This window comes from Colias philodice, chromosome 27 (genome assembly GCF_061535455.1).
Source record: "Colias philodice isolate Cphi_HAF_F1 chromosome 27, ilColPhil1 Martin Lab GWU primary, whole genome shotgun sequence".
NCBI lineage: Eukaryota > Metazoa > Arthropoda > Insecta > Lepidoptera > Pieridae > Colias > Colias philodice.
The window spans coordinates 1924767-1983870 of record NC_143112.1 but is presented as its reverse complement, the minus strand read 5'-3'; the positions used below and the strand labels follow the sequence as shown (position 1 = coordinate 1983870).

General features: G+C 34.8%; 3 protein-coding genes and 1 long non-coding RNA gene across 5 annotated transcripts; 1 reads left to right on the top strand and 3 right to left on the bottom strand.

The window, feature by feature from the left end:
- Positions 1-3225: 3225 nt before the first annotated feature.
- On the bottom strand, positions 3226-4355 carry LOC149476513 (uncharacterized). The gene is made up of 2 exons (XR_016317816.1): positions 3887-4355; positions 3226-3397 (listed from the first exon to the last, which is right to left on the bottom strand). It is a non-coding gene; the product is annotated as an uncharacterized LOC149476513 (long non-coding RNA).
- Positions 4356-6066: 1711 nt separating this feature from the next.
- Positions 6067-11422, bottom strand: NC2alpha (negative cofactor 2 alpha). Its single transcript, XM_089711798.1, has 5 exons — positions 11249-11422; positions 11071-11143; positions 9745-9887; positions 7124-7200; positions 6067-6912 (listed from the first exon to the last, which is right to left on the bottom strand). The coding sequence occupies exons 1-5, from the start codon at positions 11288-11290 to the stop codon at positions 6270-6272; spliced, it is 978 nt and encodes a 325-aa protein (XP_089567924.1). The 5' UTR covers positions 11291-11422; the 3' UTR covers positions 6067-6269.
- A 594-nt stretch (positions 11423-12016) lies between these two features.
- Bx42 (Puff-specific protein Bx42) lies at positions 12017-23970 on the top strand. 2 transcript variants are annotated; one of them, XM_089711775.1, is made up of 14 exons: positions 12017-12053; positions 12382-12533; positions 12734-12891; positions 13195-13377; positions 14005-14084; positions 14684-14865; positions 16023-16134; positions 17840-17961; positions 18490-18631; positions 19311-19444; positions 20115-20256; positions 21941-22031; positions 22574-22714; positions 23710-23970. In XM_089711775.1, the coding sequence occupies exons 1-13, from the start codon at positions 12037-12039 to the stop codon at positions 22706-22708; spliced, it is 1650 nt and encodes a 549-aa protein (XP_089567901.1). In that variant the 5' UTR covers positions 12017-12036; the 3' UTR covers positions 22709-22714; positions 23710-23970. The 2 variants fall into 2 exon arrangements, with proteins under 2 accessions (XP_089567901.1, XP_089567902.1); XM_089711776.1 differs by having other exon boundaries at positions 22574-22718.
- A 2049-nt stretch (positions 23971-26019) lies between these two features.
- On the bottom strand, positions 26020-46539 carry LOC149476510 (thioredoxin-related transmembrane protein 1-like). The gene is made up of 7 exons (XM_089711720.1): positions 46357-46539; positions 33064-33231; positions 31979-32153; positions 31321-31422; positions 30043-30153; positions 27723-27800; positions 26020-27064 (listed from the first exon to the last, which is right to left on the bottom strand). The coding sequence occupies exons 1-7, from the start codon at positions 46533-46535 to the stop codon at positions 26966-26968; spliced, it is 912 nt and encodes a 303-aa protein (XP_089567846.1). The 5' UTR covers positions 46536-46539; the 3' UTR covers positions 26020-26965.
- Between the last annotated feature and the right edge of the window lie 12565 nt (positions 46540-59104).

Here is a 59104-nt window from a genome sequence, read left to right as displayed (position 1 = left end):
AAAAAAAAATACCCACTATTTGATTTTATTTCTTTACCATGTAATTATTACCAACGAAAAGTGCCTTATTAATAAAACAAAGGTGCTCAATAATAACTAGCATTTCCCACACAAAAGTAATGCTTCCTTTAAGTAGCCTAGTTTTAATTTATTTTAAATGTGTATATTGTTTAGTTGTAATGCATATAAATGCGGGTTTTTTTATCTAAATTATATTCTAATGCCACTTTGTAAATATGCCATCAATTACCATAAGTAAATGTAATCAGTATTAAAACAATTTTAACTTATGAACATACCTTTGTATTAATAATAATGGAATGCCACAAGGGATTTTATTGCAAATATTTTTGTTATGTTTATAAATTAATTATGAAGATAAAATTTCCGCAAAAGAAAATGTCTCTTTGTGGGATGATAGATTTCTTTTAAACAAATAAGGAATTATTTTAGAATTTTTATAAAGAAACTAGCGGTCCGCCCCGGCTTCGCCCGTGGTACATATGAAAAATAGATTTTGGCCGATTCTCAGACTTACCCGATATGCACAGAAAATTTCATGAGAATCGGTCCACCCGTTTCGGAGGAGTATGCAGACTAACATTGTGACACGAGAATTTTATATAAAGAAATAGAAAATAATTTGTATTTTTTAGTTTTGACAAAAATATCATTTATTATCTATGGAAGATTCTAATTGCATGCGTTATTCAGTGCATTGATTAAAAGTTTTTATGTCATGAAATATAAAAACTTACTATTTTGTTAATAAACATACCTACAGCTTAAAAATTGTTATTTTTAAGTGAAATATATCAAGAACATTTGCATTATCTTCCTTTGTGGTATGAATGAACTCATAAAATGTTTATGAAAAAAATCTTGTATAATTATGTACCACACAATAAAAGTAACACAGACCCATTGAGATAATATTACTACGTATGGAGGAGACACTACGAACAAAATCTGTGCGCCCTTTTTTTGCTCTAACTAAGTTTTAAAAATTATTATCTAGTTAGGTACTTAACGATGAAAGTTATTCCTTTGCACTTTTCCGTATTATTTGTATTATTTGTGCAATATCGTATAACACGAAGGCATGTTTGATGCGTTTCACTTTAAAACCATTAAAAAATACCGCTCAACATACGTCACATGACGTATGTTGAGTGGAACATAAGTGATGTAGGCGGTGTCGTCTCCATATATTAATATTATCTCAATGCACAGACCGAGCATTTCTTGAGTTCTCTGTATCATAATATATTTTTGTTAATTTAAATTTAAGTCTTTAGGTAACCTCAATATTAGCGAACTATTTATGTTTAAAATAAAAATAATGACGTGAAAACAATGCAATCCGTAAAGGTAAACAATTTATTTGAATCTCAGCCATTTATTGTTTTTAATTGTACTTGTAATCAAGCAAAATATTTTCTGAATTGTTGAAATTAGAAATGAAAATATCTCTCATATGTGATTGTTGCAGAAAAAAAATCTTTTATATCAGACCAAATATTAATAGTGGCCTTATAATCATTTACTTAATTGAAAAATAATAATCATCCACCAACATGGAATCATTTATAATTACATAATTCTTTAAATTATTTTTATTTATGATACTTTATTGTACCTACATCAGGAATTGGAAATTCTTCAACAATTCAGATACTAATTATTAAAAATATTAAACCATGTGTAATTATTATTTGTTTATTATCTAAAATCTTACAAAATGTACTGGCTTTGTAATTCCAGCTTCAATTTAAAATTGTATTTGAAAATTCGGATCATTTAAAATTATATTTCAAAGGCACATATTTGTTTTTGTAAGCCTAAACATTTATGTATTTAGGATAATTCTAAGTATATACTTGTTATTCGTAGATAATAATTTAACAGCAATAAATGAAATATTTTTGTACATGATTAAATTTCTTTGTTTTATTCTCTACAAATACATTTCTTTTTAATTTCAGCTCACGGGCGCAACCATGACTAAAAAATTATTTTGAAAAGTAAATTAATGAAAATCACTAAAATACTGTAGGTACTTTTTACATATAGGTGATAACCATAGAAATCTAAATAACAAGACACATAGAAGTGCTAAAATGTCATAATTCGTATGAAAACCGCTGTCGCCAAAATCAACACATTCAAACCGAAAGCTAAACAGTACACACAAGTAAACTATGCCTTTTATTGGACAGCTTGATTTTAGTGAAAACTACTCCAGAGCAACTGAACAGTGACGAATGCACTGGTGTTGTGCAAATCACCTGAGTGGCGACAAGGTCACGCACGCTTACGACTTCTAGTGTCTTGTTATTTAGATTTCTATGGTGATAACCCTTAATCCTACCCACATCTAATAATAGTTTAAAACCACTTTAATATGAATTCAGTAGATTTATTATATTATTTTAACTTTAGGCGAAAGGAAACGCATTATTTTTATGTAGGATCGACAGAAATAAGATAAATGTAGTGACTATGTCGATGATGTACGAAATTATTCGTAGTTCATGTCCCTACTTTAGCGGACAGCATTGCCACTAGCTGCCTACCGCTGCAGTTTGAATGCGCTCGCACCCGCGATCTAATTAATTATTATCGACATCCTCCTTACTGGAGATAAGGGATGTTTATAAATATCCTCGAACAGAGCCTCGAACGGTTAGAGCGGGGGCACACGATGCGTTGCGGCGGCGGTGCGGCGCCGGAGCGGTGTCGCTGCGTCGTCTTACATAGAAATATCTGTGGCATGTCACACGATGCGTTCCGGCGCCGCACCGGACTTGTAACCACCAAGACGAGGCGGGGAGGGGTGAATGCGGTGCGACGTCGGAGCGGCACCGCTCAGTTGTTTTGCGTCATAAGGAAGTACACGCTGTGCAACGCTGCTACGACGCCGCTGCGACAGAACAACGTTACGGCGCCGCACCACTCGTGTGCCCACTGACACGGTGAAATCTTTGCGGTGCGGCGCCGCAACGCATCGTGTGCCCGCGCCCTTATTCGTTGTAGGACAAAGTGGCGCCATCTTATCTCACACACAAACATGGTACGCTTTCTCCTACATGAGCTTATGATTGTGTGCGTAGTAGGTTATTAGAACGCGTTTGATTCAAATTTCATGTACATCTTGCCGCAATCGATAGAGGTGTGCCGTGTGACATAAGTATTTCGATAAGGGGGTATTAAATAAAATAAAAACATTGTTAAATATTTTATTTTTCTAGTCAGACTTCTCAAAACTTTCCCATGTAATATCCAATCATGCCATCCATTTGTACATTTACAAGTTACTATACATAATTCTGTACATACACGAAAATAACAGCAGAGAATCACAAAACAATAATGTTAAAATTACAAAGTTTGGTACCTACATAATACCGGAAGGAAGTTAGCGCGGAAAGTTTATTTTTTTTAATTATTAATATCTCAAAAAATTGCTAAACATAAGCAGGTCTTAATAGATATCGCTGCAGTGCTGATACATGTAAATATGGCCCTTATGCGTCGCAACAGCAATAATTGATGACGTTTCAGCGCAGTAGTTTACTATGTAAACATAGTTTTTCAGTTAATTATTGTAAAAATTATCAAAATTAAATATTTTTTTTGTAATTGATAGAGCAAATCGGGAGCAATTTTTTTGCAAAAAAATTTTTTATGAAAAGTGAATATTTTTCATTCTATAGGGAAATCAAGTTTTCAGTATTTGGATTTTTTTAAAAATTAATTATAAATAAACTAATAATTGTAGAAGTGGAGCAATTACAGATTCTGATGGAGCATTTAAGGAGCAATTTTTTGAGATATTAATAATTAAAAAAAATAAACTTTCCGCGCTAACTTCCTTCCGGTCTACATAATTAGTAATTTTCCAAAACTGCTACATAGTTCAACTATAAATTTATTATTATTTTTAATCAATGACTGAGTAGTAGTGCTCTGAATAACCCATCGAAAACACAAACAATTTTGATAACAATCCGTGTTAATATAAAACAAATGGGTTATTAAGCCAGTGGCTTTTACGAAAGAAAACCTCTTAAACATACAATAAGTATTTATATTATACGATACTTTGGATAACTATCGCGTATAACTGTGGTGTATAACAACGTTTTGATTATGATTTTTGCGGGGTGAGGTATGAACCGCGGGGGACATTTATCCGCGGGAACCAATCACAAAGTTCCAAATAATGTCAAGCATTACAAAATAATCAAAGTCCGTTAACCAGTTCCACAACTTCTGAATATCTTCTATTTTAATTATTTGTCCGTTAAAATAACAATATTTTAAAATGTACATCAAAGTGAAAAATAGGTTATCAGCCATAAAAATCTAAATAACAAGACATATAGAAGTGCTATAATGTCATAATTCGTATGAAAACCGCTGTCGCCAAAATCAACACATTCAAACCGAAAGCTAAACAGTACACACAAGTAAACTATGCCTTTTATTGGACAGCTTGATTTTAGTGAAAACTAACTTATCTATTAAATTAAGCTTTTGAATATGTATCCTAACGCACGAATTTACGGTTTATTTTAGAATAACATCTCTAAGTATATGAGACTTTTTGCTCCAATACGAACAAACGTGATAATAAGAATGGTCGACTGTGTCATTCATTGTTATTTCGATTACTATGGTGACGCTCGTAATACTTGTAAATATTCTATAATTTTAAGGAAAAACGGCATTATTTCTAAAAAAAAATATTTTCCGATGAAATATTATTCCTTTATAAGTATAATTACAACTTGTGGAAGAATTTCCGCAATGGGAATTGCTGAAACACACCATGTATACACTCATACGTCTCCAGAGCAACTGAACAGTGACGAATGCACTGGTGATGTGCAAATCACCTGAGTGGCGACAAGGTCACGCACGCTTACGACTTCTAGTGTCTTGTTATTTAGATTTCTATGTTATCAGCTCTTTTATCAACAAGTGGTGAAACTGTCCCATCCTTTAAAACTGACAGCTGACTTTTAATCTTCTATTCATGGACGTATAAAAAAAGACGGACGGAGTATCGCCTAAACATTGAGTGAAGCCTAGTAATGGCGGCGACACATCCATGTGTGTGTGCCATGTTGCCATGGCAACAGCTGTCCTGATGACAATGGCGGCTGTATTTTTTTTCTATAAATTTTGCCGTAATAATTTTGTCATTAAAACATAAAAGAAATAACTTGCTTCCCTGTGGAATGTAATCCCACTATTTGTTGTGTTATTTAAAATTACACACTAAATGTTTTGTTATTTAAAATTGTACTTTTGCGACACCATTTAACCACGCAAGACGGCATTTTAAATATTTTTTGTGAAACAGTGACGCAGTTAATCAGTCGGTAGTTCACGACGTAATGGCGGCCGACTAGCTTAGTATGGTGAGAGTGTGTGCGTGTTCATTGTCTTTACACGATCGCTAGCTTACTACGGTGGCTTCACGTTGTTTGTTCGTAATACGGCGTCCGTCTTTTTTTATACGTCCATGCTTCTATTATCTTAAAAATACAGCCGCCATTCCCTCTTTGTTTTGAATATACATAAGACGCCCGTGTTTATCTTTTAAATTAATTCTTTCGTATGTATGTCATTTAAATAATAACAAATAATGTTTATACAGTACTCCGCAATTTATTTTAGTCTCATGACATGACTCTACATTTCAAACACACAAATCAGAATATTTTAAATCTCACACAAGTCCATACATGCACATTTATATCTATACTTTATTATACAATGTCTGACAACTTAACATAATATACCTATATGGTAAACAATTTATACTCACGATATATGTTATTTAAACCTTTATTAATTATATTTCACAGATAATAAAACAAAAATATGTGTAATAAGTAAGACTGACTGAAAAAATAAAACTTATGTATTTCTCCGCCATTTATCTTATTACTGATTTCATGTATCATGCATGGCTTGTAAGTAAGAAGTTTTAACCTATGCCTTGAAGACAAAGGAAATGTTTCTTCTGTCATTTGTTATCATCTTTTTTAATATATAAGTTAAATTAAGTAAGTATGTAAAAATACATCGAATTACAATATGCGCTCAATGCAAAGTTAGGAAGTTTTGGAAAATTCTTAGAGTTCTATCCACGGCACAGAAAACTCGCTATGGAAAGGAACACCCTTATTTTCTGTTTGAATAACATATACCGGGAGCACATCACAAAACATAGCACAAAAAACAACAAAAACACATCAGGTATCGTAATCCTCGTCAATCTGTAAATCAGAGTTAATGTTGTCCAAACTGACGGGTTTTGGTATTGGTATTTCCACTTTTTTCACTTTCGGTTTGGAATTTTGCCGTTGCACTTTCTTCACTGATTTCGCACTAATCACATTAGCAATTGCCGTATCTAACACTTTGATTTCTGGCTTCGTTACGTTCTTGGAGAAATCTATATTTAGCAGCGGAGTGACAGGTGTCACCGGTGTTTTGGGGGGAGTAGGTTGCCTTATATCTACAAAGAACGTTGGATCTTGCTTTGGCACAGAAGCTTCTAGTGGTTTATCCACAGGAGTCAGAGTCGCGTAGCTAGACGTCGACGGCTGAGGGCTTGCATACGTCGGGTTGACTTTTATCACACTCCTATGTTGTACTTCCTCAGTGACTAGCGTTTCTTGGTAAAAGTTTGCCGTCACTATTGGTTTCACGTCGTTCTTCTTTGTTAAATCTATGGCCTCTGTCGGTTGGTCTACGGTTTTGTCGAGTTGCACTGCTATAGCTAGCGGGGCGGTGTCTATGGGCGGTATGATTTGCTGCACTTTTATGTCCGAACTACTCGAACTGTTCGAGTCTTCTCTGACTACCCTCCTTGGCATTGATGCGTCAGAATATCTGAAATGGTCAAATAAAATTTTCATCATAATCAGTATAAGCAAGAATGAATTCTTGTTTTGTTAATAGTCATCTATGTAATTAATGTGATAATGTTCCTAAAAATAAAAATGCAATTGCAATTGACGTCAAAGCTCCTGTTTTCTACCTTTTTTTTCTTTAAATACCTAGTTTAAATGTATGACAAATAAACAAGCAGTGGCAATATTACCTTGAGGAATTTGGTGAGCTCTCCCCACTCTGTAACTCCTTCTCTTCTGCTGCAGTAACATCTGGTACATTTTTTACCTGAAATTTATTAATAAAAGTATTAAAACATTATTACAAACACTATTTAAAGTAATTACCTATCCTATTTAAATTATTTATTGCCAAAACATATAAAAATTAAGACAAATAGAATTTTCTACATGAAAGAACGAAAATTTTGCGCCTGCGCATGAAAAGAGCGCGGGAGATTAATTGTTACTAGCATTGCTATGGTAATTGGTATCGCTGCACTCTGCGTCAAACATCTTCCAAAAAAGGCTTTTCAGCTATGATATATAAAAAAGCTAGATACGTTACTCGCTCTCTATTTTGGCAAGAAAAAACTCAGCTAAGTGCCCGAGTTTCACTTAGTCACGCACCATTCAGCGTCGTGGCTGGACGTTCTTTTGGCAGTTATTATTACGAAGTACATGCAAAGAGTACTATAATAATACGGCAAGTACATGAGTGAGACATGTATTATGTCTCGTGCGTGAGAGTGAAAGAGAGAACAACTGTATTGGTGTCTGGTGATAATGCGTTAGTAAGTAGGTATGTATTAATTACGCTGTTTTTTAGTGCAATGATGTTGGCGTATGCCGCGTCTACTAGTATAATAGAGTCATTGCTTTTCAGTAGAAAAACATAAAAGAATTAGGTATGTCAATTTCTGAATATTTTTCTGGAAAGTTATATTTTTAATAAATATTTTTTTAATCCTTTCACCAATAGAAAGTAACATTATGCATGATATATTTTTTTTCACGCACAACGCGTTGTTTGTTTATTTCCTACTTCCTTTAATGATATATTTGCATATCAATATGAATAAAATTTTGAGGTCGCGTGATATTGGTCGATTTTAATTTATGCGCCTATATTAGATAAAATTTATATATTTTATTATTAAAATTATGCTTTGTTTTAATGATAATAATGTAAGGTTCGGGGCATTTCTGAATTATTCATTGTACAAAATTGTGAAAAAGATTTGAAATGAGTTTAAAGATAAATTAATAGTTACATAATATATTATTTTTTATCTTAATCTAATATTATATATTATAAAGGCGAAAGTTTGTATGGATGTATGGATGTTTGTTACTCTTTCACGTAAAAACTACTGAACCGATTACAATGAAATTTAGCACACATATAGAGGGTAACTTGGATTAACACATAGGATAGTTTTTATCCCGGAAATCCCACGGGAACGGGAACTATGCGGGTTTTCCTTTGCAAACGCGGGCGAAGCCGCGGGCGGAAATCTAGTACTATTATAAAGGCGAAAGTTTGTAAGGATGTATGGATGTTTGTTACTCTTTCACGTAAAAACTACTGAACCGATTACAATGAAACTTAGCACACATATAGAGGGTAACTTGGATTAACACATAGGATAGGTTTTATCCCGGAAATCCCACGGGAACGGGAACTATGCGGGTTTTCCTTTGAAAACGCGGGCGAAGCCGCGGGCGGAAATCTAGTTTTTTATAAAGACCAGTACAATATTAATTAACAGTTATTATATGTGGATGAACCAGTTTCGTGTCCAAATTTAAAAAAAAACCTATGTTTTAATAATAATTAGTAAAGCATTTTATTATTAGTTAGGTAGAAGTTTAGTCAAGTAGTCTTGTTTTAGAATTTCAGAAAAGGTCCATGTCCGTTTTGTCACATTATCTACTGTATGATAAGCGAATTTGCAAACACGCAGCATCTTATCAGCTTACTCAGCCTGCTTTTACTTACTATGTAGCTGGTAATAGTCAAATACAAATATGGGATAGGTCAGCTTTCCAGAAATTTTTAGTCAAGAGACTGGGCTACCTTTATTTAAATATGTTCTTTCATAAAAAAAATATAGAATAACTATTTGAATTACAAGAAATAAAATTATGCTACCTTTCCGTAAGAAAAAAAAAGAAGTACTTAATAGTTGAAATTCACTAAAAGTTGAAATTCACTCCGTATAGGTATTATTTATAACATTAATTTGTTATAAATAATACCTATACGGAGATTTATTTATTTATGGTTTATTCATTTATTGCTCTAAAAACAAAACAATTAAACATAACCAATTTGATTTTTTTTAAGTTGGTATACGGTAGTTTATGACTATAATCTATAGGCCTTAATTCCAGCTATTTTTATTTTTTCCTAACCGCAAAGAAAAAAGCAGGGGAATGATAACGTTATATGGAATAGGTACATGTTAAATTCGGGTTTACAAGGCCTGGTTGTTAACCCCTGTCGCCGAAGATGAACGTTGGGCTTAGTGGGTATGGCTTCCTGCGAACGCCCCCTCGTGCAGTAAAACTGTAGAGGGGGATGCGTAAAGGCATTTCCCAAAGTTAAAAAAAGGTACATCACTACATAGTATAAAACAAAGTCGCTTTCTCTGTCCCTATGTCCCTTTGTACGCTTAAATCTTTAAAACTACGCAACGGATTTTGATGCGGTTTTTTTTAATAGATAGAGTGATTCAAGAGGAAGGTTTTAGTATACAATTTATTAGGTTTTAGACAAAGCGGGCGAAGCCGCGGGCGATGAGCTAGTCTTAAATACATGAAAACTCACCAGATCCCTCAAAAAGTCGAACCTCGACTCGGCCAGTATACACTGCTTCACGTGCGACGGGCTGAGCGTCTTCGCGTTCCTTTGCATCGTCACCTGCATGGCCTTGCTGAGGAGCGACTCGACGAACAGCTCTAATGTACGAGGTGTTGGTTTGAATTACTGAGTTAAGGATTTAGTGCAGATTTAAAGCTGTAAATCAATGCTAATACTGGTGTAAACCAACACAATATTTGTACATGGTTAAAAACTACATAAGACGTTTGAAAATGCTTTTACAATGTTATTTCTGAATGATTAAGGGCCTTTAACATGTTACGTTTTATTTTTTTTGTTTCTTACTTGCACTTTGCTGTTGTATACACTGCAATTAAAGTACTTCAAAATAATAAATTAACATCACATGTGAACGGCTGAACCGATTTCGATAATTTTTTTATTATTATATTCCTTGAAGTACGAGGATGGTTCTTATGTAGAGAAAACGTAAATTCTTCATTCATTCATTCTAAAACTTTTTCTTTACATATTTATTCTTGTTTAAATCCAAAAGTTATGTTTCAGCGAGCATTCTACTACAATTATGTTGTTATCTTCTGACTCATGGCAAAACGTTGATGCTTTGTACTTACATTTTGTATATGAAAAAAATTGATCTACATTTTTTACATTTTATTTTACTTCAATGATCCCAATGTTCATAAAAATTTAAGAGAAACCACGTAAATGTAAAATTGACTGGATAAGCATTTCTAATAAGAAATGAAATGTTCTTAGCTATCTTCTAAGTTAAATTTCAGCAAATATATTTTAGTTTAAAAATTCATTTGACATAGCAATGCAAGCTTTTTTTATTATATTGTAAAAGCCTTGATTTTGAAGTTACACAGGTATTACGAATATTATTTAAATTTTAAATATACACAATATAGATTTAATGAAAATAACAAAATACAGTGTTCTCAATTTCAGGTTTGATTAAATATTAAATAATGGTAGCTAAAGAGTTATTAATAAATGTGATAAGCACTATGCTTAATATCAGTTAATTAAACCAATATAAATTGGGTCAGTATACACTTATTGGTATCTCAGTATGTTATTACATAAAACACAGATCAGAATTATTGTGTATTTTTAAATCTTTGATTGTGTTTAAGATAAAAATGACATCACAATTACAATGTAAATATAGCATAGAATATAGGAATAGCACAAACGTTTTCAAAATTGATCATGTTATAAAAATAACATCAACTGTCTATTGCAAAACCAAAATATGTTGTTATTGTAAATTATAAAAATATGTGTTTTAGGTAAAAAGGATATAGATTATGATAGGCACAGCCTGGGCAACCTTCCCCACTTCTTCATCAGTCTGCATAATCTTCTTTATTCGCCCCTACAAGCAAACAATGTCATGATATCACCAATCTCACGAAAATATCGACAAAAACAATCGACTATTTTGACCATTTAGGGCGGTTTTAGACGTTTTTCGACTTACTGCTGGGAACCTGGCATTGTATTTTCTCTTCTTTGAAGGCATGGTGGTAATCCGTTCACTTTTGCACTATTTAAACTTAAATTAAAGCTCTCTTCGCCATTCCACTGTGATACATCTCGCGCATTTTTAAGGTTATAAAAGAGAGACGTTCGCAGCCTACTTCATTTATATACCAATCTGACAGATTTTCCACCTCTATCATGGACAACAGCGCAAATTTCAATACACGCATAATTTCTTATGTAATCAACTTAAGAATTTAATAAAAATGTGTGCACATAATCACTTTAATACAACATATTCTTAAAAATTATAGCTATAAATTTATAAAAATAAGAAAGTCAAATTTATGATAGATGGCCGAAAAAGTTCACTGATATTAAAAATTTGGACACAACGTGTTGTATTCATAGTAAAAGGAGCACAACGTGAAATTTTTGTTGTGGGTTTGATGAAGACGCTCCTAATGCGTTGTGGCAATGAAGAACTGGTCAAACTGTGGGTCAAACTATGTTGGCCACATCATGAAATGCAACCATTTCATGAAATAATTGATGTTGCTGTGATTCGTTTTGCTAATAATATGTTTATTTGTATAAATTTGTAATTGTTTGTTCAAGCAGAACATTCTTACAGTTAATAGTTCATAGGCAGCTTTAGATTTTATGTTGGTATTTGAAGCTGTGGTTCTAATATACTGCTATTTTTAGTCTGTATTTAATATTTATGACATATATCCGTTGTCGTTCTGTGATACTGATCTGTCAATCAATTTCTCAAACATTAAAATGGCGTCGCTGTCGAGGTGTGTGTCGTTTTTATTTTATCGCAGAAGTTTTAGTATTAAATTTACAAAAGTTATAGAATATAGACAGTATTGTAACACATTTAATTCTTTGCTTACTACAGTTGAATATACAAAAAATTAAAGTGTTCTATTTTGTAAAGTTTATAACCTTCCTCAATACTTGTCATTATTCATACAACAGTAAATAAATAATCTTTATTCGTATTTTCATAATCAATGCTTCCTCGTGACCCGTCAATATTGAATATTAATTAAATGCGCTAGAATTAGCATTTTTAATATATATATAATATAATATATTATTATTGTTTCTGTAAATTTTCAGCTTATTACCTGCTCCCGTACAGCAGGTATGGGACAGGGATGACGAACAAAAAGCGAAGCGAGTAGGAAGTGCCTTAGTAGTTTCTCAAACCAGTGTACCACCGTATGGTCAAAGGAAAGGATGGATTCCACGAGCAGAAGAAGATTTTGGAGGTATGGAATTTTACTACACCACTCTTTATACTTTAAATATACGATATTGGCAGATAAATCAAGCAAAACACTGTTTTTCAATGTTTAAATAGTAAATATATTCAAAACGACACTATCTTTCCTAGTTTCCTACCAATGACATTACCCATTAATTGTAATTTGTAAATATTTATTTTTATGTGATTTAACCTACTTTTTAGATGGTGGAGCATTCCCGGAGATCCATGTAGCTCAATATCCCTTGGGTATGGGGGCTCGCGGCAAGGAAAGCACCTCAAATGCATTAGCTGTACAATTGGATGAGTCTGGTCGGGTTAAATACTCGGCTATAGCTAGACAAGGCCATGGTGCTGATAAGGTACTTTCAATATGTTTTAAATATTATTAGTGTAGTGTACTTAGTAATTTTTGTTATAAAATTTTTGTTAATTTTTATAAATTATTTTTTGGATAATATTAAGTTAATTTATCAACCTATTATTTTAACTTATGTAAGTTATATTTTAGCACACAATTTTACTTTAATGTTTTATCATTATTTTTAGATATCAGTATTAATAATGAAATCTATAAAAACATTTTAAGTACATGTGATTTCTATATTTTCAAACAGTTATCAATACAATATAAGCCCTAAATAGTACTACTACATTCTTTTCAGATTATATACTCAAAATTGACAGACCTCCTACCAGCAGAAGTGTTAGCGGAAGACGATCCAACTTTACAAAAACCAACAGAAGATGATATTCAAGATATTACGGAAAAAACTAAATTGGCTCTGGAAAAATTGACAAACGCTAAAATATCAGCGGCTATGCCTGTTAAAGCTGCACCCAAAGCCGTAAGTCGACTTATTAAGCTTTATAATATGTCAATATTTATTCTGCAATATTGACATACTTTTTCATTTGAAGTTTTAATACAATTATTTATTTATATATAATATATGTACTTTATTGTACAAACTCAATAGAAAATATAAAAAGTGACTATTAGGATCAAAATTTCACATTAAGTTTCAGAAGTAATGTTCCCTTTTTGTAATGTAACTAATTACAATGTGCTACTATTATATTTGTGTTTAATTTTAATTAAAAACAATGTTATGGTACCAACTTGGAATGTAATTTTTATTAGATTATTATTATTTTATAGCACTTATTTATCCTGTTTTATAGTTCACTAGCTGTGCCGCGCGGTTTCACCCACGTGGCTCCGCGTCTGTTAGTCTTAGCGTGATAATATATAGCCTATATGACTCGTGGATAATGTAGCTTTCGAATGGTGAAAGAATTTTTAAAATCGGTCCAGTAGTTAATGAGCCTATTCATTACAATCAAACAAAGTTTTCCTCTTTATAATATTAGTGTAGAAGTGTAGATAAGTAAGTATTTTATCAACATTATCTTCTGTGCATACAGAAGAGAACTCAAATCTATAAAGGTGTGATAGTGTGGTACATTTTCAGGCACCGGCACAATACATAAGGTATACTCCGGCGCAACAAGGTGGAGCATTCAATTCTGGCGCTAAACAGAGGGTTATTAGGTAAATTGGATTATTTATTTTACAAGATTAGTCAATTCATTTGGTATATGATATCTTATATTAGCTGTGCTTCGCTGTTTCACCCGCATTGCTCGTAGCGTGATGATATATATATAGCTTTCCTCGATGAATGGGCTAAATCGGACCAGTAGCTCCTGAGATTAGCACGTTCAAACTAACAAACTCTTCAGATTTATAATATTAGTATAGATTTATAATATTAGCAAGACTAAGATTATAATTCTAGCTTACTGCTGGAATGATGTTAAAAGCAGATCTTGGTAATTAATTTGTGTGTTGACTTTTCTTAATAAGCTATTTGTAAAAAAATAAATGCAAACAGACCCTTTATTTTCAAAGTATTGATTTCAAAGTTTTCATAATGAAAGAAACAACACTATATCTGCATAATAATCGTTTTAAACATAATATTGATAATCGTTTATTTTTATCAAGATAGCATAGATGCTAACTATATCTTCACAGTTATTTATCGCTTCCAGGATTGTAGGGATGCCATTTGATCTCTCTACCTTCAAAATATCGATAATAACCAACTATATTTATTAAAAAAATTAATAATAACTCATCGCTTCCAGGATGGTAGAAGCGCAATCGGACCCGATGGAGCCCCCCCGCTTCCAGATCAACCGCAAGATCCCCCGCGCGGCGCCCTCGCCCCCCGCGCCCGTGCTGCACTCGCCCCCGCGCCGCGTGTCCGTGCGTCAGCAGCGCGACTGGAAGGTGCCGCCCTGCGTCAGCCACTGGAAGAACGCTAAGGGTGCGGGACACTGATTTGTGCTGCTTTGTGTATTTGTGCATCCAGCGATTAAGAAGATAGAATATGACCATATTATATAGATTAGGGAAATGTGAAAATCGATTCAGTGACCGCACGTGTAGTAAACCTATTCCGCGATATGTTATTAGGGATACGTAATATGGGATTAGGAAGGAGGAATATGTGATCAGGGAGACAAAATATGTATATGAAAGAGAGCCAGAATAAAAAATGGAATGTGTACTCCTTTCACTAACACGTATGAGCAATGAAGAAGTACTCAAAAATGCCATAGTGAAGCTGTGTGTCAGTGCGTCAGTGTGGGATTGTGATTTGTGCTGTTTATTTGTTCGTTAATCAATTAAAAATATGACCATGAAAGATAAGTGAACAAAACGTTTTATAAGGAATATGAGATTAAGAAAATGGAATACTTAATTTACTAACGCGTACGTACAGTAAGTATTGATCAGCACGTACGATCGGCACGACACTATGATTTATGATTCGAAGGACCTGCCATGTGTCAACCAATCGCGCTTGATAATAGAATGAATGCGCATTGCACTTGATAATAGTTTGTGGGTAATATCTATGAAGGAAAATAAAATACGGGAACAATATAATTTTAAAGTTATCATGTGATAAATAATTTATAGACAGAGTTTGAAGAAAATAATAAGATTATTGAAACAAAAAGAGTTCTACGCGTAACTTTTAAACACTAGAATAAAATCAAAAGAATACATAGTATTTTTTCTATAGAAAAAATTGTCATTGTTTTACGCAAGAGATTTCGAGATACATTATGTAGGCGAAATCCCTCTCAAATTAAGCTGATGATAGTGCACATTTAATAAAGATGTGCGACGTGCGTCGTGAATGTGTAAAAAAATACTTAATATGAAATTTTCTTTAAAATTGGATGTTTAATTTGAAATTATAAATTTTCTTGAACTTATAACACGAGTATTACTGAACGGTTTTTAATGATTTATGGCTTGTTTGAATGCAATTGGATAATGATAACAACTGTACAAAATTAGAAAAATCATCAAAATCTTCCACCCGTTCATAGTTGGAATCAGCTAGTAATAAAAAATTACGATTTTTATTACAGATATAAAGTAATAACTAATTTAAACATTTCTATTCAGGTTACACAATACCTCTGGATAAGCGATTAGCGGCGGACGGTCGGGGGCTACAACAAGTGCACATTAATGAGAATTTCTCCAAACTAGCCGAAGCTTTGTATATAGCCGATAGGTGAGTGTTAAAATTTGTAAATACATATATCAGAAAACTTTGGCAAAAAGATAACATAAGATGTCAATGAATATGCCTTATCAGTATTAATATACCTTTTTTTTTTTTTTTTTTTTTTTTTTTTTTTTTTTTTTTTTTTTTTTTTTTTTTTTAAGTGGGGAAATCTTACCTAAGATACCCACGGCTCCCGGGGAAGGAGCCGTGGGTTATGTCGGATTCCTACCGACTAAAACCCCACTGTGTACCAACGCGCTGCTTTAGACGGGATGCGGGGACACTATCGCAATCTTCCGCATGTCCCGCCCAGCAGTTGCCCGTTTCCAGGCCCTCCGCGAATTGCCTGTTTCCAGGCCCTCCACCAAATTACCCACCACGAGGCGGCGCAAGCTGGAACACGAGCTCACGCCACCCACTCGCCGACGATGGATTGTTCCCCGTTCCATCATCGGCGTTCCCCAAACCCCCGACCCCAGCACCGACCGGCCGGAGGGCGCGCGCCGAAAGGCCCTACGAAACGTGTTTCACGCGTCGAAGGACCCTCCGGCGCACTTTTATAGAGGTTTCCCTCGCAGCCCCCACCTCACACCAGAGGTGGCGGCCCTCGGTCCGGCCCCACGGACCGGATTACGAGTTGGCAGACGGCTGTCGCAGGACAGCCGCCGCCCCACACCCACCTACAGGAGTCACCGCATGTCACCAAAGTGACGTGTCGGGATCCCGCCCCCTGCTTTGTTGGTAGTCAGACTACCAACAAACACAACACGCGCGGCCTCTGGCCGCCATCCGCCGCCGCAAAAGCGCGGCCCCCTGCCAGTCAGTCGGAACGAGTCCCAAACGAGCCCCGATCGACCTTCCAACCTCATTTTTTCCCAGCCAAATCGCCAGGCCGCGACCGCTGGCCGCCATCCATCGCCGCACCGCAACGGCACCTGAGCCAAACCTGGCCCCCCGGAGGACCCTAGCTAGCTAGCCGGCCATCCAGCCAGCCAGCCAGCCAGCCGGACAACCAGCCGGTGACAACAAGCCAGCCAGCCGCCGCCCAAGGCAGCCGGCCAGCCAACCGGTGGAGCAGCCGGTTTCAGCCAGCCTGCGAGGCAGCCGGTGTGACCAGCCGGTTCCAGCCAGCTCGGCCAGCCGGCCTTCAAGCCAGCCAGCCAGCTATATGGATCCCTGGCCGTCGAGCCAATCGAGTCGTCAGACGACAGACCGGCCGTTCAGCCCCTCCGCGTCCAATTAGCTTCACCCAGAGTACACAGTGCACTCCGAGCTACTGAGCCCCCCCGGCCACGACAAGGCTTGGAACTGATGGGGGGGAGTATTAATATACCTACTGTAACTACTAAACTTACATTTGCCTATTAAAAGATCGTCAAAAATGGCCTAGTGTTTGTATAAACTATAAACCATTGATTGTAATTTATACTTCACTTCCAGGCAGCAAAGTATACTGTATCGCTCGAATTAGAAAACTGTGCCTTATACACAGGTCGGCAGAGTTTTAATTCAGATAATGTTGATCGCGATTATGAGTCTCAATGTTTATTTTCGTCCATCTTAATAATTTTCCTTTGATTTAGCATCCTTATATAGTTGAATTTTTCCACAATTTACATTATCTATGACAATTTCACTTATTCTTGCATCATTAATATTTGATAAGTAATTTTCCTATATTTCCTCACAATTTTCTTATTGATTTTCACAGGAAAGCTAGAGAAGCCGTAGAAGCGCGTGCGCAGCTTGAAAGAAGATTAGCGCAAAGGGAGAAAGAGAAGAAAGAAGAACACTTGAGAATGTTAGCGCAGAGGGCCAGGGACCATAGGGCTGGTTAGTTGATTAAATATTATATTGTTGAAGATATTTAATTGGATACTGTGAGGTTTTTTTGTGAAATATTTTTTACCTTAGATCTCGTCACCACTTTCCATCAGGTGGGATTGGGGTCAAACTTCCACCTATTTATGTATATAAAAAATATATATATATATCTGGTTTTAATGAGATATTTCGTTAGTGGGAATGTCTGTTAAAAACAATGGTTTGTTGCTAAAATTTAACAAGAAACATTTTTTTTTATTGTATGATAGGGAACATGTTGTAAATATATAAAACACCCACACGCTTCGCGTTGTGTGGCGTGCAATATAAATATTTTTTTTTGTTGTCGTTGTTAACCTTGCCTTCTACCAGTATCTTTATTTGAGAGAAAGAAAAGACATTTATTTCTACACACGAACAAAAAAAAACGGTTAAACCTTATTATTTCATGATACTATTGCCACAGAAAACATAGTGTTGCCTACGTACAATTACCTAATTATCCTATATTTTATTAATTAACCTTAAAATTAACAGGTATAAGAGCACCGGAAGAGGAAACGGAAGCGCCAGCGGCGGAAGTCGAAGGAGAATCGGCGGAAAGAGACAAGTTACGCGCGGAGAGACATAAGGAGAGACAGAGAGATCGGAATCTTGCTCGTGCGGCGCCTGATAAGCGGTAATTTGGTCTAAATATTAATATATTGTAACCCCAAGTATACAAGTCGAAGGAGAATCGGCGGAGAGAGACAAGTTACGTGCGGAGAGACATAAAGAGAGACAGAGAGATCGGAATCTTGCTCGTGCAACGCCTGATAAGCGGTAATTTAACATAAATATTAATATATAAGACAAAGAGATCGGAACTAGACTCGAGCGGCGCTTGATAAGCGGTAAAATTTATTTTATACATTGATATAACAAGTAAGACATAAAAAGTTAGATCAATCATCTTGAAAAATTGTCCTAAACAAAACTCTGCCCACGCATATTCTATAAGGCAGAGTTTTGTAAAAAACTGAAGTGTGTTGTTTCGCGGGTATCCGTTTTAAAATATTTATTTACTAGCGGTCCGCCCCTGCTTCGCCCATGGTACATATTTCGGAATAAAAGGTAGCCTATGTTCTTTCTCAGGGTCTAAAGATTGTCTGTGCCAAATTTCATCAAAATCGCTCCAGTAGTTTTTGCGTGAAAACCATACATACATAATTACATAATTACAAACCTTTCCTCTTTATAATATTAGTATAGATTTATTTGAAGAAAGTAGATGACATAGATCCATTTATGTTAAAGTACATACTACACATTATATGAAAATGTCGCTATTATTTTTTATGAATTATTTTTTCTTTTAGTGGGAAATTGGTCAAGGAGCGAGAGAGAGATATATCAGAGCAGATAGCTCTCGGTCTACCAGCGAAGACCAACCAGGGTGGGGAAGCCATGTTTGATCAGCGGTTGTTCAACAATTCCAAAGGAATGGATAGCGGTGAGTTATTGAAACTTCTTTACTCCTAAATTTTGACCCATGAGGGTTTTTTTAAGAAGAGAGAGCGATTAAATTAGAGTGAGAAAGAACGAACGTAGCCTGGCATAGAAGTTTCACTTCTGACATGTGTACTTTGTTCGCACGCACTTTTTATTGAAATTAAGGAGCCATCGACTCGCTACCGTCTTTTTGTGGATGTTTGGAAAAAGTCATTCCTCAGTATATTGTGTAGTATTTTATTTGAATTTGAATATACATGCGCGCGAGCAAAACTAGTTTTATTATAAAATCACTACATTCTATAAAACAAAGTCGCTTTCCCTGTCCCTATGTCCCTTTGTATGCTTAAATCTTTAAAACTACGCAATGGGTTTTGATGCGGTTTTTTTTAATAGAGTGATTCTGCAGAAATGTTTTAGTGTATAATTTATTCGGTTTTAGACAAAGCGGGCGAAGCCGCGGGCGGAAAGCTAATAATGTATATTATGTCTAATGTATATTATTCTCACATTTCCTTTCCTACCAGGTTGCCTGGCAGAGATTGCTGTGTAGCAATAAGGCCGCCTATTGTGCAAAATTTTTGTATCTCATTAATTTGTACCACATTTCCTACATTGTTTTGTACAATGAAGTGTTATAAATAAATAAAAATAAATAAATATGTTTGCAGGCTACGGCGACGACGAGGCGTACAACGTGTACGACAAGGCGTGGCGCTCGGATGCGGTCGCGTCGCACATCTACCGACCCACTCGGAATGCAGATACTGAGAACTATGGCGGCGATTTAGATGCGCTCGCTAATACCAGACGGTGGGTTTGAATTATAGTAGAGCCGTTTTAATAGGCAATATTTGACAGTTCAACAAAATTTAACAACGTAACCTAGTAACGACGACATAGAATAACATGATATTTCGTTTTGTTAGAACTGCACATTTGCTTAACTTTTTTCAATTACGATTACATATTTATAGTAATAATGACCGATACAAGTAATTTTATGATTTCATTTTACTGATAAACCATTCTAAACATAATAAACAATTTCTGATTTAAAGAAGTGACGTCGCTACAATTTTGTGTCAATAAACTTTTTTACTTTTTAAATACCAGAGACGTTACTATAACGACTAAAAAGCGAAATATGACATCTAGAATCGAATGCATTGATTACTTGTGAATAAAAATCACCATAAATTAATAAATGTGTTTCAAGTCCGTATCGACACACTTAAATCACTTAAATCGATGTTTTTAAGCAGGTTACCTCTCTTCGAAGATTAAATTGATAGTTGCCTATTAAATTGGCTCGACTATAATATTTAGAATTTGCTGGGAACGTCTTTTTCTTTTTTGGATAGAAGGTGCTAGTGTGTTTTTTTTATTTGACAGGTGTCAGTATGGCGGTGATTTTTTTTTATTTTATATAGTAGGTGTCGGTTATCTTGATAAATGGTAACTGTCTGCGCAAGTGATTGTGCTACGTGCTCATTTAATTGAAACATAAATACTTTTGTTTCAACTCCACCACCTCCGACCAAAAGGAGTCGGTTAATAAGATCATTTTGGTGTAATGACCAATATGTTTTATTGCACGCCTCATAAGCGAAGCGTTGAGGTGGGTACTACTGTCACTTCGCGCAAAACATCTGATTTTTCAAACTTAAAATGTCTTGTAACTTGTACTTGTAATATGTGTGTGTAACATACACACACATATTAAGAAAAACACTATTTTTAACGTTCATGATATTTTTGATGTCATTTTTGTTATTTAAACTAGTTAAAAAACAGTTTAAAAAAGTTCTGTCTTGGACGTCCGTGTGTCTGTATGTGCGGATCCTTTTTCTTGTTAACACGATAGCGACCGAAATACTTTACAAATCGAGTCTTTTTTTTTCTCTTACGCTTGAGTATGCTCAGGAATAGAACCCTTTCATTTTTCAGGGTCTGATTCGATGTGGTTTAATTGTTATTAAATAAACAAAAATAATAATTAATAAATATTTATTAAAAAAAAATTATGAGGCGTGCACTTTTGGATTTTCCAAATTATTTTATACTCTTGCTACACAGAATTGCGTATGAAATGAGGCTAATAAATAAATTTTATATTAAACTAGCAAACCGGGCGAACTCCGTTTCGCCACCAGAGACACCTTTTCTTTGCTATAAACCTCACGGAGCCCGAGACCTCTCCAACGAATGCAAAACCGTGGAAATCGATTCGTGCGTTCTGGAGTTATAGCGTCAGGAAAGAAACCCCGACTTATTGAAGTGAAACTTCTTTATCGGGGTTGGACAAAAATTTAGTGTAACATTTTTGCGTTACGCCGTACGCGTGACATTTTTGCGTTACGCCGTACGCGTGACATTTTTGCGTTACGCCATACTCGTGACATTTTTAAGGTCATAAAGAAGTTTCACTTCTTACGTGTGTACTCTAGTACACGCATACATTTTTTTATATAGTAGATTTATATTTCTATTCTAGTTTCGTGGCTGACAAAGAGTTTGCGGGCACAAGCAGTACGAACACGCGTTCTGGACCAGTTCAATTCGAGAAGAATCCACGCGCTGAGCCTGTGAGTATATTAATATGTGTTATCATTATGTATATTGGTAAAAAATACGTTTTTAATAGACATTTTCTAACTTTCTAAATGTCACGTTTATGGTACTTTAAATTCGAGGCTGAAACACAAATTTACGAGAAGTCTTAGGTGCACTTAATTCTAAGTAGAAATCTTTTAACTAAAAATTAACTTCCTACGAAATGTCACTATTTTGTACATGTTATTTTTTTTTTGTTTTCATTTGAATTTAGTTGCTTTGATTTATTTTTAATATGTATTGTATTTATCATTTTAAAACAAAATTGTATCATGTCAATTTAAAGTAAATTATCAACTATTATAAATGCAAGCAGTACCTATTTATGATGAATAAAATAATTACCAACTAAATAAAATATGTATCATTCACAAACTATTTATTATGCCAATAATTGGTGTACCTTTTAATTGGCGTATCTTAGTATTTATTCATTTCAAAAATTGTATCACTAGCTGTAAGGTACCTTATTATTAATAAATAAAGTGTTATTTATTTTATTTCCCCCACCCAGACTCAAACCCGCAACCCCCGGCAACCAGAAGCAGATTTCGACCCGTTCGGTTTGGATCGGTTCTTGAGCGAAGCGAAGCGAGCGGACAAGAGCGCGCGCAAACACGAACCGCAGGCGAAGCGAAGGCGGGAATGACCACTAGTATGTAGATTTTATTATAAGTATTTTTTTTGTGTTCGAACAACGAGTTTAAACGGTATAATTATAGGTATTTTTGTTAAATTATTATGTTTACAACGAAATACGTGTTTTACAGTAACATATTCATATACAGTGAAACTTGGTTAAGTGGGACCTGGATAAGTGAGAAACCTCCATAACTGGAACTCATGCTGAGGTCCCAACACTTTGGCACTGAAATACCTCTGTTAGTGGGACGAGGTAAACCTCTATATCTGGGATTTGTTCTTTCGATTTATCATCATAGTTACCTCTGTAACTGAGACAGCAAGTAAATTTTATATGCATAAACCTCTGTAACTGAGATAACATTGTTTATTTACTTATTCTTATTCTACTCACAAATTCCACAAGTAATTCCAAGTACGTAAGTACTAATTTTGAGCTTCAAGTACCTTCAGTTTTAGTTTCGCTTTACTATCATACAGATGTTTATTTGAAAAATGTCAAATTATTATTGGAACCCTCTGTAAATGAGACAGATATTTATTTATACCTGTATATCTGAGACACTGGGTAAGTGGAATACCTCTATAAGTGAAATGACATTGCCGGACCCTTGAGGTCTCACTAAACCAGGTTTCACTGTATTATGTTTATGTCATCGTAAAATTGTTAAAACAGTTAAATAAAAAGTGCCGAAAATTTTGTTCATTTGCTCTCAATTTAGCGCATTATTTAGCACTAGCTGTGTGCCACGGTTTCACCCGCAGTTCTCCGCTCCTGTTTGTCTTAGCGTGATAATATGTAGCCTATATTATCTAAAATAAATCTAAAATATAAACATACATTTTATAAACATATATTCCAATTGCCCGTATTTGACAGTTTACGTGACATTTTAATATTATTATCGTGTTATACTTTATTGGACGGATAAGTTTTATCCGAGCATTGAAAAATCGGCCCTTAATAAAGTATAATAAATATTAACTAACTGTTTTCTCTTGTTTCAGATTGCTGTATTCCACTGTTGTCTATATTTTATAGATATTATTGTTTCGAGGCCGGTCAATATATTCAATCGAACTTTTTCGCTTACAGTTTCTTAGCAAATGTTTATTTGCCGAAAAAAAAATACTTCCAATTTTCGACAAATAAACTTGCTGTTTAACTACACGAGAAAATTTAGATCGATTTGTTATAGAAACCGGGGTTTAGTTGTAAAAATAATAGATTTAAGTTAATTTTTTATGAAATAAACATTTTGACACCAATATCTTGTTTTTATTTTACAAACCTGTATCTAACGTGATCCTTACATTACAAAAATAAATAAATAATACATGCTGATGTTACTACAACGTTACATAGTAAAGAATCTCACATAAGTTAATATTCGTTCATATTACATAATATGTGTATCGAAAAAAATTTAAACTATTACTAGTTGTTTTCTGGGTTTCATGCAAAAGCTACTAGACGGATTTTGATGACACTTTTTGTTATATTATAGTTAATATTCAAAAGCGAATACGTAAATCGAAAGCACGAAAACGAAATTATACACATAAGCCTGTATTTTGTTGGTAGCGCACTGCGCAATGATAAAAAAATCGTTAGAGTCGCGGAGGCGTGTAACAAACTTTATAATATTGTATATTAAAAAAATATATTATAGTCGAGCCAATTTAATAGGCAACATTTGCATCTGCATTAAAAATCGTGTTCGTCATTTGCTTTGCTATTTACACGAATGTGTAAAAGCTCACACCTAGCTAAGACCAAAAAGTAGAATAAATATCTACCAATACTACAGATATGTGACGCTCGACGGCTATTATTACGGCTACATGTTCGTGTGCGAATGACAAAATTATGAATATGTGAACAGTATATCGTGACGCACCCGTATACAAATATTCCTTGAGTCGTCAGGCGAAAAGTCGTTTGGTCATTGCCTATTGGTTATGTGAAACAGATTTCTTTGGGTAATAGGAATTAGGGACCCGGTGGAAACGCGGCTCGGTAAAGAAATGCAACCGAGCGCGAGCTGTTGCTTTACATTGAAACTGCATCAAAGCGCGAACTATTTTTTTTTAATTTCAAGCACTATAGCAATCAAGATAAAGTAGAATATATAGGTAAATTAATTAGGGAATAAGTAGGTAACTTTTCGATCATAAAAACGACCACACAAGTAGGGAGCCAGCTACATATGGTTAGGGAGCCAGGTGCATATTTGGTTAACTATTTCCTCTCAAGAGATAATTCGTCAGACGCATGAGAGTATAGTATTATAAAGCCTCGTGAACGTCAGCTGGCGCTCTGTTGGGGGGGTGAGCGGTTGTAGCCTCCCACGCACATAGGAAAAAAAATACATTCATTCATTCATTTCCTCTCAGCTAAAAATTTGTCAAATTGTAGCTAACCCAATATCTCAACGAAAAAAAATAGTCAGCTGGTTACAACATGGTGTATTATACGTCAGCTGGTGTCTCGAACATGAAAGTAAAATTTAAAGAAAATTTATTTTCCGTGATTTCCTCTCAAACAAAAATTTACCTGATGATAGCTTATATGTAACTGTGGATAAATATATATGTCAGCTGGCTGTATCTTGGTGGAAAAACCGTCAGCTGATACGGGAGGCTACAACCGCTCTTCCCCCCAACCGAGCTCCAGCTGACGTTCACGAGGCTTCATAATACTATACTTTGATGCATTTTACTAATTACCGCTTGAGAGGAACTTGGTCATAAAATCTGCTGCTGGCTCCCGGACCAATAGGTGTCTTGTTTTTTTTCTATCTGTACACTTTTTTGTGATAAGTGAACACCTGAGCTACGCAACTTTTTCTGATCTCAGAGGGAATATTGTTCGTAATTGTGCAGACTTTACATACCTTTCTCGATGGTAAATGGTCTCACCAACGCAAAATATTTCAATATCAACATATTATTGTTATGCCTACCGAATAAGCTGTTACATTTTATAATTTGGAGTATATTAGCCCTTTGCGTCAATTTCTTCATTATTAGAGACGGAGACTGCATTTAAACGCTGATGCTATCAGAATCGGTTCAGCTGTATTCTTTATAACGTATGCCTATGAATGATATAATTTGTTAATATTATTGACGATAGTGTTGTGTGATTATGTGTTGTTCTACGCTTTCGGGTTTTGCGTATTCCTGCGAATAAAAGGACCGGGATAAGATTTGCTAGTCAAGTTATAGATTTTGCAACTTAAGTGAATTTTCTTTTCTTAAATACTTATTATATGTATAGGTACAGGAGAGGAGTGCAGGGAAAATAAAACGCCATTTATTTATAAATACAATTTATTAGCAAGTCACTAGGTTATTAGATGCAACTCTTTATACAATCGTAAGTCTTTGTACAAGGCAATTTAATTTTAATGCGAGACGCAAAAATAATAAAATAAGACAAGAAAAACTATAAAATGGTAAATTAATTTTAAAATTTTTGCTTCCCGCCAAAATTATAGTAAAAAAAAAAATGTTGTATCAACAAAATTAGTATTACATACGTATATCATAAAAGCGGAGTAACTTTGATCTTAAAAACAATAAGTACAATTTACGTGTTTTCAAATCGATTACTTTGGGAATGTTTATAATATCGACGTTAATTTCTACATTGTGAGTATTCTACACCATATTATTAGTAATTTTGTTTGATTTCGTACTTCTCAAAAATTTTACACAAAAAAAAATTGTTCATAATTCAATCGAAATTTTTAACAATACCAACCGAAAAAAAAACAGTATATGTTCTCATAATTTTAACGTGTATAAAAATTAAAAAAATCAGTACTTTAAATAATACTAAAGTGCAACTTACACTAACACTTGGTGCAGTGTAAAACAATCAAATGCACACAACACTCAAAGTTTCAATACTTTTAAATTTAATGAAAACTTAATATTTCTGATTACATTTACATGGATATTTTATAAAAACGTTTATAAATGCGGTATTGAGCTCATATTATCATAGTTTAAAGAACTCAAAAGATAAATAATGGTACAAATCTAACTTAACACGAAAAAACACCATTCAAAGAATCAACTTTATTTAAAACAGATGTTATATTTGAAAGATGCAAACCATTTAAAGTAATATAAAAAGCCATTTCTATTTCGATTTAGTATTTATTATAACGATAAAATTTTACGTTCGTGCTCAGTTTGGGACCTATAATTTACAGAATTAGGTCATACGTATATATTATTATTTATTAATTATTTAGTCAGCTTTCCTAGGCCTCCGCTTGCGTGTCTCCGGTTTGTCGGCCTTCGCCCCCTCGCCTTCGCCCTTGTCTTTAGCTTTGTCGTCATCGGATGTCTAGAATAAGTAAATGTAGAATTTTAAAACTTTTCTGCGGTTTTTACGATTTTTAAATAAATCCATACTAATATTATAAATGCGAAAGTAACTCTGTCTGTCTGTCTGTTACTCAATCACGCCTAAACTACTGAACCAATTTGCATGAAATTTGGTATGAAAATATTTTGATACCCGAGAAAGGACATAGGCTACTTTTTATTGCGAAATATGTACCACGGGCAAAGCCGCGGCGGACCGCTAGTATGCTACAATAAATTGTACATGAAAAAATCCTCAGTGTTTTCATTGCCTTTAAAATATTTGATTAAAAATGGAAAAATAAGTATATAACGATCCGAACAAAAAATTAAAAACGATAATTAGTAGCTTATTTTTAAGTACATACAAGAATAACATTTACATTATCAACAAAAAGTCAACTCAATTGGTAAAATTTATTATAGTTATAACACCGGAAGGTCCATCAGCAAAATAATAATTAGCATTCCATTAAATTCTACATTGTTTAAAATTGAAAACAAATATATTTCTCAAATATATCATCACGTTAAGACCAACAGGAGCGGAGCAACGCGGGTGAAACCGTGGGGCGAAGCTAGTTAATTATAAAAATTAAGAAAGTCTTTCTTATCATATAAAAGAAATGTATACTCACATCACTGGGTGAGTTCTTCTCAGCGTCGCTGTCATTTGCGTTATCAGCGTCATCCACAATGTCGTCGTTTATCAGCTCCTATAAAATTATAAATAATTGAATTAGTAGTAGCAATTCTATGATATAAGTGCCTTGACAAATCAAAAATAGTAATTTAAAATCAATGGATCTGGACATAAATTAATATATTTGTTTTTCTACTGTATTGGGATCTCTATAAGTGTTGTGGGATATAATATTGTATTTAATGTAGTTTATAAGATGTATATTTGCACGCTCAACTACGAGCAGAATGTTTAAGGATCTATATTATCTGTATCTACAAACATCTTTGTAGTTAATTCTACATTCTGCAAATAAAGCAATTTGAATTTGAATTTAGTTCTCTCTTTTTATAGCACTCATATTTCAAAAAAACAAAGGACATCGGCCACTGCCCATACATACCAAGACCTGACTATGAAATGTCGCGACCATGATTAATATAGGGGTTAAATGGTTCGCCTAACCACCCTTAGCAATCCCACATTGCAAATATATTATTTGAAAGTGGTGGAGCTTAGAATTTTTACATAATTTGCCATTTTTGAGGTTATGGCTACGTATATAATTAATATGGTTTAGAGTTATACCTGCAGCCATAACTAAATTCTAAGGGTGGACGACGTAGCCTATGTTATTTATTTGATTGTTATATAAGCCAATACAACACTGTAGTGACAAATAATAAACAGAATCATGTTTTTCAGCTACGCGTCAGTCATGTCATGTGTCATCTAGTATGTCATGTGTATCAAATAGTAGCTTTTTTTTTCTCTCTGTTAGAATTTTTTTTTTCTTGGTTTATGTTTGTTCCTGGCTTTAGCTTGGTATAGATATGGATTAGGAACAAAAACATGGTCATAATGTAAACGGTTTTTGTTTTTTGGTTCAAAGCTGTGTATGGTATTAATTGGGTTGTAGAATTTATATGTATTATTAGATAAGAGCTAGATATAAGGAATTGTTCTGCAATCTGTTACTGTAACAAAATAAAATAAAATAAAAATAAATCTAACCTTTGTGTCTATTATGCCGGTAAAAAATACGTTCCGTTTTACATATTTTAGGTATATTATTAAATGTATTTATGGCAAAAAATATTTTTTAAATCTATAAATTATATCTTTCTTACTGTTTTTGCTATTAAATATGATAGGTTAAATAAAACAAAGAAATATATATTATTATTCTAGTATTTTTTTAAACGTAATCGCTAATTAACTCCCGCTGCGCTGTGAAAATGAAACGCATAACACAGGTAAAAATGAAAGACGTTTGGATGCGTTCAAACAATGTTATGAATTTGAGTTTATTTATTAATAATACATAACATTTTCCCGGCCCGAAAAAAATAAGTTAGACCCCGTTAGTAAAAGCACGCATAAATTACTATTTTTTGATACACCGATGATTAATGTTCGCATTCAGGTCATATGTGGCCATCCTCCTTTCACAATTAAACAAAATCAACTCAAAAACAACTACAACTATCTCACTCCATTCCACACTGTCCCACTTCTTATAAAAACCAACTCACTGCTTATAACAACCCAATCACTTCATATTACAACAAACTCAATACTTATAATAACAAACTCATATCTCATAATCAACTCACACACACAGTAAGTCTATGTGCTACTACTGAACACAACCAACTCACTACTGATAACAACCAACTCACTATTGAACACAACCAACTCACTACTGAACACAATCAACTCACTATTGAGCCCAACCAACTTACTGCTGAAAAGAACCCACTTTTATTGAAGTAGGAAAAGGCAACCAATCTACTAAAATTGTGAGGAGATTCTAAAGACTGTAACACTGAACTAACACAGGCTTCAGTTACCCCAAATATATAAATTATAAACTGTATTATTTTAAAATTTTTTCAATTTATTTTTTTCATTTTCAACTCACATCGTCCGTCTTGTTATCGTTTCGCAATCTCGGCCTCAGCGCGGGACCCCACCTTGACTAAGCGACACGGACAAGTACAGCAGGTCTATGTGCAACTACTGAACACAACCAACTCACTACTGATAACAACCAACTCACTGAGCACAACCAACTCACTCCTGAGCACAACCAACTCACTGCTGAGCACAACCAACTCACTACCGAGCACAACCAAGTCACTGCTGAGCACAAGTCACAACCAACTCACTACTGAGCACAACCAACTTACTACTGAGCACAACCAACTCACTGCTGAGCACAACCAACTCACTGCTGAGCACAACCAACTCACTGCTGAGCACACCCAACTCACATCGTCCGACTTGTTATCGTTCCGCTTGCGTTTCTCGGCCTCAGCGCGGGACACGTGCACCTTGTCGGAGCGACGAGGCGGGTATAATAGGTCTATTATGCACACGAGCATCTGAAAATAATATATTTAAGTGTTAATTATTAATTACATATTACGGTGTATAAAGGTCGAGGGATATGCTTGTAAAGAACCAATCATATCGCTATATATATTTAGCGTTTGAAATGATAGTATTGGTTTTTTACAAACACATCTCTCGCTACGCATCTTCTTACATCTCTGGTGAAAAAACGCCCTTTACTAATTTATTGAACCACACATAAAAAAATTTGATTACAATGCTGACAAGAGGGATTAATATCATTTATATGTGTACATGTGCTGCGCAATACATAATATTATTGTAGCTTAGAAAAGATCGCTACCTAAGCACCTAGTGATAATTGCTGTTTTGTACATGTTTTGCTCTTATTTTATGTTCTTTCTCTTATTTGTGTTTCGTCTGTGTGTGCATTAAAGTAATAAATAAATAATAATGTGCACAGTCTTGACATAAAAACAAATTATTAATGTATAACTTAATTATATAACGCAACAGTGATGTATAAAATATAAATCAAAAAATATTATTTGATTATAAAATGTCTAACATCACTACTTTTATTTCATTTTGAATACACAATTTTATATAATTCTCGACCGGTTTTAATACATAAATGAGTTAAATTTTATCATCGAATAATATATTCTAAAATGCAGTTCCATTAACATGTAACATTAGTATAATTTAATACAGTTTTTTATCATCTCAAAGTAAAAATAGTTCTAAAGAACTGATCCCATGTTTTTTATAATGAAATTATTGTATTGTCACCGATCCTTGTTAAGTGTACAAAGTTTGTATTAAATCTGACCGTTTAAAATGAGTCAATATTGAGTTGAAAGGACTCCGTTATAAACAAACATACAGGTGAAGATAATATAAGCGTGTAAATAAAAATTTATATTATTTACAATACATATGGATTATGGATACTTTTTACGTACATATTTGTATTACATTTTAATTGTTCCAGCTGTTAATCTTTAGGTTAAGTCAATAAAATTAACTTTCTACTTAGTAGTAGAAAGTTAATTAGTAGATAGTTAGTACTAGAAAAAAAAAACAAAAGACTATTAAAAGATTCTACAAAAGAATATTCAATTTTAGACCCTTAATTTTCCTTTTTACCCAATAAAATCCATACAAAAACCCAAAATAAATTAAAAAATACTTACCAAACCCAACAGGGCTCCAATAAATATAGTTGCAATGGCGAAGATCAAATACGATCCCCACGTTGGCAGACCGTATGTCTCCATCAGCATGTTGTGCACACTCTGTAATGTTTAACCGTTTATTACGTACGGGGGTACATACATACACGTAAATTTGAGTATTTGAACGTGTAGCGTTTGTCGTTACGTGATGGCATGGAATACCTTATTCGAAAGTTAGAAGATTTTATTGTTTATTCAAATGGGATAATAATATTGTACATCTGTTACTATGAGAGAACAAAAAATATGAATTTATATTTATGAGCCAGCAAGCTACCTGGCTGAGTCATTATATTCATATTTCATTTAGGCTATTCATCTAAAAAATAAAAAAAAAACAATATCGCTTGAAAACATCGCCCTTCGAGCAAGAACGTTTCAACATAATATGATCAATTTTACGCAACAGGCCGTGCCCTGTAGGTGTCCCGGCCGGGGCGCGATCAAACATCATTGTATACTTTTTGTATGAAGTTATTCATGCTTAACCCTGACTCGGCCGGGCACGGCGTTGAAATTGCACTCATCCACAGCGCCTGACAGAGTGAGTTGGACCAACCCACTCACTCAGTTGTCCACACCACCCCACTCACTGAGTTACCCACAGCCCACTCACCCTCAACGCCTGGCTGAGCTTAAAGAAGTGCGCAACGACGCCCATCTGCAATGAATGCGGCGCCTTCCACGCGGGCAGCGCGTCGGCCTTGCGCCAGCGAGCCTCCTGCACGTACTCGAGCATAGAGTCCGCGTCGCGCGGCCCCTTGTACTGCCGGAACTCGCCGTCTTTTACACTGCAGGGGGTAAAATTCATAATAATCATATAAGTATTCATAGAAAAAACAAAATTGAATGCATAATACCATTAATAAAAAATAAAAAAGCCTTTTATTTCCACACACCTTTGGATAGTTTTACAATATTTGTGTTAGTTACAATTTGCAAAAAATTTAAAAAAAAAAATTGAATTTTTTTTTTTTTTTGCACTCTGAAATTTGACAGTTATACAAATACAATTTGTGTTAGTAATGTGTTATTAATTGTTGTGTTGGATCCCACATATTACGACCCCTTAAAATACCATTACCATCATATAATTGAAGTAGTATTATGTTATTGTATAGGACAAGATAGTACATTACAGAAGAGTACAGTGAGAGGCAAACTGAATGATAGTGCAGTGCTGTACTAGAATACTTCGTCATTGTATGCGCGGCCTTTTGCACTGACGGAACTAACCACCTTGAACGCTAGCCGCTGTAGAGTGATTAGGAGTAAAGTATAATGTAGTACTGTATCGTGGAGTTAAATAGAGTACAAGAGAGTAAGGTAGAATACAAAGTGAAAAGTAAATATAGAATAGTTGAGTGAAGTGTGGTGTACTACAATACTTCATCATTGTGTGCGCATTGCACGGCATTGTTCTGGAGAATTTCGGCGTTTAGTAGAATATAGCGAGGTTATAAAATAAATACTTGAAGAGTAGTGTAGTATAATATTATTAGCGAGTAGAACACAGTACAGGCGGAGTAAAGTGTAGTAAACTGCAATACAATACACTGTTACTTTCACCATATAATGGATGATCTTAAAAAAATCTCTTTGATTTATCCACTACTTACTAAATTTAATTCCCATAGTTTCAATTTACCATCTATCTACGTACGAAAATTTACAAAAAATAAACTTTTAAAAGAAACTCACTGGAAGATAGTGGGCAGCGCTGTGACCACGAATCTACCGCTCAAGCCGGGCGATTTGGTCACGTCCACGGCCGCGGCCCGCATGTCCAGCTTCTTGGTCTTCGCGCGATTCGCTAGGTCCTTCCACGCGGGTGATAACGCGTTGCACGCTGGGCACCATGGCGCATAGCTAGTGATTTCATTATTATTTATCAATTTATATTGTTGAAGTGTACAAATTTTTCTTTTATTTGTGTAAATTTTATACCAAGGAACGTCTTATAGTAAAGTCCATTTCAAGAAAGAAGTCCCGCAGACGCAGCGCTGTATACGCGCGTAATAATGTTGGCAGGGTTAAATGTGGGGAAATCTGTGAGGGAAATTATGTATCGTTCATTTAATTTCACTTTATAAACTACTGTGACTCGAATATTTAGATAAAAAAATTGATATATTATGTAATGTATTGGCCGATCTCCCCATCTGTTAAATTAGTTCCGTAATTGACCGCGGGACTTCTTTCTTGAAATGGACTTTACAGATAAAGGAAGCTAAAAGCGTAAACTGAAAGTTAAAACATATGAAAAAGATAGCCCATTTATCAAGGGAGGATATAGGCTATATCATCACGCTAAGGCCAACAGGGGCGGAGGCACGCGGGTGAAACCGTGGAGCGCAGCTAGTATAAGATAAACGCTGTTTAGTACTGCCGATTTAAATAATTAAAAGGAGTCTGGACTAGAACCTGGAAAACATTCTATGGTAGGACAGGTATCATCCAAAACACAATATTTTGGTTTGTTTTTCTAAAAAAAATACCGTATAAAATTTATATGACCTGATGATTAGTTTATTTGAATCAACAAATTCGTATTCACACTTCCTCATGGAATGTGTTCGGAATGATGTTAAAAGAAAAGACATGTTGACAAATATTAAAATAAATTTTATGAATGCATATCATAGCATTCTAGCTGCACTACACTCTGAATTCTGATGCAGCTGAATGCTATTCAACTTTAAATTAAAATTATAGTTAATATAGTTTGTTAAGTGTTAAATATTTGTACAAGATACGATGGGATTGTCATCGTCCTTTAGGACAAAAATCCTGTAATAAAAAAGATTAAAAAAAAAATCGTATTCCCACAAAATAAACACCTTTCTACTGTAGTGTGTAAGTTCACAATTAGAATAGTTATCAAAAAATAAAAAAAAGACGTGTGGCACTCGGGGACTGCCGTGGTAAAGCTATTGCATAGCATGCCTTCAAGCCACACCTCCGAGCCCGTCGGGGTGGGGAGCGTGAGGTTTTTTCGTTACGGAATTTCTCGATTCGGTTCCCGCGCTCAAGGCCCGCGATAGAAGCTATGCAATAGCTTAATAAATCATGTTTTATCAATTATCTTATTCATTACAAACAAGCTTTGTATCAAATAATCCAATACAATATTAACTAGACTAGTAGTACAACATTTATATTTCATTCTGCAATATAGGTCATATCACTTTCATGCAATCAATACTCAGCATGCAATCACTGATGGATGTTAATTTGATCTGAATCATAATGTATGTGTCACGGCTAAAGGTAGGTGAGAACATAAACTTAAGATTAGCCGGCTAAACTTAGGTTTATTTTCGACGAGGTGTTAATGTTAGTTTGTTCTATCTTTAGCCGGCTAAACTTAAGTGTAACCGCAGGCCCGTGGCTAAAAATGTCGGGGTGGGTAGATTTGGTTAGCGCCGGGCCGGTGGAGGGCTTGAGGGGCCCGCACAGTGCCAGAAAACACTCGCCCTGTTCCTTACATGTATTATAGTAACCAAATCTACCCACCCCGACTCAGGGCAGAAAGCTGGTGGCTAGGTTAGGTTAGGTTAGAACTCTTAAGACCCGCACGAGCCGAGCGAGCGCAGCGAGCGTGCTGCGGCAGCAGCCGGCGAAGTGCCAGAAAACACTCGCCCTGTTCCTTACATGTATTATAGTAACCAAATCTACCCACCCCGACATTTTTAGCCACGGGCCTGCGGTTACACTTAAGTTTAGCCGGCTAAAGATAGAACAAACTAACATTAACACCTCGTCGAAAATAAACCTAAGTTTAGCCGGCTAATCTTAAGTTTATGTTCTCACCTACCTTTAGCCGTAACATATGCATATGAATATTACATCATTGCTATAGTCTGTTATAGAGATAGAAATATCTACTTATTGGTTTTTACACGCTTTATATTAGCTTCACCTGTATGTTTGTAACCGACTTCTTTGGGCGCGATTTTGACCCACTTTAAACGGCCAGATTTCGTTCAAACTTTGTAGATTTATTGAGGACCGATGACAATACACTAATTTGATAAAATAAATAATAGTTACTTAAAAAAAAAATTAAAAACACGCTTTTTATAAACAACCGACCTAAGAGCGTGTTTTTTAGTTTTTTTAAACTATTATTATTTTTTATCTAAGGTTTATATGAATGAGTAATAGTTGATTAGTTGTATTATGTTTAAAATTCTTTGAGATTTTTTTAGAGTATTTCGCTCTTTTGAATTATTTTTTAGTGGAATATCTATAGGTTTGTTAACACTAGACGGAAGCAGTCATTTGACTGGAATTTGAATTTAAAAGTTAAAAAAAATGGACTTGAAAAGAAATTATTTGTTCTCTTACGGCTTACTACACATATTTTGCTGTTAGATAAATCAGTAAATTCTTTGCATTAAAGAATGAATGAAATCCATATATGAATTTCATTCTTTCTACTAAAAAACTTAGAAATACTGAAATATTCTAATATGTACATCTAAACATACACACTATTATTTAAAATGAACTAAAATAGCTCCCATCATTAGATTGAATTTTTTCTGCAAAGTTGTATAAGCAATGTTTTAGTCTTGCAAAAATACCATTAAATCATAAGCAAAGGTATTCGTCCAATTAATCGCCCATGTTTACAGGATATTTGTAAACAAAGAATTATTTACATGTTTATTTTTAAACATTGATTAACCAGTATCAACTTAATATAGGTATGAGACAGTTAAATCATTGTTTATGCTTGATAAGGAATATGCTGGCTAATTGCTGAGGAATGTTAAACTTTGTTGAACTGTTGATATTAACCTCTTGCAGTATTAAAAGAGGTCATTAGAAAAAAAAGTGATGTCCCATGTCCCCTAGCGGGGTAAGGGGCAGATGCATTATGCATACATCTGTTTCACTGATCGATTTTCTTTAGGGACAAGTAGGTGATCAGCCTTCTGTGTCGTGCCAGACCGAGAAATATTTTTTTTTCGTCTCCAACAGGAATCGAACCTCGAACAGAAATTCGTGCCCTCCGTGGTACGCTCACGCGTCAACCACTGTACCAAGGAGGCGGGCCGCTTGTAGTATTTGACACTATGCAAAGATTTTAAATGCATACAAACTAGTAAATATTCAAGGAATGGTTATGGTCAATTGACCATTTTATTGTGTTAAAGGTCCAGTGTTCCATGCTCCTATTTTACTTTTATCATCATAGGTCTATTAGAGCTTTTCCTTTCAGCTTTAGAAATTTAGAGAATTTTTTTTTCATTAATCCTCTTAATATTATAAATGTGAAAGTTTTTGTGTTTGTTTCTTACTCAAAAACTGGTGAACCGTTTTTTATAAAATTTGGCACACACAGGGTAAATTGGATTAACAATAAGGATAGTTTTTATCCCAAAAATGCCACTGGAACAGAAATTATGCAGGTTTTACTTTGACTATGTGGGCAAAGCTGCGGGAAAAAAGCTTGTACTCATATATTAAGATGTTGGAAAAGTTTTATATCTATACTAATATTATAAAGATGAAGAGTTTGTTTGATCTGATTTGGTGTTAGAATTCTTTTGGTGTTAGATAACCCATTTATGTAGGAAGGCTACAGGCAATATATCATCTTGCTAAGATCAACAGGAGCGGAGCACAGCTAGTATAAGCCTGCCTGTAACACTGAAATTGCTAAACCATTGGTAAACTGAAAAGATTCCTCATTAGATTAGTAAAGATTTCAGTTCAAATGTATGCTTGTTTTCAATAATTGATACCTTAAGAGATGATAATAATAATAATAATAACCCCCCAACGTATCTCTACGTTGCCGTCGTGGAGGGGCTTGTGTGCCTCAATGAGCACTAGAGCTATGCCAGTAGAGCTACTCATGCTGGAAAGGTCTAGGGGGAGAGGTCAGACTAAAAGAGGTACATCCAATGTTTTTAGCCCGGTCACAAGCTAAAAATATGGTCTTTTCTCACTTCTCCTTTCCCTTCCTTCTTCCTGTTATTTCACCACTCTTCCCATACTCTTTTCTTTCACTTTATTAATTTACTTTCTCTCTTTACTTGTTCCTTCTAATGTCATAATTCACTATTCTACTCTTACCCATACCACATTAATCATCTCGTTAGATAATATGCGATGCGCCTTAGAAACAGAGTATTACCCCAGGCGGGTACCAAAGCTAACCGCGATGGAGAATCCCGCCCCGAGCCGACGAGCTCGGGCTGCCCCTCGTATTCTGGGGGGGGCACCGTATCGCCAATTGTCTCTTGTCCAACCGCGACAGCCCAATCTGTAGAATCAATATCATGTTCTTCACCTTCGTCATTGTTTTCATCAATACCATCATCACCACTCTCATTGCTCCATTATCAAGAATCAAGCTCATCCAATGTATCACCTTCATCTTCATTACAATCCATTGGGGATGTTGTGCAGGAGGCTACTTCAGCTAAAGTTACTGCACCCGCCCCAGATGGAAGGCGCACACGTAAAACGTGGACCAAAGAAATGAACATTTTCATCATGCGCCACTATTTCATCCTCACAAACTTAGAATCAAACACAAGAACGTACCTGACACCATTACATGCACGTTTTACTGCGGAATACCCTGAAATGAACGTAGGAAAACAAAGAATAGGAGATCAACGTCGTGCTATTGTTCAACGCAACTTCCTTACAAAACAAGAAATTAATAATATCAAGGAAGAAATTAGAATTCTACTACAAAACCCTACACCCGCAGAAGTGAACGCGACTACAGAGCACACCCAACAGGGTAGGATCAGATGGTCAGATAATCTTAACGAAACCATAATGAGAAGTTACTACCGACTCACAAACCTTGAAACCGATTTAACTACTTATAGACCTTTACTTCATCAGGATATAATTACTAAATGCCCTTCAATAGCTCACCTTTCAGTACAAAGAATAGCTGACCAACGCAGATCTATTGTCAATAATCACCTCTTGTCCAATGATAGATTAAATAGAATTAGAGAAGAAGTAAGAAACGAATTAAATACCTCAGCTTTACAATCACAACATATAGATGAAAATATTTCAGTTTCTACAATTCACCCATCACAAATACACAACGAACACCAAACTTTGCAATCAACACAAACCACCACAAACGATGATATCACAAATCCAACGCAAATAACAGACAACCCGCCAAGTTTAACTCTGGAACTCGCACAACAATTAGAGGACATGTATGCAGAAACTTATAATAAATTTAAAGATTCGAACCCAACAACCCGGCCTTATATACCCAAACTAAAATCATCTAAAAAGCTATCATCCATAATTAACCATCTGAATAACGTAACTCTCCCAAACATATTTACACCTGACACTAGCTTCAATGTAATACAAACCTCTATTTATTGTGCGGCATACACTTCAGCTAAATTTAATGGGGCCCGAATTAGAGACATCAGCCTAAATACCATAAAACCACAAGCACCTTGGTGGCAAAGACGATTAGAAGATAGGATAAGCGATCTTAGAGCAAATATTGGGAGGCTAACTGAATATGCTAGAGGTATTAGGTCACCAGCTTTAGAAAAGCATCTGTCTAAGATAAAACAAAAATACAGAATACACACTCAACATGAAACTCAAAACACTGACATAGCACACTTCCTTGACACACTGAAACAAAAATTAAACGCCTTAGCAAACCGATTAAAAAGATATAAACTAACAACTCTTAGAAAAACACAAAATAAACAATTCTGCAATAGTGAAAAACTCTTTTACAGGAAACTCACACAACATCAAAGTCAACAAGAAAATAGCGCAACTGTGCCTACCCCTGAATCCCTTAAAGCATTTTGGTCAAATATCTGGTCTAATCAAATTGAACACCAACACAATCACTGGATAGAAGAAGATAAGGAAAGATTAAAGGATACACCTGAAATGAAATTTGAACAAATTCATTTAGACCTTTTTAAAAATGTAATAGCAAAAACTCATAACTGGAAAGCTACTGGAACCGACAACATACACAATTTTTGGTATAAAAAACTTACATCCACCCATGAATTACTACTCAAACACATTAATACATTCATTAGCTCACCCGATACCATGCCACAATATATCACACAAGGTATTACATACATGTTACCAAAAGATCCATCAGACACATCGAACCCTGCAAAATATCGCCCGATCACCTGTTTACAAAATATATATAAGATCATCACATCAGCTTTAAGTGAAACAATACATAGACATATACAAGAACATAACATTTTATCAGAGGAACAAAAAGGATGCCGAAAAAACAGTCAGGGATGCAAAGAACAACTTACTATTGACGCTGTAGTATCAAAGCTAGCACTCAAACAAAAACGTAGCATTTACACTATGTATATAGACTATAAAAAGGCTTTTGATTCAATTCCACACTCTTGGCTACTATACATATTAAAACACTACAAAATTAATCCGATAATTATTCATTTTCTAAAAAACATTATGCTTAACTGGTATACAAAATTAAAAATATGCAATTTTGATAAAACTACTGAAACCGATTTCATCCCCATAAGAAGAGGTATTTTCCAAGGAGATGCCTTAAGCCCCTTATGGTTTTGCCTTGCCCTTAACCCGTTATCCCACATGCTTAATAAAAATAACATAGGATTTAAAATAACACACAATACAGAAAACATAACTCTTTCACATCTCATGTATATGGATGATATAAAACTTTTTGCAGGCACGCTAAACGAAATTCATACCCTTGTCGATATTACGCAGATATTTTCAAAAGATGTATGCATGGAATTCGGAATCGATAAATGCAAAATCCAATCAATCAATAGAGGGGTGATAGAACATAATGTGTACCAATTAGCGAATCATGATACCATAGAAACGGTGGACCCCGCTGAAGGGTACAAATATTTGGGCTACTACCAGTCACAAGAAATTCACCACAAGGACACTAAAAAACTACTTCAAGATAATTTCAGACAACGACTACATAAAATATTACACACCCACCTCAATGCTAAAAATACTATTAAAGCCATCAACACTTTTGCTATCCCCGTTTTAACATACTCATTTGGGATCATACGCTGGACAAAATCGGAACTTGCTACGCTACAAAGAATAATAAATACTACAATGACAAAACACAGAAAACATCACCCTAGAGCCTGTATCCAAAGATTAACCCTACCTAAAATTGAGGGCGGTAGAGGAATCATAGATATAACAAACCTCCACAATAAACAGATCACACTACTTAGGGCCTTTTTTCATAATCGCTCACACCAATCACGTTTACACCAAGTTATATGTCAGGTAGATACATTCACTCCACTTACACTCTCCGACTTCAACAAACAAATAAACATAATCACCAAACAACAAAAGATAGACTTATGGACCCAAAAATCTCTCCATGGCCGACACCGCCTGGACTTGACCAATCCAATAGTGGACAAGATAGCGTCAAACGCTTGGTTAAAGAGGGGTGAACTGTTTCCCGAAACAGAAGGCTTTATGTTAGCAATTCAGGATCAGATTATAGACACTAAAAATTACAGGAAGTACATTATTCGCGATAGCAGCTCCAGAAGTGACCACTGTCGACACTGCCACAAGCAACCGGAAACGATTCAACATATAACTGGCGCATGTTCATCAATCACTCAAACTGATTATAAACACAGGCACGACCAGGTAGCAGCCATCATTCACCAAACACTCGCCTACAAATACAAACTAATAACGGAAAAAGTACCCTACTACAAATATACACCACAAATAATTTTAGACACCGCAGATTTCAAAATTTACTGGGATAGAACAATACTTACTGACAAAACCATACACCACAATCGACCAGATATCACACTTCACGACAAGAAAAATAAAACCGTATATTTAATAGATGTAGCAATCCCCAACACGCACAATCTTAACACCACTCATACTAGCAAACTGACAAAATATACAGACCTTACTATAGAACTTAAATCTCAGTGGCAGGTAAATACAGTCAAGACAATTCCAATTATAATTTCTAGCACAGGCGTCATACCGAAAACACTCCACGCTAGTCTTAAAATCTTAAATTTACACCCACTCACTTTTATACTTCTACAAAAAGCTGTGATATTAAACACCTGTAGGATTGTTAGGAAGTTCTTGTCAATTGACTAATTATAAGGTAACCATAGTTGTTTGGCCAAAAGCCCGCAACCTTGGTTTAATTCCCCAGTAATGGGCGAGGTATTTATGACCTAAAAAAACATATAATAATAATAATAATAATAAAGCCTTTTATTTCCCATAAAAAATTACAACATTTTGATTAAAACTAAGTCTGGAGAACTACTCATTACTCCTGAACAGGAACCCCGGTCTGGGTAAAGGCCTCCTCCAACCTGCACCATTCGTCCCTATCCCTAGCGTATTGGATCCACTCATTCCCTGCTATGTTTATGATGTCATCAGTCCATCGTTTCGTGGGTCGTCCTTTCCGCCGTTTTCCTTTTGGTCCTTGCCACCTTGTTACTTCTACTGTCCATCGTTTGTCTTTGTACCTTGCCACATGACCCGCCCATTGCCATTTAAGTCTTAAACTGAAGTGTAGAGCATCAATTAGCTTTGTCTTTTTCCTTATGTACCCGCTCCTTACTTTATCTAATTTTCTAATTTTCAGGATGCTCCTCTCCATAGCTTTTTGGCAGTTAGTAATTTTTGTTTTTATTTTAGTATTATAGGTCCAGAGTTGACATCCATATGTGAGAGTTGGTAAGATGCATGTATCTATTACTGTTTTCTTTAAGTTGAGTGGATAGTTACCTTTCATAATCTCTTTCATTGCCCAGTATTTTTTCCAGCTTGTATTTATTCGACGTTCTACCTCTTCTTCTTCGCTTCTATCCTCGAATGATACTACTCTTCCGAGGTATATATACTTATCTACGTACTCAATTGTTTTTCCTTCTAGTATAATTGTATGTTTGTAGCTATTTGTCATTAATTTTGTTTTTTCTTTATTCATTTGCAGCCCTACTTTTTTGCTTCTTTCTCCTAGTAGTTTAAGCATTTTATTTATTTTACTACTACTTTCAGCAAATAGGACAATATCGTCCGCGAATCTGAGGTGACTCAGAAACCGGTTACCGACTTTAACTCCTTCGTTTTCCCATTTTAAATCGTCAAAGATGTTTTGTAGAACTGCTATAAAGATCTTAGGAGACATAGGGTCGCCCTGCTTCACTCCTCTTAAGATTGGTATGTCTAGTCCTCGTTTTTCTAATTTCACACAGCTACTACTACCATTATAAATATTTTTAAGAATGTCCTGGTATTTTTGATGGATTCCACATTTGTTCAGTGTTTCCCATATTGCGTCGTGTGATATCGTATCGAATGCTTTTGCGTAGTCGATGAAGGCTATATATAATGGTCTATTAAACTCCTTGTATTTCTCTATAATTTGTTGCATAACATGAATGTGGTCTATGGTTGAAAATCCTGAACGGAATCCTGCTTGTTCTATCGTTTGTTGGTTTTCGATCTTGGAATTTATTCTATTTAGCACAATTGACGCAAAAAGTTTATAGGTACTAGGGAGCAGGCTTATTGGACGATAGTTGCCAATATCCTGAGGATCACCTTTCTTGTATATCAGTGTTATATCTGATTTTTTCCATTGTTCAGGTATTTGTCCTGTGCTTAAAATTCTGTTAAATAGGCGCGATAGTGGCCGTGATAGTGTAGCGATCCCAATTTTTAATGCTTCGTTTAGTATTCCATCTGGTCCTGGACTTTTTTCGGGTTTTAATTTATTAATATGCCTTTTTACTTCTTTTTCATCCACTTCTTCTGGCTCGTCCTGTAGCTCGCTATAGTTCTTATTGCAGTCTTCAGAATTATCAGGTTTTCTTTTGTTTTCACTATAAAGGTTTTTATAAAATTCTGTAGCGGTCTCTAAAATTTCTTTCCTCGTATTCGTTTTTGTGTTTTTTGTGTTTAAGTTTTGAATCCATGTTTTATGTGTACTCAATTGTTTGTAAGCTCTTTTTGCGCTCCTGTAGTTTTTAACATTCGCTTCTATAACGCGCTTTCTGTAATCACCGTAATCATGTCTGATAGCCTTATTTGTTTTTTTGAAAAGTGTGCGTAACTCTTCCTTCATTTCTTTCGTTTTATGTTTTGTTTTCAATAGTTCTGAGCGTCTAGTCATCAGCTCTACTGTAGATTTAGAAAAGATTTTGTTTGTTTTTGTGTCTTCTCTGATCGAGTTTGTTGACGTGCTTGTTTTAATTAAATTTTCTATTTTGTTATACAGGGTCTGTACATCTTCATCATAGTCTGTGATCTCCAATTTCTTCATATTTATTTCTAATGCTTGATTGTATCTCTTTATTTCTTCTTCTGTTTTTAAATTGTTTGGAATTGTTTTGAATGCCTTCCTACTTTTCTTTATTTGTTGTAGTGAATAAGTAGCTCTAACCAGTCTGTGATCAGAACTAAAGTTTAAACCGTGCAGTACTTCAATATTTTGTATACTTCTAGGTCGATTTGACAGGATATAGTCTATTTCGTTTTTTGTTTTTTCATTTGGTGAAATCCATGTCCATTTCCGATCATTTCTCTTTTTGAAATACGAATTCATTATCGATAGTTTGTGCTCGAAAGCAAATTCTACAAGTTTTTCTCCACGTTCGTTTCTTATTCCGTATCCATATTTTCCTAGAATCATCTCTTCATTTGTTTTAGCTTGGCCTACTTTGGCATTGAAATCACCAATAATCAGCACATTGTCTCCTGCCTGCGTTTTAGCTTCTTGTAGAGTTTCATAAAATTTATCAATATCTTCTACAGCAGCTTTTTCAGTTGGAGCATACACTTGTATTATTGATATAACTTTTTTATTCAGTGTCAGTTGAAGCAGTGCTACTCGTTCGGATAGGCCCGAAAAGTTTAAAATATTATTTTTATGAGCTCTTTTTATTAAAAATCCAACCCCGTATAGGCCGGGTGTTTCTCCTTTGAAGCAAAAAATAAAATCATTATGTTCTTCTATTGCGCAGCCCATACGCCTAACTTCGGATAAGCCTAATATATCTATTTTTATTTTTTGTAATGAATGGATAAGTTCTAAATACCTACTTGTGGATGCTAAAGATCTTACGTTTAGTGTTCCAATCTGTATAGAATTTTGACATTTTTTAATGTACGTTGGAGGGTTTTGGTCATATTCCCCCACGGGGACCAGCCGGCTTGGGGGAGATGATAACAGGGAAAAAATGGGTATCAGCTTTCACATTAACCATAGTAAGGGAAAGCTTTGCATGGAATGCATATTTAGAAAAAGGGAATCTTCTTACGAAACAAAACATAGCCTTGATGTAGTCACTTACAATTACAAATATAATAATGAGTGATAATATTCATACCATTCATATATTCAAAAAGTATGAAAAATTATGTAAATTGATACATAACACTAATGTTAATATACACACTTGCTAATTTATACAATTATTATGTATCTTACTACCTTTTATTTTTAAGTGACATTGCCAAGAAAGACAAAGGTTCTCAATTTTTAACATACCCATGTTTATTTATATTTTAGTTTTTACATCATAATGCAATGAACTGTGGATTACCAATTTACAAAAAATAACAAGACACAGGTTTATCACATCAAAATATCATTTTTGATATATAAGACCTATTGTAACCTATTGTATTGTGTTATAGCGCCCGGCAAACTTCTTGGCCAAAAAGTAACGTGGTGAGGGAAGTTTGCGCAACAATTAGTACATTTTTATATGCGCAAGTTTCCCCCACTACCCTACTTTTTGGCCAAGAAGTTTGCCGGTCGTTTAAGCATGCAAATATCGGTAATTACCAGTACAATTTGAATTGTTTCTGTGTTGGATAGCTCAATTAATAGCTAGAGGAGAGGCTATCGGTTAAATGCCATCATGCTTTGAGCAATAGGAGCAGAACAATGTACGTAAAACAGCAGAGAACGGCTAGGAATATTTTCTTTGTATGGTAAATTGGTTACTATTTGCCCAAAAAGAAAGTAGATCAAGTAAAACTTGATATCCACCTTTGCTTTCATTCCTTTTTTTCATTTAGCAACAATTATGATAATTTATTATTTAAATTTATGCCACACTTCTCTAGCATAAATATAGTTACAATTTGAAACTCAAAACTTACAAGTGGCGCTCCAACTCATAACATAACATAATTCAATATAAGTATTATGTTTTCTTAATGAAATAAAATTCCAAATTCTAATGGGAATAGCTCATTGATTTTAAATTATGTTTAGGTATATCAATTCCTGTTTTGCAAGCTAATTGAAATTCAAACAAAGCTTACATTAGGATAAAACAAGATCAGGATACCAAATGCCATTTGATTGGTACTTTTATTTTTGTCTTGTGAATTCAAATTCATAGATGAAAAATATAAGACTAAAATTATGACTCAGAAATATAGATTTTGTAATGCAACTCAAATCGTGTAGGTTTTTAGAAGCCTAAATAACAAATTCAAGCAACAGGCTGCACTTAATGCTGCCTACACCTTTCTTATTTGACCACTATGACTCAGTGACAATCACATTTTTCTTGCATTTTTATTAATGTTTTTAGAGAAGATATATTGATAGTTACAATTATTATTTAATGTAGGCTGTGTAGAATTATATTAAAATGCGAATTCGTCACGGTTAAACAACGGTACGGACCTCTATATTGACCTTGCATGGAGTTTATTGAACCCTAGCTATGACTTCTACAAAAACACCTATAAAGCAAAGAATAGGAAAAATAGATTTGAGAAATTATTTTAAAGGATTACAATTAAATCGATATATGTTTTTCTCATATCCTGACGTAACTGCGGAAAACAAAGACTAATTAAAAATTTGACACGTTTGGATTCGGCAATGCGCCGGTCTATCTAGTGATTTAAAAAAATACTTACAATTCTACCAGCCATTCCCCTTCAAGGATCTGCCGCCAATTGTCTTCATCTAGCTCAATATTTGCACTAGTGGGATTTGTGAAATAGCACAGAATTAGTGATGAGGAAAGAAGAAAACTTAACACTAGAGAAATATTTCCTACGCGCGCCATGTCTGATTTTTCTTTTAATACTGACATTGCCAGGATCAATAACAGAAAAAAAGTTATAGATCGCTGTGTTGACATCTAAAAAATATCAATGAAAAATATTATATTACTGAAATTAAAGAATTAGAAAAATATTATAAGATTATTTGAATTAAATTACTGAAAATTAGAACAATCTTAAAAATTGTTTTCTGAGCTAACTAATCGTTGATAATTTGCGTACCTATAGATGTCACTAATATAATATGTACAATGTTTCGCAGAAATCACCTAAAGATGGCTCTAGTGGTAAGTGGTGGATTTTAATATTTTATACGTTTTGTACGCAAGCTTTATAACTCTCTACAATTATTATTTAGTTTGATCTAATAGGAAGCGTTTTAGAAATGTCTGTTTGTTAATTATTTGTTTAATATTGTACCATTACTATACAGGAACATCTTAAAATTGTTGGAGACAAATTTGTTTTACAAAGTAACATTATAAAGATGAAGAACTTGTCTGTTTAAGTATGGTTAAATGCACTTGGTCTGTGTGTAAAGACCGAAAGACCTATGTACAGAAGTAGAAAAATAATAGCGATTATTTATTTATTTTAAACTGTAACATAAATTGTATACTTAACTCATAATAATCAGGTACCTACGTAAGTCCTTTTGTAATTTCGGTGACAGGTGAGGGTACTGTATAAATCATAGGTACCTACCTATCTGAAAAATTGTCTAATTTTCGGTCTTCTGACCGAATTTCAGTTTGATTATGGTGTTTCATATAATCTGCATTTCATATTCTAATCTCTTAGGTATGTTGTAGGCAGGTACTTACTTACTTACTAGAGTGGCGCAGGGACCCAAAGTGAGTCTTGGCCTCCGACAATAAGAGCCTCCATTTGACTCTATCCTGCGCCATCTCTTGCCAGTTTTCGATCTGGAGGCTGCGCAGGTCTTTGGCAATTTCGTCTTTCCAGCGGTACCTGGGACGTCCAACCGGACGGCGTCCAGATGGCTGTCCCAGGTACGCTCGTTTCGCTGCTCGATCTTCCCCCATTCTTTCCACATGGCCGAGCCATCGGAGTCTTTGGGCTTTAATCTCACCTATGACGTTTGGCTCGGACATTAGATCTTGAAGTTCTAGGTTTTTCCTCCTCCTCCAAACCCCTTCTTCTGTCGACACTGGCCCAAACATCTTTCTTAGGATCTTTCTTTCAGTAACTAGGAGCTTGTCTTCTTCTTTTTGTGTCAGTGTCCAAGTCTCGCAGCCATACATTAAGATAGGTCTTATTATAGTTTTATAGATAAGGATTTTTGTGCGCCTGCTGAGGATTTTCGACACCAGTACTTTGTGTAAGGCTGCACTGCAACGGAGGGTATTTTGCATCCTTATTTCGATTTCTTCTTCCCTAGTATACGTATCGGTCACAGTGCATCCCAAGTATTTAAATTTGTCCACACCTTTATAGGTAGTGGCTCCTGCTACAAGATCGATCCTGGGTATTCCGCTGTTTTTGTATCGGCGCATGTGCATATATTCGCTTTTGCCGTGATTGATACGTAAGCCTACTTTATTTGATTCATATTGTAGGCAGGTACAGCCTTAGGTAATATATAATTCTATAATACTAGTAGCATTTGCCCACATTATAATATTTCTTTTAATTATTTTTACTGCTGTCTGCTACCTACTAACATTCGTAGAACCTACAAAATCCTACAACCAATTGTAGGTACCTATAGTTTTCAAATTACGAAAAATTGGTTACCGCTTTATTATCAGCGTAATAACTAAATACTCTTTAATTCAACTAATCATAACCAAATTAACCGTGTAAGTAAAATCAGCTAAGCACACACTAATCGAATTAAACTGTAAATAGACAAAATTGCGCCGGTCGATAGTAGACGAAGCCGCATGTGAAACCTTACAAGCGGTGACATATAACACTTGATATGCTTTTAGGGTTCCGTTGGTCGTTTTATATATTTTTTATTTAAAATTTAAACACCTAATTGTGCTGAAAACTTATTCAAAGAGAAGATACAGATGGCGGCCTTATCACTTATGAGTGATCTCTTCCAGGAAAGACTTCAATGAAAGAACGATGCTATATCGACGCCCCCCGCGAATAATCCGGTAATCGTAAAAGTGTAAATGTTCAGGAAAAATAAAAAACCATTTTTCCTTAATAACTCCATTAAACAACAAGTATCAGAAACTTTTAATATCGCATATGGAAGCTAATTTTTTCAGCTATCTGGTTATTTCAACAAAATTTAAGTAGTCCCAAGGGCTTCGTTATAATTTAGCTGGATGCATTTTACTATACTAGTGTAGGTCAAGCTCTGGTCAGTAATGTCACTTACGATATTGTTCGTGTAAATTTATATTTTCGACGGCAACAGTAAAATCTTGTTGCGCTAATATTCGTGTTATTTGTTTTGTATACTGAACATTTGTAATAATCTATTATTTGGTTATTCGATTGATTAAGAGTAACGTACATTTTATTGTTATAACTATTACTGTTTATTCGAATAGTTTACTTAAGTATTATTTGATGATTATTATAGTATGTTTTATGAAATACAGGACATTTTAGTAAATGAAACAACTTTGGATTGTTTCACAAAACACGATAGTTATTATTATCATAGAAAATAGACACTGCACTGAAAACACGACTATTACACATGATTACACAATCATGAAAATTATACTATGGTCCTATTACAGTTAAAATTTAATCAGAATCCTCATTAGAACCTCACAGAATGCGAATCCACCGTGACCAGTCAGTACTTGTGTGGTGTGGTGTGTGATGACTGATGTCTTTTTCGCGACTACCTTGTATACAGCAGCAGCGCTTGGGAAAAAGGGCTTCGTGACTCCGGCCGTTCCTTCTACATCGTATCTCCTATCCCATTCGCTGATCGTATCCTGTCTCAAAATAAGCTTGACGAATGAAACAGGACACAGATCGTAATCCGGTTTCCGGAAAGGGCGGCTCCGACTCGACGGCCGCAATCTTGCTGCCGTTCCTATAGACCCTGAAGACGTGGCTGTTAACCACGTCGGCATAGGCATCTATCAAGCCAAACCCCAGCTCTACCTGCTCTGCCGTATGTGGGTCCGTATCTCGGGTGCCATTCGTTCCATCTCCCTGTCCCTCAACACCGCCGGGTGCAACACACCCCTCTTGATCTCATAAAGCCTCGAAGCTTCGAGTATCCTGAGGTCAAGAGGGAGAATCCCAGCCAACAGCATCGCAGAGACAGTCCGATATGCTCTGCAGATCTACTGGGCAAAACCCCGTTGAACGGTGTTAAGCCTCTTTTGGACCCCCATCTTTTCCGCTTTGGGTGCCCACGCTGCTGATGCATACAATATAGTCGGTTATATAGCTGCGATACATATAGTCTTAACTACTTGGGGGTTAAGCCCCCAACTTACTTTAGCTGCTCTTGCTAATAGCTTATAACGGGCGATTGCCTTTTTGCAAACGCTCCCGACATGGGCGTTGAATGTCAGGCCGCCATCAATATAGTAAGGCCCAGTATCTTAATACTTTCGAAATATTGGATGTCCACACTCCCCATTACAAGTCGTGGCCTGTCAAATTTTAATTTTCGTGTCGAGAGCAGGGCACATGTCTTGTGTGGCGCGAATTTTAGTTTATTTCTGACACCCCATTCGTCAATTTTCCTCTATGTGCAGTTTGCCTTCGTCTCTACTTCTAAAGCAGTATCTCCATCAAACACTAGCACAATGTCGTCGGCAAAAGCCTGACAAAACACATCCATCTCCTCTAACATCCACAGCAGAGGATCCAGCAAGAGGTCCCACAGGAGCGGCCCACCTATGGAACCCTGCACGCACCCCTTGTTGGTCTCTCTACTCACTTCCAAACCCGCATACCTAACTTTCACACCTCTTCCACTCAGGTATCTGCTGATCACCCGCCTAACGTTCCCCGGACACCCAACTTCGGCCAACCGCACCTTTATGGCTGGCCACCAGGCGCTGTCCAAGGCTCCCTCTATGTCTAGAGATATATTGCGAAAAATTTAGCTTCCATATTTAATAAGTGTTGTGACTATGGTACATTTCCTAATTTACTAAAGCTTAGTAAAGTTATACCTTTATTTAAGAAGGGCGATCAAGAAGACTGTAACAATTATAGACCTATCTCTATTTTACCAACATTAAGTAAGGTATTCGAGAAGTTAATATTAAACCAATTGAGTAGTCATTTTGCAAATAATAATTTACTGCACACCAAACAGTTTGGTTTCACAAAGGGGCGCTCAACCACAGATGCTGGAGTTGCACTTCTAACACATATATATAAGGCATGGGAAAACTCAAAAAATGCTCTAGGGATATTTTGTGACCTCTCCAAGGCATTTGACTGCGTTGAACATTGTACTTTGTTACGTAAACTTAATCACTATGGAATTAAAGGAAAAGCCCAGAACCTCATAGCGTCATACCTGCATGATAGGATACAGACTGTAGTTGTTAATGGAGAACGTTCTAGCGGTGCGTCAATTAACATTGGTGTTCCACAGGGGTCAATTTTAGGTCCCTTCTTGTTCTTGGTATATATCAATGATCTTCCCTATTATTTGCAGGATAGGTGTGAAATAGTTCTGTTTGCAGATGATACCTCATTAATTTTTAATGTGGATAGGCATGACCCAAATGTTGACGAAGTGAACAGTGCTCTTTTACACATATCTGAATGGTTTACTGCCAATAATTTATTATTAAATGCCAAAAAAACCACTTGTGTTGAATTTTTACTTCCTAATGTAAAAAAGTTGAACAGAGATATTACCTTGAACGGGGAGGTATTGCATCCTACTGAGTCTACTGTATTTCTAGGGTTAACATTGGACGAGAAACTACAGTGGGGAGCCCATGTCAACACCGCTGCAGGTAAGCTCAGTTCTGCTGCATATGCAGTCCGAAAAATAAGGCATCTCACCGATGAAGATACGGCCAGATTGGTTTATTTCAGCTACTTTCATAGCATTATGTCCTATGGAATTCTACTGTGGGGCAGGGCTGCAGATATAGAAACTATATTTATCTTACAGAAAAGAGCCATTCGCTCTATATATAATTTACGTGCTCGGGACTCACTAAGAGATCATTTTAAGAATACTGGTATCCTTACTGTACCATCACAGTATATATTTAATAATATTTTGCATGTACACAAAAGCTCTGACTTACACACAAGAGTAGGAGATAGACACGATTATGGCACAAGGAACAAGAATAGAATTGAAATGCCATTTTTCCGATTAGCTAAAGTTAAAAATTCATTTATGGGTCAAGGTATACGCTTATACAATAGAATTCCTCATAATATTAAAGAGTTTAGTAGTACTAAATTTAAAACTTACATAAAAAATGTACTAGTTCAGAGAGCGTACTACAGTATTCAGGAATATATGGACGATAAAGACCCATGGAGGGTTGTCGCGTAAAAACCACAGGACAGTTCTTTGGCATATTATGTAGTTAGGTAGATATAAGTTACATATTATGTAAATTTATTGACATTATTTAAAAGAGCAACTATGGAGTTTCTTGCCGATTCTTCTCCATAGATACTGCTTTCCGAATCGGTGGTAAATGTTAAAATACTATGTAATGACGATTCGAAAGTGCTACTAAATAGTAGTCTAATTGAATAAATGAATGTTTGAGTTTGAGTTTGAGTTTGATACCACAACAAAAATCTTCTTCTCCTCCCTCTTATTTCTGATGTGGCTCACTAGTCTATAGAGGGCGTCGTCGGTGCTCCTCTGTGGCATGAAGCCATACTGATGGGGGCTTATTTTGGCCAGCAGGTAGAACCTGAGTCGGACGACCAGCATCTAATGAAGATGAAGATGAAGGTTTCGATGTGGTCTATTCTGATGCCTGCCTCGTTTATCTATCAAACTTTCATCTCTATTAATTTTTTCTAAGGCTGTGTAAATCATTTGCTAAGTAATAGAAAGAGTGTTTAAAAAAATACCTTGCTTACTTGCACTCCATAATGAAAGTAGCGGGAAATCGATTTCTTAATAAAACCCCGAATAAGCCTGTACTAGCACTTAATTAAATAATGTAGAAAACTTTTTACCTGAATAATATCGTAACAACGTTTACTGTCAAATCATATTGATATTATTTTTCGTAAAGATCTAAAACCATATTATTCGTTTCAAATACATTTTAATGTTATTTTATGGAATAAACGCGTAGTTTTTTATATCTTCGTAAATAAAGATAGAAAAATTCTGAAAAAAATTTACATGGTGTATTTTAACTTCTAGATGCCGAAAAACGCATAACATGAAGAACCCCGTAATAGGTCATTACCGGATTATTCGCGGGGGACGTCGATATACTAAAAGAAGAAGAAAAATTTTATGTAATTTTTCGTACTGTTTCACAATTATAATATGAACTTGTCGTAAGTACCTACAACGTGACTATAACATGCCCTACTTGTAACTAACCTGACATATCGAATGATCATTTCACAAATTAACAAAAATCGATAGATAATAATTAATCCAAAAATAATGAATACATTTGTAAACTGTATGATACGGTAAATAAGACAGTTATTAACATTTAACATTTCAAACATTTACAAACATTTTAAAAATATATACGGAACCAAACTTTATTTCATGATAAAAAAATGAAAATATTATGTACATACTTACATTTTCTAGGTACGTATATATTATTTTAAACACGTGCACAGGAACAAAATATAAATAAATAATGTCTTAATGCAATTGACCCATGCTGGCGAAACCTTAGCATAAAATAAACTATTTAAAAATTTAATACAAGAAGATCCTGACATACATACCTATATCAATAAACTATAAAAATAATAGGAAACCCCACAAAAGAAAACGCACTAAAATATATAGAAAATAATTTTATTGTTTAAACTGCAACTGTTTTCTTTTCTGCGTAATAGCGCCTTCTTATTCAATTCTTCTTTAACTGAAATCATAGTAAACGTTGATTAATAATTCTGAAATGAAATAATAATCCAGTTTTGAAAAGAGTTTGACTTTGTTTCTTTCACGTTACAACGCAAGATTTTTGTATCGAGACGAAATAATCGAGTGATGAAGTCCAAAGAAGGGAAGAAATATCTCATTTACGCGAAAAATTTTCTTAGATACGCGGGCAAAGCCGTGGTTAACAGTTAATTATACTTAATACGAAAACTAAAGTTTCTATCCTAAATTCAATAAAAAAGGAATACTAGCTCACATAAAAATGTATAAAAAATATACACGATTATGTCCTGAGCGCAGTGTATAAAATATTTTGATACAACAACATAAATAGATCCTACCGTAACCGAACAAAATAAATACTTGAGAGTTAAAATAAATAAATAGATATCGATCAGATACTGTGACAGTTGTCAAATATCAAAATATTTTACGCGCGCTTTCTGTGATACAACGCTATTGTCTATGTCAGGGTTGTGAAATGAGTTTTTTAATTATTGAATTAACTACATAATAATATTTTTTTTAAATAACTTACGAATCTGTTCCAATTGATTCAGAGACGATAAGGTGATTATCGCGCATTTGCTGTACAAATTTGAGACTAGTAGGTTACGAAAAAGAAATTATAAACATCTAGTGCCCAGTACTGAAATAGGTGATAAATTTTAATTATGGCAAAGAAACTAAGGATTATCGTCACTCACACTATTAAATATGTTGCTGAAGGATGAAGCGATATCTGATTGCTACATAGTGAATATTATAAGTAAGTATAGATATGTATTCATAAAATATGATTCTATTACGTATGTCGTATGACATGCAATGATTACGTCATAACAACCATATTTCTCTACAAAATATTTAATTTATTTCTAATTTACACAGCCCTACAGCCCGCTCTACTTTCATTTCAACTATCGAACGCGCCGTGTTGTCTATGACGAACTTTTTTTAATTTCTAACCAGCCATTGGTTCATGGAATGGAAGCCAGAGGTTTTTGTAATAATAGCATTGTCTGTGGACAAGATTGTCTATGTATCGATCAATCTATGGAATTCGGGTACGATTGTTACGTGACACTGTTTTTGTGCGTGACTTTGCGTTTTGAACACTTTTACGGATTCCTTGTAACCTTACCGGCTGATAAGGAATATGTTATGATTAGTCATTATTGACTACTGTGCTTTATTACACTGAGATTGCACTTTAAATAGGGTAAGTATATAAATGTAATTCATATTCCTGGAGATTTTAGCTACCTTGTAAAAATTAAGGAAATCGTGTCGTTACTATCTACTACCGCAAGTAGTCAGCTGCTTACTCAAATTTAATTATATTATTATTTTCTCTAACGTATAGGTATATCAGAACAAACAAATTCACAAAATTCATCATACGATAATCTCCTCATGATTTTTTCCGAAGCGATCGAATTCTTTAGAATCAGGGATCTAATCAATTTTAGTTCAATAAATAAGAAATTAAATACATTTTTCAGTATATCATAAATAAAACACCCTTTTGACAATTTGCATGACACCTGTAATATCTATTATCCAATTATGACCAAGTTAATGAATAATCGCTGCGTAAGAAAATATTATGTAGGTATAAGTCATGCTAAATGCTAATGAGTAATAGCATGTAATAGTCAGCATTAGATTAATTTTAGATTAATTAATATAACTTATAAGTTTCTAATAATTCGCCTAAAACTATGGTTTGACAAGTCTTTGACATAATCTTATTAAGAAGGTAGTGTGAAATGGATTAAGTAAAAACGGCCGAAAATTTTCTTTATAAAAATCAGTAATTTATGGAATAGTACATAAAATAATAATTATACACATTCTTTTGTGTTTAATTGTTGAGGTTGAAAATTATCTAAGTTGTTGGAAAATCAAATAACACCGTATATTTGAGATTAAAATATTTCTTTCGAGAATAATTTCAGCAGTAGATTCCGCTCGCCGTTCAAAACGTAAGCACTGTTTGTTTATGTAAAGGTTACGAGATTGATATCAACGACACTGGCCACTGCATTAGTGCTGTGGGTGGCTGCGACCATGATGATTCAGCCGAAACATTCCCAAACAGGTTATCGTTCATTATAATGAAATAATGAAATTTCAATCGTAATTTTCGTTGAAAATCAAAATCAGATACTAAGCCGCGCTGTCAACCGCGACAATTTAAAATCGAATGTCAAACAGAACAGAAATACGAAACAGTTGTCAAATATTCGATTTTTTTTTATTGCCCCAAGATTTTCGGCCAGGCTCAGTTGTCAAATTAGACAGTGTGTGTTCGATATTTAACACTTTGACACTGACAGCTAATCCTTAGACAATTATTTTTCTTTTTTGAATGCACTCGAGTGTCTTGGCCGCCAAATAATCCTTTTAAATGCGGGCGTCGTATTTCTACGTGCCGATGTAAAATGTGTAATAGGAACCCTATATGAAGGGTGGAATGCACTAATTTCACAAAAAGCACAGTCTGGTGATGAAGTTTTTATTTCTTGAGTTTTTTGCGAATTTGATTCCCGGTCGTAGCAAGTGAATGTTATCTTTCAGCAAAATCTGCTATCTTCAGCATTTCAATTAAATTTCCTCCAGAGCACATAAAATATTCCACCCTTTAGGTACTTATATTTGCGAATAACTTTTAGTTCACGTTGTTCTTACTTTGTCGATGCTATGTATACAAAAAACATTGATGTCATAATATCTAATAGCAATATGATAGCAATTGATATTTTTATCCAAAAACTTGCATGAAGAGTAAATTTAAAGAAGAATGTAAATATAACATTTGTGATTTCAACAATTAAAGCTATTTTTACTGATATTTTATCAAAGTATACCATGATATTATAGCCTGTTTGTTATTCAATAGGCTAAGTCCAATAATTACAAATAGGCTTTATAAAAATCAATGTGAAAATCTAGCGAGCGCAGCGTAGCCGTGGGTTGGTTAATGGTTTTATAAATGCTAATTAGATTTTGGCGTAAAATATGAAATATATAAACAGGTCTTCAACATCAATGCGAAATTTTGTTGAAAGAAAAAATTACGAAGAATTGTCCAGGCAAGTTAGCACGTCTACCCGTATCAAACAGAAAAATGGCTCTCCGAGTGGTGCATTGTGAAAATTAACGCCAAATCATTGATCAACGATAAATACGATCTACTTGGATCATTCACACGCTGGATCACGACAGGTGCCGGCACTTGCGCGCAATGACACTGACGTTTGAATCGATCGAATCACACCCATTGAATTTGTCAAATGGAATTTTTTTGAATTTCGATCATAGACAATATTTTGTAGATTGCGTTTTTTTCTTTTTTTTTTCGTAAGCGAACGTTGTGATTCAGTGTGGCCACGTCTAAAATGCGTTTGTCGTGTAATCCTCAAGGGATATGGATTATTAAATTTTTTCCTCTATCAATTATTTTTTGGGTGTGGGATATGCCTTTGGGAGGTATACTTATTTTGTACGCCTTATTAATTTTTTATCGTCGTTAAGCTCAGGTATGCGGTACTTTACATTATATTGTTATGATGACATACCTTGATTAAACATATTTCAATGGGCTTCCATATCGTTCACTCGTGCGTGTCGTTTATTACAATTTTATTAGTTTCATAATACTTTAATGACAGGTGAGAGAGTTAATAATAATCTTATTTTCAGTAATTTACTTAAATGTATATTATGTAAAGTATGTTCTAAAGAAATATACAAAGAATATTTATGACGTATCTATTTCGAAGTTCGGTAATCACAATGGATATTATTACCACAGAATACTTAATAGTATCTAGCTAACGCTACTATTATGAAGAATTATGAGAAGCGAACTATGCAGTATGCAATACCAATGCAATACATATAATATGATAACTAACGCCCGCGGCTTCACCCGCTATGTCCAAAATAAATTAAACCTACCTACACCAAAACGTGCTAAAACCCTCACCTTGAATCGCTCTATCTATTAAAAAAACCCTATCAAAATCTGTAGCGCTATTTTAAAGATCTAAGCATACAGACAGGTTTATAATATGCAGTGATAGTGCCCTCATTTACCGTAAATTCGAATGAACCCGCTGTTTTATGACCTTAATAGTCCGGTAGGATGACTAGGAAGATAGCAGTACAAACGAGCTGATGAACGATATTTTATGAATAAAATAAAATTATCCCATAGCCCTTGTTCACGTATATTATAGTTGCAAAGCTTCTTCCTTTTTATTTCTAGATTTATAGGTAATATTTCAGCCCGAGGTTCCGTTTGCGTGATCTATTCCATTAAAACCTTTCTTAGGGACAAAGCCACAGGCAAAAGCTATGTTACAGCTCACAATCTGTTCGCCCAGCTCCGCTCCAGTATTATTTTTTATATTTTAGGGATGACTCCCTACCAGTTTTCAGCCAAATGAATTCAGCCGTTCTTGAGTTATTAATAGTGTAACGATTACGATTATAGAAATATGTATTACGATTTTTTTTATAGATTTGTATCTGACATTACATAAAATCGACTGAAGTTTTCAGTTCATAGCAAATATTCATGTAGGTATGTTTTTTTTTAATTGGAATGTATTTTGTTATCAGAGCTTATCATTAAATACAGAAATACTTACTATATAACATTTCATAACACAAAACATATTAAAAAGATCGGCAATATAACCTATAAAACATAACAAAGGAAAACAGTGAGATTGTTGGTAAATTAATAGAAAATGCGACCGTAACAAATTCTTTAAACAAAAGCAGTATTTATTGCCAGTTAAAAAAAACGTGGGAACTTGTCTCTGGACGTTTATTGTCCGTACAAAATGTAGTTCCGTTTCATGAATGAATGTTTTTTTCTATTTGCACAGGTGAATCTATTGACTTCCATCCATCATACGCACAATGGAGCATAGAGTAAAGAAAAATGTTACGATAATTTTACCCGTGTAATCTTGTAGCAATTAGACGGTCATTTGTTTGTTTTTTTTAAGTCTATAGTCTATGTTACATGGTATTAATAGTTATGGTTTATTGTAGTGGTAGGATTAGGACTTTAGCTAAATACTGGCACGCGAAGTTCGATATAATTACTTTTTAGTAGTGTAAATATTTCTTTACTACCTAATAGTTTTGTATATCTAGTGATTGAAATGTATAATATCGTTGTAATTTGAAATTTTTAAATACGTTATTTACGTATAGTTAAATGTTTAATCTGGACAAGAGCGACCGCTATCGGACTGAACATAAGAATCCCTTTAACGAGTGTATTATAACAAGCAATAATTTTGGGCAATAAATAAACCGTCTCCGAAATAATATATAATCGTTTAGAAATGTACGTTAATTCAAATATTCAAATGTGGTAGCAGCGGCCATTCCGTCTTGAAGTTCTAAATTTAAACTCGCCAAGCGTTGGCGGCAAATAGCCATAAACAATTTTGTTTTTTTTTTCAACTCGAGCCTGTCCCGCCTTTGTGCCGGTATCCTGCCCTTTTCAGTGGGACCTTTTTAAGAAAGAAA

Coding starts and splice junctions, on each gene's coding strand:
- NC2alpha (XM_089711798.1), bottom strand. CDS start 11,290: ATGCCTTCAAAGAAGAGAAAATACAATGCCAGGTTCCCAGCA. Junction 7,201..9,744: donor TCGACTTTTTGAGGGATCTG/GTGAGTTTTCAT, acceptor AATAAATTTCAG/GTAAAAAATGTACCAGATGT. Junction 6,913..7,123: donor AGCTCACCAAATTCCTCAAG/GTAATATTGCCA, acceptor TGACCATTTCAG/ATATTCTGACGCATCAATGC.
- Bx42 (XM_089711775.1), top strand. Junction 14,866..16,022: donor CCACTGGAAGAACGCTAAGG/GTGCGGGACACT, acceptor ATTTCTATTCAG/GTTACACAATACCTCTGGAT. Junction 20,257..21,940: donor GCGCTCGCTAATACCAGACG/GTGGGTTTGAAT, acceptor TTTCTATTCTAG/TTTCGTGGCTGACAAAGAGT.
- LOC149476510 (XM_089711720.1), bottom strand. CDS start 46,535: ATGTCAGTATTAAAAGAAAAATCAGACATGGCGCGCGTAGGAAATATT. Junction 33,232..46,356: donor GGGGAATGGCTGGTAGAATT/GTAAGTATTTTT, acceptor TGAAATCACTAG/CTATGCGCCATGGTGCCCAG. Junction 30,154..31,320: donor TTGGAGCCCTGTTGGGTTTG/GTAAGTATTTTT, acceptor TATTATTTTCAG/ATGCTCGTGTGCATAATAGA.